Here is a 72,089-nt window from a genome sequence, read left to right on the forward strand (position 1 = left end):
ATACAGCAGGTTAGTGCTCAAGTTGAGTATGTGAATCAAAGGATGGGAAGGCTAGAAGTTTCCCATGGAATTCTGAACATAAGAAATAGGTAAGAATTCCATGGAGGACGAGGCCGAGGACAAGGAGGTTGCGAGAGACCGAGAGAGGAATTTGATGAGGAGCCATTCGGTGGAGACTTTGAGGAAGGTATGGACAAAACTTTTGCTGTCCAAGATAGAGCTGGCTGTGGAAGATATAGGAGGGAAGAAACATATGACAATCTTAGTAATATCAATATCAACATCCCACCATTCATGGGAAAAAGTGACCCCGAAGCATATTTGGAGTGGGAAGAAAAGATGGAGATGATATTTGACCGCCATAATTATTCAGAGGCTAAGAAGGTGAAATTGGCAGCAATGGAGTTTGGCCATTATGCACCCCAATGGTGGACCAATGAGCAAAACACCCGAAAGGAGAGTTGGTGATGACTTGATTACTACATGGCGACAAATGAAAGGAGCCATGCAGAAGCGATTCGTACCATCACACTATCATAGGTTGCTGCATCAAAGACTTCAATATTTATCTCGAGGAACTAGGTCCGTGGAGGATTATTACAAAGAGATGGAGATGCTCATGATGAGGTTAAACATGAATGAGGATAGAGAAGCAACCATGGCAAGATTTCTTGGTGGTTTGAATCGTGAGATAGCCAACCAACTAGATTTGCAACAATACATGGAGTTGGAGGAGATGTTGCATGTTGCCATTAAGCTTGAGCAATAATTCAAGAGGAGGGGTGTAAGCTCATGGTTTAGAGGTGTTTCCAACAGTGGAAGGTCCAATTTTAGTGGCTGGAGGAACAATCCCATCTATGAAAGCAAGCCAAAGCCGAAAGTCAAAGAAGAAAGTTCAAATTGTCCAAGGATGGAGACTAGAACCGAATCTGTCCAAGCACTAAAGAATGAGGTAAAATTAGATCCTAAACCTTTTAGAACTCATGATGTTGTGTGTTTTAAGTGCCAGGGAGGAGGACACATTGATAGCCAATGCCCGAATAGAAGAATCATGGTGTTAAAGGGCAATGACGAGCTAGAATCGGAAAGTGAAGAAAGTGAGGATGAAGCCAAGCAAGAGGTGGAGGACTTGGAGGATGAACCCGAAACCTTGCAAGCATCCAATGCTGAATTAAACTTGCTTTCTAGGAGAGTACTTGCTGCATACAAAGATGAGGATGAAATTCAAAGAGAGAACATCTTCCACACTCGTTGCGAAATACAAGGTAAAATTTGTAGCTTGATTATAGATAGTGGGAGTTGTACCAATGTGATAAGTAACCTTGTAGTTTATAAATTAGGCTTGAAAACAATTAAACATCTAGAACCCTATAGGTTGCAATGGTTAAATGATAGTGGTGAGATGAGGGTAAATAAACAAGCCAAAGTAAAATTTAGTATAGGTAGATATGAGGATGTAGTCTTGTGTAATATTGTTCCCATGATTGCTGGACATACACTATTAGGTAGACCATGGCAATTTGGTAAAGATGCTACTCATTTTGGTCGAGAAAATAGTATTGTTTTCAGGTTTAAAGGGAAGAAGGTTAAGCTGGAACCATTATCTCCTAAAGAGGTTTACAAAGACCAATTACAAATGCAACAAAGGAGAGAAGCCGAAAAGCTCAAGGAAAAAGCAAGTATGGCACCAACGGCTTCACCATCCTTTCAAGAAGGTAAGAATGAGGTTGCTGATCAAGGTAACGTTTCTAAGACTCATATTGAGTGGAAAGCTCAAAGAAAAACTGAAAGAGAGGGGAAAGAAAGTGGCAAACCCAAGAGCTTGGCGAAGGAAGGGAAATCCGAAGGTTTGCGCCAATCCGAGAGAGAAAAAGAAAAAGAAAGAAAACGAAGGTCAAGTAGCAACTTTTATTTGAGTTTAGGGGATATTAATAAGGTTATTGAGTGTAAGAAACCTTTGCTGGTCATGATTTATAAAGAAATTTATTTTAATGATCAAACTAACTTTGAAGAACTTGAATTGCCAAGTCAATGATTTCTCTTTTGAAGGAATTTGGAGATGTCTTCCCAAATGAAATTCCAAGTGGACTACCATCCCATCAAGAGGGACAAGGTGAGCTTGCTGTCCAAGGTAAGTCTTCTAATACTCAGGTTGTGTGGAAAAATTTTAATAAAACCAAGAGTGAGAAATTTGGTGCAAAAGCCGAGAGTGAGGAAGGTGAGATGGTCGTGAGTGAGAAAGGAAAAGGAAGACAAGAAAGGAAAAATATAAATTTTTATCTTAGCTCTGGTGATGTTAATAAAGTAATTATGAATAAGAAATCATTGCTGACCATGAATTTTAAAGATACTTATTTAAAGATATCTTTATTGCATAGAACTTGATCTGCATTGTTGAGAGCTTTACTTAGTGGCAATTTGAAAATTTGGAAAATATTGTTTGCTAACTTTAAAAAGTGTAATTTTTACCATAATGAGCATGTATTTCTAGATTTTGTTGTAACAGTATTTGACCCAGGAGAATTGGTTTGGTTGCATTTACGAAAGGAAAGGTTTCCTAATCAAAGAAAGTCAAAGCTCATGCCGCCTATGGATGGACCTTTTCAAGTTTTGGAGCCGAATAACAAGAATGCCTACAAGCTTGATTTACCGGGAGAGTATAACATGAGTGCTGCATTTAATGTTGCTGATTTAACTCCTTTTACTGCAGGTGATGATGTTGATTTAAGGACAAATCACTATCAAGAGGAGGGGAATGATGTGATTCCGCCCGAGCCCGCTCCACCAATAACCTGCTGGGGTGCTGACTCGACACGGATGAAGACTAGGCCAATCACAAGAGCTCAAATTAAGAGATTTAAGGACAACCTGGGAGTATTTATACAGGGGGTAATCAATCTCAATAGAGCTTGTCCATACTTGAAGATACAAAGCCTATTCTAAGCATCCAAGTGGTGGAAGCCGATATGGACCCGGGTGACGGTTTTGGTACATTTTTGGAGTCCGAGAAGCATGAAATGGTTTCAATGATTTCTGGGTTCAATACATATGCCTAAGAGGTCATGGAATCAAGTTCAAACAGCCTCAAATGCAATAAAAAAGGGCTTGTACGGACAGCATCAACAATTTGGACGAATTTGCTGTATTGCTTGCTGGCTTTCTAATGGAATGGACCTCAACCCCTAACCAACCTGTGGTTAGAAACCTTGGTATAATGAAGACACCACAATAGGGGATGGAAAACCTATTGATAAGTCAAGCTAAAACAACCAATTCTCTAATGGTGTTTTAGGTGTTCTCAAAGAACAAAGAGATAATTAATCTCACAAGTATTTTCTTAATCAAATCAAAGTTTAAAGTTTAAAGTTGTCTTATTAGTGAAAAATAAGCCTTTAAATAGGCTTTGAAAGAAACAAAATAAACCCTAAAAACCCTAGGAAAAACCGGCCACACAATGAAGAAGTCTACCTTGGCCAAAACTTTCCTTTTCCTAATCTAATTTGGATTAATTAATTCCTTTATTTTGAATTAGGAATTAATTAATTTACAATGAAAATAATAAAATAATAACTTTCCTAATCTTATTTGTCCAGAAAATAAATAAATAGAAACTAAAAATAATGGTAGTTTCCTAAAACAAAAAGTAGAATAAAATTAGGAAACTAAAATACTAGCTTTTTTGATCAAGTTGACTTTGATCAATCTTTGACCTCTTTGAGCTTCAAATCAGCTTCTAGATGCTTTTTAGGATGCCAAATAAGCTGAATATGAAGTCCCACACGTTTCCCATGCTTGGAAAAATAAGAAAAGGCTAAAACAGTAAAATACAGTAAAGCCAGCAAGCAATACAGCAAATTCGGCCAAATTGTTGATGCTGTCCGTACAAGCCCTTTTTGATTGCATTTGAGGCTGCTTTAACTTGATTCCATGACCTCTTAGGCATATTTATTGAACCCATAAAGCATTGGAATCATTTCATGCTTCCCGGACTCCAAAAATGTACCAAAACCGTCACCCGGGTCCGTATCGGCTTCCACCACTTGGATGCTTCGAATAGGCTTTGCATCTTCAAGTATGGACAAGCTCTGTTGAGATTAATTACCCTCTGTATAAATACTCCCAGGTTGCCCTTAAATCTCTTAATTTGAGCTCTTGTGATTGGCCTAGTCTTCATCCGTGTCGAGTCAGCACCCCAGCGGGTTATCGGTGGAGCGGGCTCGGGCGGAATCACATCACTATCTCAACTTAACGATGGGTTCCATATTGGCGCCTACATGGGCGTCTAAATCCGAATTGAACCAAACCATTTGTTAGGCTGTTTTTCTCTTAGTTTGTTCCCTAAACGTCATAGAGTAAGATGTCCATCTTTTAATAAGATCAAATCTTTTGATTCCATGATGGGCTCCTCTAAAAAACATTGGCGTGCGTGTAAACGAGGTGCTCTACCTAACTAAGCTATAGCCCTTATGCTTGTGATACATATTTTATCATGTAGATAATTTCTTGTTAAGATGAATATTACGTGATCCAACATCATATCTCTTTGATTCATTTGATTGGTATTGCTTATAAACAATATTCCATTTATAATCTATCAATGTGATATGTCACACATGTTTCTCCTTGTGTTGAAAAATGACCTACTTAACTCAGTGGTTAGAGTATTGCTTTCATACGGTGGGAGTCATTGGTTCAAATCCAATAGTAGGTCGATACCAGCTTGAATAGTCTCTGATACATTTTTCTACTTGTGCTCTTTTATTGATTTTGTATCTTTTTCATCCTACTCTATTTATCTATTTAACTTTGAATTAAATATATTTTTGTTTCACTAGAAGTCGATTTTACTTGATCATATTTGATTCTTATTCAATTTCAATCGGTAGAAGCAAACAAAATAAGGTGTATAAATAGAACTTCTGTGTATACACCTTATTTTGCTTATTCGGACCCACCACCTAGTTACGATATCACATTGAAAGCCTTTACTCGTGTCCTAGCTTGTCTGAGAGCGAGATTTACTTCAATTTTTTGTCTTTTGACTTTAGCTTTACTCAAGTTAACTTTCGCTATTTCAAGAGTTTCTTGAGCTTCTTGTGGATCAATGTCACTGCCCTTCTCTGCATCATTTACTAAAATAGTGATCTCATTATTGCCTATCCTAGCAAAACCACCCATCAGAGCCATCGTTAACCATTGGTTGTTAAGGCGTATTCTCAAAATACTGATATCTACAGCTATGGCAATAGGTGCATGGTTTGGTAATACGCCGATTTGTCCACTATTAGTGGATAAAATTATTTCTTTCACTTTCGAATCCAAAACAATTTAACTTGATGTTGAATTTAGAGGATCTACTGCTGGATAGATACATTTGGTAGCCAATCCTTTTGATAGTACAGTAGTAGCATCTAAATGTGCAAATGTCGTGGCCGGAGTAGGATCGAACAAATCGTCCTTGGGTACATAAACTTCTTGAATAAAGCTTATGGACCCCTCTTTGGTAGAAGTAATTCTTTATTGTAAAGAACCCATTTTGGTACTAAGAGTGAGTTGATATCCCATAGCGGAGGGCATTCTACCCAACAAGGCCGATACTTCAGATCGCGCTTGGACAAAACAAAAGATATTGTCAATAAATAGAAGTACGTCTTGTTCGTTAACATCTCAAAAATATTCTACCATAGTTAGAGAAATTAAACCTACTCTTATACGCACTCCCAGTGGTTCTTTCATCTGATCGTAGGCTAGAGCTACTTTTGATTCTGAAATATTTTTTTTGTTAATTACTCCAGATTCTTTCATTTTTATGTAAAGATCATTGCCTCCATGAGTATGTTCACCTACTCCACCAAATATGGATATGCCCCCATGAGCTTTGGCAATGTTGTTGATCAATTAAATAACGAGTACTGTTTTACCCACTCCCCTCCCACGAATAGTCCTATTTTTCCTCTAAAAGATCTACTGCTTTAATTCATGTTTCAAAAATTGATAATTTTGTATCTAATTTTATAAAGCCAAGCACAAATCTATGAATAGGAGATGTTGTGCGAGTATCTACAGGACTTAAATTATCAACGGGTTCTCTAAGCAAGCTAAAAATTCGTCCTAGCATCGCTTCACCGATTGGAACACTTATAGGAGCTCCTGTGTCAATCACTTCCATTCCTCTCGTTAGACCATTTGTAGCACTCGTGGCTACCACTCTAACTCGATTATTTCCTAATAATTGCTGCACTTCACAAGTCACATTAATTTTTTGACCAACAGTATCTTGGCCCTTAACTACTAAAGCATTGTAAATATTAGGCATCTTGCTCGGTGGAAAAGCTACATCCAATACCGGACCAATGATTTGAGCAATACGCCCCAGGTTTGTCTTTTTCAAAAATAAATGTTCAATAGTAAGTTAAGTTAATCGGTTAATTCAATATTTCAATAAAAAATCAAAAATGGGCGTTAGCACTCGACTTTGTTGGGGCCGTCCAACCGAATGCAATCCAATTGTTTACTTATTCAATTTCAATGAGTGAATTTTCAAGTTCAACCAAAATCCATTTTTAGAATATCAAGTAGATGAATTAAAATCTTGAGAAAGTCTTTCATTTGCCTATCATTATAGACAATACGAACCATATTATCTATGGAATTCGAACCCAAACTCTATTCTATTTATGATTCCTTTTTTCTATCTCATCGGCCCTTATTTCATGTCCTATTTCCTATTTCAGCATATTGATTTACACCTAGCCTATTGTTTATTATATACTTACTATATTATTTTATATTATTTATTATATTAATATTATTTTTCTTTTTTATACCTATTCCCTTTGTCTCTATTCGTGAATGAATTCTGCATATTTTTACATCTAGGATTTACATATACAACATATATTACTGTCAAGAGCAAATTTCTCATATATTTCGATTAAAAAAAAGGTAAAAGATTAGAAACTTTGAAAAGCAAAGAGCAGGTTGCGCCATACATATGAAAGAGTATACAATAATGATGTATTTGGCAAATCAAATGCCACAGTCTAATAATGAACCGTTCTGATTAGTTGATAATTTTGTGAAAGATTCCTATGAAAAGTTTCATTAACTCCTAATTCATGTCGAATGGACCTTGGTATTGCCAGAATTCTTAATTCTTAAGTTATGGGGAGGGACTTATGTCACCAGAAACAGAGACTAAAGTAAGTGTTGGATTTAAAGCCAGTGTTAAAGATTAGAAATTGATTTATTACACTCCTGACTATCAAACCAAAGACACTGATATCTTGGCAGCATTTCGAGGAACTCCTCAACCCGGAGTTTCGCTTAAGGAAGCAGGGGCCGCAGTAGCTACTGAATATTCTATTGGTACATGGACAACTGTATGGATTGATGGGCTTACCAGTCTTGATTTTACAAAGGTTGATACTACGGCTTTGAGCCCGTTGCTAGAGAAGAAAATCAATATATTGCTTACGTAGCTTACCCCTTAGACCTTTTTGAGCAAGGTTCTATTACTAACATGTTTACTTCCATTGTGGGTAATGTTTTTAGGTTCAAGGCCTTGTGCGCTCCATGTTTGAGGGATTTGTGAATCCCTCTTTCTTATACTAAAACTTTCCAAGGACCACCTCATGGCATCCAGGTTGAAAGAGATAAATTCAACAAGTATGGCCGCCCCCTATTGGGATGTACTATTAAACCTAAAGTGGGGTTATCTAATAAGAAGTACGGTATGAAAGAATGAGGGCAAGGTTAATCAAAAGAAACAAGGTACGAAGGATTGAAATTGATTTGGAGTGAAGGTGTATCTCGGCTTTGATGTAATAAGCTACTGGAAAAATTGTAACAAGGCCGGTTTTAGTGTTCTCATGGTTTCAAATGGAAACTAAGGTATATTTCTCCCAAATTCATTATATTCATTCATTAAAACGTAATACATATTTATGGCATGCAAAATAGGTGTGAAAGCACATCATGACCGGTTTTAAGGACAAATACAAACAAGTCCTCCATGGTAAAGCAAAACCACATGTGTAAAGTAACTTAGCCACATGCATAATGGTTGGTTGACAAATGTTGCTGCCTCATTAGTTGCTTCATGGTGAAGTAGTCCTCATGCATGATGACACATGTCCTTTCATGCATTGGTTGAGAGAGAGGCCGAATGGTGAAGCTCCACGTCACCAAGTAACTTCCATGTCACCATCCTTGTCACCAAGGTGCTTTCCATGTCATCTAGGTGCTTGGCTTTTCCTAAACCCTAATTTGGCTAGTATACTTTAAACAACATATTTTGGTGTCTTTGTGCACCAACTTATCTTCTACTAACCCGCCCGAGCTCACAACACCGACAACTCGCTGGGGTACTGATCCGATATGGATGAAGTCTGGACTGATCACTAGGGCTCAAGCTAAGAGGTTTAAGGATAACCTTGCTGCCTTTATCCAGAGAATAACTCATTCTCAAAAGGGCTTGTCCATACCTGAAGATAAAAGACCTGTTTTAAGTATCCAAGTGGTGGAAGCTGATACATCGAATACCCATGCATCGAACATTTTATATCGGACACCCTTGCCTCGGACATCGGAGCCTTGCCTCGGACATCTGGTCTCGGACTTTGGACATCAGATGTAACTTAGCTCGGACAGACATCAGTTAGCTCCTCCAGACATAACTTAGCTTGGACAGACATCAGTTAGCTCAGCCAGGCACAAGTTAGCTCGGACAGACATCAGTTAGCTCGGATAGGCCATAAGTTAGCTCGGACATTAGGCAGACATAAGTTAGCTCGAACATCAGGCGGACATAAGTTAGCTTGGTTAAAGACATAATTCAGCCTAGATGTCAAAGTCAACTCGTTACCTAATTTATGATTGACTTTATTTCTTTTTGGGTTTTTATTTAATTATTTTATGGACAAATAATTTTAGGAAGGTTTTTATTTTATTGTAAATTAATTAATTCCTAATTTAACATAAATGAATTAATTAATCAAACTTAGATTAGGAAAGGAAGTATAGTTGCGGCCAACTAGGTTTCTTTATGTGTGTGGCCGGTTTTTTTTTTCCTAGGGTTTTTAGGTTTATTTTGTTTCTTTCAAAGCCTATTTAAAGGTTTATTTATCAATAAGAATACAACTATGATTTGATTCAGAAAATACTTGTGAGATTAATTATCTCTTTGTTCTTTGAGAACACTTAAAACATCATTAGAGAATTGGTTGTTTTAGCTTGACTTGTCAATAGGTTTTCCATCCCCTATTGTGGCATCTACATTATACCAAGGTTTTTAACCACATGTTGGTTAGGGGTTGAGGTCAATTCCATTAGAACTTGAACTTAATTAAGATCCGGGCTAATATAATACGGGTTTAGGAGCAGGTCCTCCTAGGTTCGTATCATTATCTAGCTTAGATTACATAATTTGCTAGAATTAAAAATACAAGACAAATATGAAACAAACTAGGCTAATGATTTTGGCCAAGGCATTTTAGCTTTTACCTTGCCTTGGTCTCAGTTTTGCATGTTTCATGGCTAACACTTACCATGATTCTCTAACACTCCTCCTTGGCAATGTTAGGTATGATGTGAAGAAGACTCCTAAGCATTTGAAGTCTTTCTTTTGGCAATGGTTTTGTAAAACTGTCGGCCAACTGGTCTTGTGTTGAACAATGCATCAAACTAATTTCTTTGTTTCTTTCAGCCTCACAGATGCTATGGTACTTCACAAGGATATACTTGGTTCTTCTGTGTTGTATTGGATTTTTGGTTATGGCTATGGCTGAAGTATTGTCATAGTACATGGTGGTTGCACTTATTTACTTGCAACCTAAAATCAAGCAATTTCCTTAGCCAAATTGGTTGCTTTGATGCAGCGGCTGCTGAGATATATTCAGCTTCTGCTGTTGATTGTGCTGTGGTTCCTTACTTGTGTGAGCTCCATGAAAATGGACCTGAATCAAACATAAACAAGTATCCAGAGGTGCTCTTCATGTCTTCCAAGCTACCTGCCCAATCACTATCACAATAGCCAACCAACTCACACATGTTGTCATGCATGTATAGAATTCCAAGGTTGGCCGTGCCCTTTACATACTGTAGGACTCTTTCTATAGCTTGGTAATGGTTTTGAGATGGTGCACTAATAAACCTTGATAGCACACTTAGAACATACATAACATCAGGTCTTGAAGCACATAAATAAAGCAAGCTTCCAATTAAGCTTCTATAGACCGAAGCATTCACTTTTTCACTTCCATCCTCATGTTCGAACTTGGCATTTTGTATCATTGGTGTATCAACAATCTTTGCATTTTCTAGTTGGAACTTATCAAGCAAATTCAAAGCATATTGTTCTTGAGATAAAATTATACCTTTACTTGTTTGCTTGATCTCCAATCCTATAAAGTAATTCATCAAACCAAGGTCGGACATCTAGGAGGTTTCTTTCACTTTGTCTTTGAATTCTTGGATGCCTTTGGTATTGCAACCTGTTATGAGCAAATCATCTACATAAAGAGAGATTACCATTGCATCTTCAGGTGTGCTAGCTTTGATGTAGAGGGTTGGCTTATTATCACTTCTAGAAAAGTCTTCATGAGTGAGGCAGTCATCAATTCTTGCATACCAAGCTCTTGGAACTTGTTTGAGCCTGTACAAGGCTTTCTGAAGCTTGTACACTTTCTCCTCCTCTCCTTTTATGACAAATCCTTTAGGTTGCTCAACATATACTTCTTCTTCTAATATACCATTTAGAAAAGCTGATTTTACATCCAAATGGTATATTTTCCTAGATTTGTTGCCTGCATATGAAAGTAGAAGCTGAATGGTTTCATGTCTTACCACTGGTGCAAAAGTCTCCATATAGTCTACACCATATTTGATGTGATTCCGCCCGAGCCCGCTCCACCGATAACCTGCTGGGGTGCTGACTCGACACGGATGAAGACTAGGCCAATCATAAGAGCTCAAATTAAGAGATTTAAGGACAACCTGGGAGTATTTATATAGGGGGTAATCAATCTCAACAGAGATTGTCCGTACTTGAGGATACAAAGAGTATTCTAAGCATCCAAGTGGTGGAAGCCGATACGGACCCGGGTGACGGTTTTGGTACATTTTTGGAGTCCAGGAAGCATGAAATGGTTCCAATGCTTTATGGGTTCAATACATATGCCTAAGAGGTCATGGAATAAAGTTAAATCAGCCTCAAATACAATCAAAAAGGGCTTGTACGGACAGCATCAACAATTTGGCCGAATTTGCTGTATTGCTTGCTGGCTTTACTGTATTTTACTGTATTAGCCTTTTCTTATTTTTACAAGCATGGGCAACGTGTGGGACTTCATATTCAGCTTAGTTGGCATCCTAAAAAGAATCTAGAAGCTGATTTGAAGCTCAAAGAGGTCAAAGATTGATCAAAGTCAACTTGATCAAAAAGGTTAGCATTTTTAGTTTCCTAATTTGTTTTTACTTTTTCTTTTAGGAAACTACCATTACTTTTTGGCTTTTATTTATTTATTCTCTGGAAAAATAACTTTAGGAAGGTTTTTATTTTATTCTTTCCATTGTAAATTAATTAATTCCTAATTTAATATAAAGGAATTAATTAATCAAACTTAGATTAGGAAAGAAAGTATAGTTTCAGCGAACTAGGTTTCTTTATGTGTGGTGGCTTGTTTTCTTTATGTTCTAGGGTTTTATTTCATGGCTTTGTAGCCTATTTAAAGGCTTAGTTATCAATAAGAAAACAACTTTGATTTGATTGAGAAAATACTTGTGAGATTAATTATCTCTTTGTTCTTTGAGAACACCTAAACACCATTAGAGAATTGGTTATTTTCGCTTGACTTATCAATAGGTTTACCATCCCCTATTGTGGCGTCTACATTATACCAAGGTTTATAACCACAGGTTGGTTAGGGGTTGAGGTCTATTCCATTAGAACTTGAACTTAATTGAGATACGGGCTAATATAGTACGGGTTTAGGAGCAAGTCGTCCTAGGTTCGTATCATTTGGTATCAGAGCTAAATTTTGTTCAGGTTTGATCTATCTTTATTTGCTTTATTTGTTTTTGTGTTATTCTGAAATTTTAGCATTAGGTTAAGGTTGCATCCATCCCATACATGTTCTGCATCTTAAAAAAATAAAAAGAAAAAAAAATTCATTCCTAGTTGAATTAGGATTTCCTAGTTTTACCATATTTTTTGTTTCCTAGTTTGTTGGTTGTCTTTCATCATTGTTCTTTAAATTTGGTTTTTGTTGATTTTTCTTTGCTGTTTAGTGTTAAATATTTGCATTCATATATTAAAAAAAAAAAAAGAGTTTGCGGCAACATTTAAAAAAAAAAAAAAAAAAAACTGCACATTTGTGTTTATTTGGAGGTCACGTGTTTGGTGTTTGTTTTGGAGTTGGAATTGCAATTTTGGTAATTATCCTTACTACTGCAGTTGTTTATGTTCTATGAGTGAAAAAAAAAAAAAGAAGAGGTAAAGCCGAATAAAAAAAATAAAAAATAAAAAGAGAAAAATAGTTCGGTTTGTTGGAGTTTGATTTGTTTGCGGGAAATCTGTTGGAGCTGCTGTTTTTTTGAATTAAAATTAGTTAAAGGAATTGATACAAAACTTGAATTACAAAGAACAACAACCAACAACTTTTCTATATTTTTGTTCTCTTTGATTCTTGTTCATATTTGAATTTATTTTTCTAGAATTTTATTCTTGAACTCATAATCTATTACCATCTGGTCCAGTTCTTCAAAATTCCAAAGTTTTCTCATTAATTTGCTTTATTTTGTCAAGAAAAAAAACCAAAAATAGGTATTTTCATTCCGTTCGGTATTTGTTTATTTTTGCTTACTGTTTTGTTGGTAAGTTTAATTAAAACAAACTAGTGATCTAATTGCTGTTTTGTGGGTGTTTTAATTTGAACTTTGAGATAATTCTTTGAGTGAAAAAAAGGCAAGAGTGTTGAGCTTAAAAGAGGGTAAAAAAAGTCGAAACAAGTGTGCAAACACGAGTGTCGAGTTCTCATTTGAGTGAAACACGTAAGGGAGTGAAATTGGTAAGGTCCTATTTTATTTCTATTGCATTATTATACTAACATGACAGAATCAAGAATGAGGAGAGGAGATCCACCCTTGAGGATCAATGAGGAGGAATCCGTAGCATTCCATGGCGATGCCCGAGCTACCGGGAGTGGAGACCAAGTGGACACGAGAGCTGTTTTGGAGTCAATACAGCAGGTTAGTGCTCAAGTTGAGCATGTGAATCAAAGGATGCGAAGGCTAGAAGTTTCCCAAGGAATTCCAAACACAAGAAATAAGCAAGAATTCCATGGTGGACGAGGCCGAGGACAAGGAGGTCGCGAGAGACCGAGAGAGGAATTTAATGAGGAGCCATTCAGTGGAGACTTTAAGGAAGGTATGAACAAAACTTTTGCTGTCCAAGATAGAGCTGGCCATGGAAGATATAGGGAGGAAGAAACAGATGACAATCTTAGCAATATCAAGATCAACATCCCACCATTGATGGGAAAAAGTGACCCCGAAGCATATTTGGAGTGGGAAGAAAAAATGGAGATGATATTTGGAGTTTGATTATTCGGAGGCTAAGAAGGTGAAATTGGCAGCAATGGAGTTTGGCCATTATGCACTCCAATGGTGGACCAATGAGCAAAACACCTGAAGGAGAGTTGGTGATGACTTGATTACTACATGGCGACAAATGAAAGGAGCCATGCGGAAGCAATTCGTACCATCACACTATCATAGGTTGCTGCATCAAAGACTTCAATCTTTATCTAAAGGACATGGATTCGTAGAGGATTATTACAAGGAGATGGAGATGCTTATGATGAGATTGAACTTGAATGAAGATAGGGAAGCAACCATGGCAAGGTTTCTTCGTGGTTTGAATCATGAAATAGCCAATCAACTAGAATTGCAACAATATGTGGAATTGAAGGAGATGTTGCATGTGGCTATTAAATTAGAGCATCAATTCAAGAGGAGGGGTGTAAGATCATGGTTTGGAGGTGTTTCCAACAGTGGAAGGTCCAATTCTAGTGGCTGGAGGAACAATCCCATCTATGAAAGCAAGCCAAAGCCGAAACTCAAAGAAGAAAGTTGAAATTGGCCAAGGAAGGAGACTAGAACCGAATCTGTCCAAGCACCAAAGAATGAGGTAAAATTATATCCTAAACCTTCTAGAACTCATGATGTTGTGTGTTTTAAGTGCCAGGGAGGAGGACACATCGCTAGCCAATGCCCGAATAGAAGAATCATGGTGTTAAAGGGCAATGACATTGTACAAATGTAATTAGTAACATTGTAGTTAATCATGCCCGAATAGAAGAATCATGGTGAGAATGAGGTTGCTGATCAAGGTAAGGTTTCTAAGACTCATATTGAGTGGAAAGATCAAGAAAAAACCAAAAGAGAGGGGAAAGAAAGTGGCAAACCCGAGAGATTGGAAAAGGAAGGGAAATCCGAAGGTTTTTGCGCCAATCCAAGGGGGAAAAAGAAAAAGAAAGTAAAGAAAGGTCAAGTAGCAACTTTTATTTGAGTTTAGGGGATATTAATAAGGTTATTGAGTATAAGAAACCTTTCCTGGTCATGATTTATAAAGAAAATTATTTTAATGATCAAACTAACATTGAAGAACTTGAATTGCCAAGTTCAATGATTTCTCTTTTAAAGGAATTTGGAGATGTCTTCCCAAATGAAATTCCAAGTGGACTACCATCCAATCAAGAGGGAAAAGGTGAGCTTGTTGTCCAAGGTAAGTCTTCTAATACTCAGGTAGTGTGGAAAAATTTTAATAAAACCAAGAGTGAGAAATTTGGTGCAAAAGCCGAGAGTGAGGAAGGTGAGATGGCCGTGAGTGAGAAAGGAAAAGGAAGACAAGAAAGGAAAAATATAAATTTTTATCTTAGCTGTGGTGATGTTAATAAAGTAATTATGAATAAGAAATCATTGCCGACCATGAATTTTAAAGATACTTATTTAAAGATATCTTTATTTCATCGAACTTTATCTGCATTGTTGAGAGCTTTACTTAGTGGCAATTTGAAAATTTGGGAAATATTGTTTGCTAACTTTAAAAAGTGTAATTTTTACTATAATGAGCATGTATTTCTAGATTTTGTTGTAATAGTGTTTGACCCAAGAGAATTGGTTTGGTTTCACTTAAGAAAGGAAAGGTTTCCTAATCAAAGAAAGTCAAAGTTCATGCCGCCTATGGATGGACCTTTTCAAGTTTTGGAGCCGAATAACAAGAATGCCTACCAGCCTAATTTACCGGGTGAGTATAACATGAGTGCTGCATTTAATGTTGCTGATTTAACTCCTTTTGCTGCAGGTGATGATCTTGATTTGAGGACAAATCCTTTTCAAGAGGAGGGGAATAATGTGATTCCGCCAGAGCCCGCTCCACCGATAACCTGCTGGGGTGCTGACTCGACACGGATGAAGACTAGGCCAATCACAAGAGCTCAAATTAAGAGATTTAAGGACAACCTGGGAGTATTTATACAGGGGCTAATCAATCTCAACAGAGCTTGTCCATACTTGAAGATACAAAGCCTATTCTAAGCATCCAAGTGGTGGAAGCCGATACGGAACCGGGTGACGGTTTTGGTACATTTTTGGAGTCCGAGAAGCATGAAATGGTTCCAATGCTTTATGGGTTCAATACATATGCCTAAGAGGTCATGGAATCAAGTTAAATCAGCCTCAAATGCAATAAAAAAGGGCTTGTACGGACAGCCTCAACAATTTGGCCGAATTTGCTGTATTGCTTGCTGGCTTTACTGTATTTTACTGTATTAGCCTTTTCTTATTTTTGCAAGCATGGGCGACGTGTGGGACTTCATATTCAGCTTATTTGGCATCCTAAAAAGAATCTAGAAGCTGATTTGAAGCTCAAAGAGGTCAAAGATTGATCAAAGTCAACTTGATCAAAAAGGTTAGCATTTTTAGTTTCCTAATATGTTTTTACTTTTTGTTTTAGGAAACTACCATTATTTTTTGGCTTTTATTTATTTATTTTCTGGAAAAATAACTTTAGGATGGTTTTTATTTTATTCTTTCCATTGTAAATTAATTAATTCCTAATTTAATATAAAGGAGTTAATTAATCAAACTTAGATTAGGAAAGGAAGTATAGTTTCAGCGAACTAGGTTTCTTTATGTGTGGTGGCTTGTTTTCTTTATGTTCTAGGGTTTTATTTCGTGGCTTTGTAGCCTATTTAAAGGCTTAGTTATCAATAAGAAAACAACTTTGATTTGATTGAGAAAATACTTATGAGATTAATTATCTCTTTGTTCTTTGAGAACACCTAAAACACCATTAGAGAATTGGTTGTTTTAGCTTGACTTATCAATAGGTTTACTATCCCCTATTGTGGCGTCTACATTATACAAAGATTTCTAACCACAGGTTGGTTAGGGGTTGAGGTCCATTCCATTAGAACTTGAACTTAATTGAGATCCGGGCTAATATAATACGGGTTTAGGAGCAGGTTGTCCTAGGTTCGTATCAATATTGTTGAACGTAGCTTTTCACAACCATCCTTGCCTTGTGTTTGGTCAAGGTGCCATTAGGGTTTAGTGTGGTTCTAAAAACCCATTTGACACCTATCACATGTCCTTTCTTTGGTCTCGGCACCAAACTCCAAGTTTTGTTTTTGCCAATCATGTGAAGCTCCTCCTCCATTGCAGCTTGCCATTCTTTATGTCGTGAAGCATCACTATATGTTGTCGGATCAAGTGTTGCCATCCTTGCACTTGCATAAAGTTCTTCAACTGATTTTATGCCTCTCTTGCCGACATAATCTTCATTGGTTGGGTCATCATCATCTTCACCATTATTTTCAACGTCAAAATTACTTTGATCGGTGGAAGGAGTTCTTGATTGAATATAAGTGTTTGCTTCCACTTTATGCTCCTTCCAACTCCAATATGAGTTCTCATCTATTATAACATGTCTAAAGATAACAACCTGCATCTTAAATACATCAAAGATTCTATAGCCTTTTGAAACCGAGCTATAGCCTACAAGAACACCAATAATTGCTTTCTTATCAAGTTTGGTTCTTTTGGAGTCATGGACATGCATGTAACAAATACTTCCAAAAACTTTTAAGTGAGCAATTGAAGGTTTAAAGCCATACCATAATTCATTTGGTGTTTTGGATTCAATTGCCTTACTGGGAAGTCGGTTTAGGAGGTATACACTTGTATTAGCTGCTTCGGCGCAAAATTTCTTTGGCAAGCACTTCTCAAACAGCAAGCATCTTGACATCTCCATGATTGTTCTATTCTTCCTTTCACTCACTCCATTTTTTTGTGGTGTGTATGGAGTGGTGAGTTGATGTATGATGCCATTTGTCTTGCAAATATCTTGGAAAGTTTTGGATATGTACTCTCCACCATTGTCGGTTCTAATTACCTTTATGGTTGTTTGTGCTTGATTTTCAACAAGTGTTTTGAACCCTCCAAATGTGGCTGCAGCTACTAACGTTTGTTTGAGGAAGTAGATCCAGCATGTCCTTGAATAATTATCAATAAAGACGATAAAATACTTCCTCCTAGCATGTGTTACATCATTCATAGGTCCACACAAATCCGAATGCAACAATTGTAATTTTTCCTTTGCCTTGCCGCTTGTAGTCAAAGGAAATGGTAGTCTTTTGATTTTGCCAAGTTGACATGTTTGGTAAACACCATCATCTCCATGGATTTGTGGTAAGTTCTCAATAATTTGTTGAGTATGCATCTGCTTCATGGTGGCATAGTTAAAGTGGCCGAACCTTCTATGCCATAGCTTTGATTCTTCATGGATTTTGGTATTCATAGCCATTTGATTTTGTTGATCAAAATCAATTACAAGGCTATTGTCTTTCATATGGACAAGTAATTCAATTTTTTCATCCGTAGATATTTCACAACATTTATCTAAGAACTTCAAAGTATATCCTTTTTTCATAAGCTGAGGCACACTAAGTAAATTTTCAGACATATTTGGTACAGATAAAACATTGGTAATTTGAATTGTACCTTTTGGTTGGTGTTTTAATGACCAAATCTCCTTTTTCCTTGTGCCTCCATGATTTGTCAATTTGCTGTCCTGATTTTTGTTGCAATTCTTGGGTTAAACTTAACAAACAAGTCTCGGTTGTTGCACATGTGATTTGTGCACCCGCTGTCCAAGATCCATGCGTCTTTGATTGAGCTTGCAAGGTTGCAAGTTGCTGTGAAGGTATGTGCATGCTCACCACTTGCCTCTTTGGGTTCACGAGCATGTCTAGCTTCTTGCCTTTGGTTCCTTTGCCTGCATACTCTTTCCATGTGACCGAATTGCTTGCAAATTTTGCATTGAGCATTCAGTTTCCACCAGCATATCTTACCCGTGTGTCCTTGCTTTTTGTAAATTATGCAAGGACCATATGTCATCTTGTTCTCTCTTTGGTTTGTTGTTTTCTTGCATCTATTTTGCCTTTGGAGAGGCCTTGGTTTCTGGATTGATTTACCTTTGTTATTTGTTGCGAGGGCTACTTCTCCCGAGCTTGATTCACCTTGTAGCCGAAGACTTCTCCTTTGTTCTGTGGCTTGCAAGGCATTGATCAATTCAGCAACTGTGAGTGGTGTAAGGTCTCTTGTCTCCTCCAAAGTATATCTTTTCTTCATACTTCTCTGGAAGGCATATAAAGATCTTTTCAACAATCCTTTGATCTGGTAAAAACTCACCATGCAACTGGATTTGGTTGACAATCTTCATAAGTTTGTTGGAAAACTCCTTCACAGTTTCATGCTCCAACATCTTCACATTTTTTAATTCTCTTCTAAGGTTAAGCAGCTGCATCTGTGTTGATCTTGTACTTCCTTGGAACTCCTCTTGAAGCTTTTCCCATGCTTGTTTAGGAGTTGTACAAGTCATAATTCTAGTGAAGATGTCATTGGTCACAGCAGCTTGTATTGCTGTGAGAGTTTTGTAAGGTCTTGCATTTTCTTCACTATGAAGTTTGATTTGATTCATAGTAGCACCTGCTCCCAATGGTTCTACCTCATAATCAACTTCAACAAGCTCCCAAAGGTCATAAGCTTGAAGATAAGATCTCATTTTGATTGCCCGAATAGGATATTTATGGCCATCAAACATGGGAGGTGAAGGTGCTGAAAGATGTGAGGAAGCCATTTAAACTGGTTGGTGTTTTGTGAGTTTTGAATAGATTTTTGTTGAGGGATTGATGAAACCAGGCTCTGATACCAATTTGAAAGAATGAGGGCAAGGTTAATCAAAAGAAAACATGGTATGAAGGATTGAAATTGATTTGGAGTGAAGGTGTATCTCGGCTTTGATGTAATAAGCTGCTGGAAAAATTGCAACAAGGCCGATTTTAGTGTTCTCTTGGTTTCAAATGGATACTAAGGTATATTTCTCCAAAATTCAATATATTCATTCACTGGAATGTAATACATATTTATAGCATACAAAATAGGTGTGAAAGCACACCTTGACCGGTTTTAAGGACCAATACAAACAAGTCCTTCATGGTGAAGCAAAACCACATGTGTAAAGTAACTTAGCCACATGGATCATGGTTGGTTGATAAGTGTTGCTACCTCATTAGTTGCTTCATGGTGAAGTAGTCCTCATGCATGATGACACATGTCCTTTCATGCATTGGTTGAGAGAGAGGCCAAATGGTGAAGCTCCATGTCACCAAGTAGCTTCCATGTCACCACCCTTGTCACCAAGGTGCTTTCCATGTCATCTAGGTGCTTTGCTTTTCCTAAACCCTAATTTGGCTAGTATACTTTAAACAACATATTTTGGTGTCTTTGTGCACCAACTTATCTAGCCTAGATTACACAATTTGCTAGAATTAAAAATACAAGCCAAATATGAAACAAGCTAGGCTAATGATTTCGGCCAAGGCATTTCAGCTTTTACCTTGCCTTGATTTCGGCCAAGGCTAATGGTTAACACTTGCCATGATTCTCTAACACGATAGAGCAGTTTATGAATGTCTTTGCAGTGGACTGCATTTTACCAAAGATGATGAGAACATGAATTCCCAACCATTTATGCATTGGAAAAATTGTTTCCTATTTTGTGCCGAAGCCATTTATAAAGCACAGGCTGAAACAGGTGAAATAAAAGGGCATTACTTGAATGCTACTGCAGGTACATGTGAAGAAATGATTAAAAGGGTTGTATTTGCCAGAGAATTGGGAGTTCCTATTATAATGCACGATTACTTAACAAGGGGATTCACTGTAAATACTAGCTTGGCTCATTATTGCTGAGATAATTGTCTACTTTTTCACATCCACTGTGCAATGTATGCAGTTATTGATAGACAGAAAAATCATGGTATGAACTTTTGTGTACTAGCTAAAGCGTTATGTCTGCCTGGTGGAGATCATATTCACACTAGTACTGTAGTAGGTAAACTTGAATGGGAAAGAAACATCACTTTACGCTTTGTTGATTTGCTATGCGATTATTTTATTGAAAAATATCGAAAAAAATCAAAGCTGCTGTATTTATTTCACGCAAGATTGGGTCTCTCTACCAGGTGTTATCTCTGTGGCTTCAAGGGGCATTCATGTTTGGCATATGCTCACTTTGACCGAGATCTTGGGAGAAGATTTTGTACCACATTTCAGCGGAGGAACTTGAGGACATCTTTGGGGAAATGTGCCCGGTGCCATACCTAATCAAGTAGCTCTAGAAGCATGTGTACAAGCTCGTAATGAGGGACATGATCTTGCTCGTGAGGGTAATGAAATTATCTATGAGGCTAGTAAACGGAGTCCTGAACTAGTTGCTGCTTGTGAAGTATGGAAGGAGATCAAATTTGAATTCGAAGCAATGGATACTTTGTAATCCAGTAATTACTTACTGTTCGCTCTCTTGATTGTAATTGAAATTAAACTCGATCCAATCTTTTAGTAAAAGGATTGAGTCAAATACAAAGATGTAATCAATTTTTGATAGATACAAATCTATCTATATATACAAGATCTTAAATACAAAATATAAGGCGAAACAACTAAAACGTTTCTGTTGTTGTGTTTGATCCACAATTAATCCTATGGATCCTTCGGAATGGTGTATTTTTTTATATTATATAGTTTAATTACAATTTTTATAATTATATTTTTATTTTATATATTTTTATATCTTGTTTATATATTATTATATCTTGCCGTTTCAGATCATGGATCGAGTTGAGTATCACAATTTCTTCTATCCATCCTATATATTATCCTTTCCATTCTATGTTGGAATAGAAACTGATTAGTAGGCGTGATTTTATGAAAAAATGTTCTTCATATTCATACGAGAAAATAACTTTTTCTTTTTCGATGTGAATTTGACACAACATGGAGGAACCCACTATTTGCCATTTATAATAAATAAATAAATAAACCTTTTTTAATTATTTTGAATTGAAAAAAAATTTCATCCTATTTTATCATAAATAGAGAAGATATACTCTGGATTCTCACAATGGATAATCACTTTTTTCTTTTTTCTTTTACAGTTTCTACTTGTTATTAGTTAATAATCCTAGGGATTGGATTTATATGCTTATTCTAATTCTAAATTCTAATCGGAATATTCAAATGATTTTTATCAAATGACTATTCATTTATTGTATTTTCATGTAAATAGGGGCAAGAAAGCTCTATGGAAAAATGTTGGTTCAATTCGATGTTGGTTAGGAGGGGGTTAGAATACGTGTATGGGTTAAGTAAATCAATGGATAGTTTTGGTGGTCCTATTGAATATGAAAATACCAGTGTAAATAAAGATCCAATTATAAATCATATGAATAAAAAAAATTCCTAATGGGATCGAGAGAAACAATTATAGTTAAGGTAATGTTGATCATTTAGTCGGTGTCAGAAGGTACATTCGAAATTTCATATCTGATCAAACTTTTTTCTTTAGGGATAGTAATAGGGACCATTACTCCATATATTTTGATATTGAAAATTGAATTTTTAAGACTGACACCGATCGTTCTTTTCTAAGTGCACCAAAAAGTTCTTTTTATAGTTATCAGAATTCTAGTTATCTAAATAATGTATCTAAGAGTGACAATCCTCACTATTATCGTTACATGTATGATACTAAATATAGTTGGAATAATCACATTACTAGTTGCATTGATAGTTATCTTCGGTCTCAAATCAGTACTGATCGTTATATTTTAAGTAGTGGTGTCAATTCCAATGGCAGTTACATTTATAGTTAGATTCATGGTGAAAGCAATAAGAGTAGTAAAAGTGGGAGTTCGAGTATACGAACTAGTATGGATGATCATGCAAAAACTCTAAGAAATAGAGAGTTCGAGAAAGCTCTAACTGAAATAAGAAAAAGAAAAAGGGATTTAGAGAGAGCTCTAACTCAATTAAAAGAAAACAAATTAAATAAGCTTTAGCTGAAATAAGAGAAAGAAAAAATGATTTAGCGTTTTCTCTAAATCAAATACAAATAAAAGATAGAAAAAGTGATTTAGAGATAACTAAGAAATACAAATATTTGTGGGTGCAATGCGAAAATTGTTCTGGATTAAACTAGAAGAAATTTTTTTAAATTTCAAATGAATATTTATGAACATTGTGGACGTCATTTGAAGATGACTAGTTCAGATAGAATCGAAAGTTCGGTTGATCCAGGTACTTGGGAGCCTCTGGATGAAGGCATGGTCTCTTGGGATCCCATAAAATTTCATTCGTGGGAGGAACCTTTTAAAGATCATATTGATTTTATTCAAAGAATCACAGGATTAACTGATGCCGATCAAATAGGCATAGGTCAACTAAATGGTATTCATGTAGCAATCGGGGTTATGGATTTTTAGTTTATGGGGGGTAGTATGCGATCGATAGTGGGTGAGAAAATCACACATTTGATCGAACATGCTACCAATAAATTTTTACCTCTTATTCTAGAGTGCGTGTTTTGGAGGATCACATGTGCAAAAAGGAAGTTTGAGCTTGATGCAAATGTCTAAAATATCTTTTGCTTTATATTATTATCAATCAAATAATAAGTTATTCTATGTATCAATCCTTTCATCTCCTACTACGGGTGGGTGACAGATAGTTCTGGCATGTTGGGAGATATCACTATTGCCGAACCAAATGCCTACATTACATTTGTGGGTAAAAGAGTAATTGAACAAACATTGAATAAGACAGTACTCGAGGGGCACAAGCGGCTGAATATTTATTCCATAAAGGCTTATTCGATCCAATCGTACCACATAATCCTTTAAAAGGCATTTTGAGTGAGTTAATACGAACCTAGGATGACCTGCTCCTAAACCCATATTATATTAGCCCGGATCTTAATTAAGTTCAAGTTCTAATGGAATTGACCTCAACCCCTAACCAACCTGTGGTTAGAAACCTTGGTATAATGTAGACGTCACAATAGGGGATGGAAAACCTATTGATAAGTCAAGCTAAAACAACCAATTCTCTAATGGTGTTTTAGGTGTTCTCAAAGAACAAAGAGATAATTAATCTCACAAGTATTTTCTTAATCAAATCAAAGTTGTATTCTTATTGAAAAATAAGCCTTTAAATAGGCTTGAAAGAAATAAAATAAACCCTAAAAAATTAATTCAAAACCGGACTCCTATAGGAATTAGGAAACTTGACCGAATTCTAATATGTCCTAAACTAAGTTTCCTAAACTAAATTTGATTAATTAATTCCTTTATTTGGAATCAGGAATTAATTAATTTAGAATGAAAATAATAAAATAATAACTTTCCTAAACTTATTTGTCCAGAAGATAAATAAATAAAAACTAAAAAGTAATGGTAGTTTCCTAAAACAAAAAGTAGAATAAAATTAGGAAACTATAATACTAGCTTTTTGACTAAATTGACTTTGACCAATCTTTGACCAAATTGAGCTCCAAATCAGCTTCAATATGCTTTGTAGGATTCCAAATAAGCTTATTGTGAAGTTCCTCGCGTTGCCCTTGCTTGGAAGTATGAGAAAAGGCTAATACAGTAAAATACAGTAAAGCCAGCAAGGAATACAGCAAATCCGGCCTTTCCTTCTCCTTGTGCTTAAACCACCTTGTTGGTCGGCTTTGAAGCTGTTTTGGCTGGTTTCTATGACTCATCCTCCATATGAATTGAACCCATAAGGATGGGGTTCCAATTCATACAACCCGACCTCCTTATTATCACCAAAAACATCACCCGGCCCTGTTTTGGCTTCTATTGCTTGTATGAGTAAAACAGGCCTTGGTTCTTTAGATATGGCCAACCCCTCTTGACTATGACTTATTCCTTGTATGAATACAGCAGGATTTTCCTTGAACTTCTTAGCTTGGGCCCTAGTGATCGGTCCCACCTTCATTTGTATTGGGTCAGCACCCCAGCGTGTTGTCGGTCGAACAGTCTCGGGTGGATTCGCATCATTCCCCTCCTCTTGAAAAGGATTTGTCCGCAAATCGAAGTCGTCACCTGTAGCAAAAGGAGATAAATCCGCAACATTAAAGGTGGCACTAACACTATACTCACCCGATAGATCAAGTTTGTAGGCATTGTCGTTTATCCTTTCCAAAACTTGAAAAGGTCCATCACCCCTCGGCATGAGTTTTGATTTCCTTTTTTTGGGAAATCTTTCTTTCCTTAAATGCAGCCACACCCAATCTCCACCTTCAAAAACCATTGATTTTCGGCCTTGATTAGCCACCCTTGCATATTGCTCGGTCTTCCTCTCAATGTTTGCTCGTGTCTTCTCATGAATCTGCTTTACAAAATCAGCTTTTTATTTTCCATCTAGATTAGCACGATCACTTAAAGGAAAAGGTGTTAAATCTAATGGAGTCAAAGGATTAAAACCATAAACAATTTCAAATGGAGTAAATTTAGTTGCTGAATGTAAAGACCTATTATATGGAAATTCAACATGCGGCAAACATTCTTCCCAAGTCCTTAAATTTCTACTAATTAATGCTCTCAACAATGCAGACAAGGTTCTATTTACTACTTCGGTTTGTCCATCAGTTTGTGGATGACAAGTAGTTGAAAATAAAAGCTTAGTACCTAATTTAGCCCACAATGTTTTCCAAAAATAACTTAAGAACTTAGCATCCCTATCCGAAACAATAGTTCTTGGCATTCCATGCAATCTCACAATTTCCTTAAAAAATAAATTAGCAATATTGGAGGCATCATCAGTTTTGTTACATGCAATAAAATGTGCCATCTTAGAAAACCTATCTACTACAACAAATATTGAATCCTTACCTGTCCTTGACCTAGGCAACCCAAGAATAAAATCCATAGACAAATCTACCCAAGGATAGGTAAGGATCGGCAAAGGCTTATACAATCCATGCGGTTTCAATGTTGATTTTGTTTTTCGGCACTTCAAACATCTTTCACAAATTCTCTCAACATCTCTCCTCATGTTAGGCCAATAAAAATGTTCTTGCAGCAAGGATAAAGTCTTTAAAACACCAAAATGACCCATTAAACCACCCCCATGTCCTTCTCGAACCAATAATTCCCTAATACTACAATTAGGCACACAAAGTTTGTTTTCCTTAAACAAATATCCCTTGAATATGTAAAATTTATTAAATCCATGTTTCAAACAGGTTCTAAAAATTTCTCCAAAGTCACTATCATGCTCACAAAGTTCTTTCAATTGTTCAAATCCAAGCAATCAAGCATCTAAGGTAGAAAAGAGCACATACCTTCGGGATAATGCATCGGCAACCACATTTTCCTTACCTTTTTTGTAGCGGATCACATATGGAAATGTTTCAATAAATTCAATCCACTTAGCATGCCTTCGGTTGATCTTTCCTTGACCCTTTATATGCTTCAAAGACTCATGATCCGTATGAATCACAAACTCCTTTGGCATGAGATAATGCTGCCACGTCTCCAAAGCCCTCACCAAAGCATACATCTCCTTGTCATAAGTCAGGTAGTTTAGGGCAGCTCCATTTAATTTTTCACTAAAGTAGGCTATGGATCTTCCTTCTTGCATTAAGACAGCTCCAATACCTACACCTGAAGCATCACACTCAATTTCAAAAGTCTTAGAAAAATTTGGCAAAACTAACAACGTTGCATTACACAATTTTTCTTTCAACAAATTAAAAGATTTTTCTTGTACTTCCCCCCATTTGAAACCAACATTCTTCTTGACAACTTCATTCAATGGTGCTGCTATGGTACTAAAATCCTTGACAAAGCTTTAGTAAAAGCTTGCCAAGCCATGAAAGCTCCTCACTTGGGTGATAGAAGTAGGAACCGGCACCTTAGCTTGGTCAACTTTGATTCCTGCAGCACTTACTACAAAACCTAGAAACACAAGCTCTTCTTTGCAAAATTCACATTTTTTAATGTTAGCAAACAATCTTTCCTTTCTAAGAACTTGCAAAACTTGCCTAAGTTGATCCACATGGTCATCCAAATTTCGGCTATATATTAAAATGTCATCAAAATAAACAACCACACATTTACCGATAAATGGACGCATTACATGATTCATAAGCCTCATGAAAGTACTAGGTGCATTGGATAATCCAAAAGGCATAACTAACCATTCATACAGCCCATATTTAGTTTTGAATGAGGTTTTCCATTCATCACCTTCTTTCATCCTAATTTGGTGATAACCACTCCTAAGATCAATTTTTGTAAACATGCAAGCACCATGCAACTCATCAAGCATATCATCTAATCTAGGAATGGGATGTCTATATTTGATGGTAATGTTATTTATAGCCCTACAATCAACACACATTCTCCAATAACTATCCTTTTTAGGTACCAACAACACAGGAACAGCACAGGACTTAAACTCTCACGAATGTATCCTTTATCAAGCAAATCACTTACCTGTTTTTGCAACTCCTTTGTTTCTTCGGGATTGCTCCTATAAGCTGGTCTACTTGGTATGGCAGACCCTGGAACAAAGTCAATTTGATGTTCTATCCCTCGAATAGGTGGTAGTCCACTTGGAATCTCATTTGGGAAGACATCTCCAAATTCCTTCAAAAGAGAAATCATTGAACTTGGCAATTCAAGTTCTTCAAAGTTAGTTTGATCATTAAAATAATTTTCTTTGTAAAGCATGACCAGCAAAGGTTTCTTACACTCAATAACCTTATTAATATCCCCTAAACTCAAATAAAAATTGCTACTTAACTTTTCCTTTCTTCTTTTTTCTTTTTTCTCCTTAGATTGGCTTAAACCTGCGGATTCCTCTTCCTTCTCCAAGCGCACGGGTTTGCCACTTCCTTTTCCCTCTCTTTCGGTTTTCCCTTGATCTTTCCACTCAATATGAACCTTAGAAACCTTACCTTGGTCAGCAACCTCAATCTTACCTTCTTGAAAGGACGGTGAAGCCGTTGGTGCCATACTTGCTTTTTCCTTGAGCTTTTCGGCTTCTCTCCTTTGTTGCATTTGTAATTGGTCTTTGTAAACCTCTTTAGGAGATAATGGTTCCAGCTTGACCTTCTTCCCTTTAAACCTGAAAACAATACTATTTTCTCAACCAAAATGAGTAGCATCTTTATCAAATTGCCATGGTCTACCTAATAGTATATGTCCAGCAATCATGGATACAATATCACATAAAACTACATCCTCATATCTACATATATTAAATTTTACTTTGGCTTGTTTGTTTACTTTCATCTCACCACTATCATTAAGCCATTGTAATCTATAAGGTTCTGGATGTTTAATTGTTTTCAAGCCTAATTTATCAACTACAAGATTACTTATCACATTAGTACAACTCCCACTATCTATAATCATGCTACAAATTTTACCTTCTATTTCGCAGCGAGTGTGGAAGATGTTTTCTCTTTGTATCTGCTCTTCATCTTTATAGACAGCAAGTACTCTCCTTGAAACCAAGCTCAACTCGGCATTAGATGTATCTACAGGTTCGGCTTCATCTTCATTGCAATCCTCCTCTTGCTCAGTTTCAGCCCCACTTTCTTCACTTGCGGATTCCAGCTCACCATCACCCTTTAATACCATTATTCTTCTATTTGGGCATTGGCTGGCTATGTGTCCCCTTCCTTGGCACTTAAAACAAATTATTTCTCTTGATTTTTGAGGTTTAGGATCAGATTCTATCTCACCTCTAAGTGCTTGGACAGATTCGGTCTTGACCTCCCTTCTTGGCCGGTTGGTAGTTTCTTCTCCTAATTTCGGCTTCAACTTGTTTTCATAAGTGGAATTGTTTTTCCAGCCACTTGAACTTGTCCTTCCACTGCTAGAAACTCCTCCAAACCGTGTACTAACACCCCTCCTCTTGAATTGGTTCTCAAGCTTAATGGCTACATGCAACATCTCTTCCAATTCCAAGTATTGTTGTAATTCAAGTTGGTTGGCAATGTCACGGTTCAAACCACCAAGAAATCTCGCCATTGTTGCTTCTCTATCCTCATTCATATTTAGCCTCATCATTAACATCTCCATCTCTTTGTAATAATCCTCCACAGACCTACTTCCTTGAGACAAAGATTGAAGCATTTGATGCAGCAACCTTCGGTAATGAGATGGCACAAACCGCTTTCTCATGGCTCCTTTCATTTGACGCGATGTTGTAATCAAGTCATCACCAACCCTCCTTTGGGTGCTTTGCTCATTTGTCCACCATTGGAGTGCATAATGGCCAAACTCCATTGCTGCCAACTTCACCTTCTTACCTTCCGAATAGTTGTGGCAGTCAAAAATCATCTCCATCTTTTCTTCCCACTCCAAATAAGCTTCGGGATCACTTTTACCCATAAAAGGTGGGATGTTAACCTTGATATTTCCCAAATCATCATCTGTATCTTCCCTCCTATATCTCCCATGGCCAGCTCTATCTTGGACAGCAAAGGTTTCGTCCATTCCTTGCTCAAAGTCACTGTCGAATGGCTCCTCATCAAATTCCTCTCTCGGCCTCTCGCGACCTCCTCGTCCTCAGCCTTGTCCTCCATGGAATTCTTGCCTATTTCTTGTATTCGACCTTCCTTGTGAGGCTTCTAGTCTTCCCACTCTTCGATTCACACGCTCAACTTGAGCACTAACCCGCTGTATTGATTCCAAGACAGCTTTCATGTCCACTTGGTCTCTACTCCCAGTAGCTCGGTCATCGCCATGGAATGCTCCGGACTCTTCCTCATTGATCCTCAAGGGTGGATCTCCTCTTCTTATTCTAGAATCTGCCATGTTAGTAAAATACTGTAAAAATAAAATAAATCCTCACAATTTTCACTCCCTCACGTGTTTCACTCAAACAAGGTCTCGACACTCGTGTTTGCACACTAGTTTCGGCTTTTACCCTCTTTTAAGCTCACACACTCTTGCCTTTTTCCACTCAATGTATTATCTCAAAGTTCTAATTAAAACACCCACAAAACAGCAATTAGATCACTAGTATGTTTTAATTAAACTTACCAACAAAAGAGTAGCAAAAAGTAGGCAATACCGAAAGAATCCAACAAATCCTAATTTTTCGGCTTTCTAGACAAGAAAACACAAAATAATGGGAAAACGTTGGAATATTTGAAAACTGCACCAGATGGTAGTAGATTATGAGTTCAAGAATAAAATTCTAGAAAAAGAAATTCAAATATGAACAAGAATCAAAGAGAACAAAAATACGAACAAGAATCAAAGAGAACAAAAATATAGAAAAGTGTTGGTTGTTGTTCTTGTAATTCAAGTTTTGTATCAATTCCTTTAACTAATTTTAATCCAAAAAATTTAAACACCCAAAATCCAAATATCCAGCAGCAAAAATAATTTCCCAGCAAACTCCAAAACAAACTCCAAACCCGTGACCTCCAAATAAACACAAATGTGCAGTTTTTTTTTTTTTAATGTTGCCGCAAACTCTTTTTTTTTTTTGAATATATTGATACGAACCTAGGACGACCTGCTCCTAAACCCGTATTATATTAGCCCGGATCTCAATTAAGTTCAAGTTCTAATGGAATGGACGTCAACCCCTAACCAACCTGTGGTTAGAAACCTTGGTATAATGTAGATGCCACAATAGGGGATGGAAAACCTATTGATAAGTCAAGCTAAAACAACCAATTCTCTAATGATGTTTTAGGTGTTCTCAAAGAACAAAGAGATAATTAATCTCACAAGTATTTTCTTAATCTAATCAAAGTTGTATTATTATTGAAAAATAAGCCTTTAAATAGGCTTGAAAGAAACAAACTAAACCCTAAAAAAATAATTCAAAAGCGGACTCCTATAGGAATTAGGAAACTTGACCGAATTCTAATATGTCCTAAACTAAGTTTCCTAAACTAAATTTGATTAATTAATTCCTTTATTCTGAATTAGGAATTAATTAATTTACAATGAAAATAATAAAATACTAACTTTCCTAAACTTATTTGTCCAGAAAATACATAAATAAAAACTAAAAAGTAATGGTAGTTTCCTAAAACAAAAAGTAGAATAAAATTAGGAAACTATAATACTAGCTTTTTTTGACTAATTTGACTTTGACCAATCTTTGACCTCTTTGAGCTCCAAATCAGCTTCTAGATGCTTTGTAGGATGCCAAAGAAGCTGAATATGAATTCCCACACGTTGCCCATGCTTGGAAAAATAAGAAAAGGCTAATACAGTAAAATACAGTAAAGCCAACAAGCAATACAGCAAATTCGGCCAAATTGTTGATGCTGTCCGTACAAGCCCTTTTTGATTGCATTTGAGGCTGCTTTAACTTGATTCCATGACCTCTTAGGCATATGTATTGAACCCATAAATCATTGGAACCATTTCATGCTTCCCGGACTCCAAAAATGTACCAAAACCGTCACCCGGGTCCGTATCGGCTTCTATTTCTTGTATGAGTAAAACAGGCCTTGGTTCTTTAGATATGGCCAACCCCTCTTGACTATGACTTATTCCTTGTATGAAGACAGCAAGATTGTCCTTGAACTTCTTGGCTTGGGCCCTAGTGATCGGTCCCACCTTCATTTGTATTGGGTCAGCACCCCAGAGGGTTGTCGGTCGAATAGTCTCGGGTGGATTCGTATCATATATGAATGCAAATTTCTAAGACTAAAACAGCAAAGGAAAATCAAAAAAAACCAAAATTATCAGGAACAATGATAAAAGACAACCAACAAATTAGGAAACAAAAATACGATAAAACTAGGAAACCTAATTCAACTAGGAATGAATTATTATTTTTTTTTTTAAAGATGCTGGACGTGTATAGGATGGATGCAACCTTAACCTAATGCTAAAATTGTAGAATAACACAAAAACAAATAAAGCAAATAAAGATAGATCAAACCTGAACAAAATTTAGCTCTGATACCAAATGATACGAACCTAGGACGACCTGCTCCTAAACCCGTATTATATTAGCCCGGATCTTAATTAAGTTCAAGTTCTAATGGAATTGACCTCAACCCCTAACCAACCTGTGGTTAGAAACCTTTGTATAATGTAGACGCCACAATAGGGGATGGAAAACCTATTGATAAGTAAAACAACCAATTCTCTAATGGTGCTTTAGGTGTTTTCAAAGAACAAAGAGATAATTAATCTCACAAGTATTATCTTAATCAAATCAAAGTTGTATTCTTATTGACAAATAAGCCTTTAAATAGGTTTGAAAGAAACAAAATAAACCCTAAACAATTAATTCAAAACCGGATTCCTATAGGAATTAGGAAACTTGACCGAATTCTAATATGTCCTAAACTAAGTTTCCTAAACTAAATTTGATTAATTAATTCCTTTATTTTGAATTAGGAATTAATTAATCTACAATGAAAATAATAAAATAATAACTTTCCTAAACTTATTTGTCCAGAAAATAAATAAATAAAAACTAAAAAGTAATGGTAGTTTCCTAAAACAAAAAGTAGAATAAAATTAGGAAACTATAATACTAGCTTTTTGACTAAATTGACTTTGACCAATATTTGACCAAATTGAGCTCCAAATCAGCTTTAATATGCTTTGTAGGATGCCAAATAAGCTTATTGTGAAGTTCCTCACGTTGCCCTTGCTTGGAAGTATGAGAAAAGGCTAATACAGTAAAATACAGTAAAGTCAGCAAGGAATACAGCAAATCTGGCCTTTCCTTCTCCTTGTGCGCAAACCACCTTGTTGGTCAGCTTTGAAGCTGCTTTGGCTGGTTTCTATGACTCATCCTCCATATGAATTGAACCCATAAGGATGGGGTTCCAATTCATACAACCCAGCCTCCTTATTATCACCAAAAACGTCACCCGGCCCTATTTTGGCTTCTATTGCTTGTATGAGGAAAACAGGCCTTGGTTCTTTAGATATGGCCAACCCCTCTTGACTATGACTTATTCCTTGTATGAAGACAGCAAGATTGTCCTTGAACTTTTTGGCTTGGGCCGTAGTGATTGGTCCCACCTTCATTTGTATTGGGTCAGCACCCCAGCGGGTTGTCGGGCGAACAGTCTCGGGTGGATTCGCATCACTTCAGCTCCCTGCTTTCTTTCCTTTGAATCGAAAAATGAGATCAAAAATAAAATTAAGGAGACCCATATATCCTTATTCTTAATTTTATCCTTAATTTAATATTTAATAAATTCAAAAATTTATATACTTGTTTTGTGGTAACCAAGTAGTTATTTAGTTTATAGGAAGCAAAGTCAAAACTCCAAGAGTGGATTTTTCTTTGGTAACATAAGATTAAATTGGAAAAAGAATCATGCGGATACTTTTTTTTATTGATAACCCTTATTACTAATCAGGTCAGGAAATCTCTATCAAACAAAATAAAAAGAGCGAATTCTGTCTCCTTCATCCATGAAATTGGACGAGGGGGTCCTGCATCTTTCTATATCCCTCAAGAATCCCAGATTTTACTAAGGATCTCTTTTTTCAGATCGTATTATGACGAAGTTTTTCGCGAAGGGAAAAACAAAAATGAAGAATAATAAAAATAAATAATGAACGTAATAAAAAAGTGAATTATCATACATATGTTGCATGTAGAAAGATGAATAAGCCCATTTATTTACTTATTTTATTTACGTATTGACACTTTTGATTTACATTAATTATATTATATACGTACTTAGTATATTCTAGTTTATTATATACTTTACAGACTTATAATATTTTCTTTTTTTATTATTTAATATATATTAAAAATATATATGTATATTAGTTTATAGACTCCTTATTATATCCTTATTTTATTATCTTATTTTATTATATCTTTGTATATATACATTATATACCCTTTATTAATAATTAATATTAATTAGTGATGCGAATCCGCCCGAGCTCGCACAACCAACAACTCGCTGGGGTACTGATCCGATACGGATGAAGACTGGATCGATCACTAGGGCTCAAGCTAAGAGGTTTAAAGACAGCCTTGCTGCCTTTATCCAGGAAGTAATTCATTTTCAAAAGGGCTTGTCCATAACTGAAGATAAAAGACCTGTTTTAAGCATCCAAGTGGTGGAGGCTGATACATCGGACATTTTACATCAGACACCCATACATCAGACATTTTATATCGGACACCCATACATCGGTCATTTTATATCGGACACCCATACATCAGACATTTGACCTCGGACTTCGGACATCAGACATAACTTAGTTCGGACACCAGGCAGACATAAGTTAGCTCGGACATCAGGCAGACATAAGTTAGCTTGGACATCAGGTAGACATAAGTTAGCTCAGACATTGACATAAGTCAACCTAGTTGTCAAACTAGTCAATTCGTTTTTCTAATTTGCGTTTGACTTTTTTTTGGAATTTTATCTATTTATTTGCTGGACAAATAAGTTTAGGAAAGTTATTATTTTATTATTTTCATTTGAAATATTGAATACTTTAGGCAGCTTATCGTGTAAATTAATTAATTCCTACTTCGAAATAAGGGAATTAATTAATCCAAATTAGATTAGGAAAGGATGTGAAATTAGACAATTTCCTAATTGGATTCTATGTTGGCTGAAATTTCCTAATCCTTTTAGGGTTTTATTTTGTTCATTCAAAGCCTATTTAAAGGCTTATTTTCAATGAGAAATAAAGATTGAATTCTCTTTGTTCTCTTTGAACACCTAAAAAACCATTAGTGAATGAGTGTTTTAGTTTTGACTTATCAATAGGACATCCATCACCTATTGTGGCATCTTCATTATATACTAAGGTTTCTAATCACAGGTTGGTTAAGGTTTAAGGTGACCATTCGAACTTGAACATAATTAGATCCGGGCTAATATAATATGGGTTTAGGAGCAGGTCGTCCTAGGTTCGTATCGTTTGGTAAAAAAAAAAAACTGCACTTTTGTTTTTGTTGGAGGCCAAGGGTTTGGTGGATTTTTGGTGCGAAATTGCAATTTATAGTGTTGATCTTTGCTACTGCAGTTTTTTATGGTCTGTGAGTGAAAAAAAAAAAAAAAACCAAAAAAAAAAAAGAAGAAGAAAGGCCCAAAAAAAAAATTAAAATATTTCAGTTTGTTGGAGTTCGATTTGTTAGCTGAAAATTTGTGGGAGCTGCTGGTTTGTTGATTATTTATTCAATATTTGAGTTTCTGGGGAATTATTTTTGCTGCTAGATATTTGGATTTTGGGTGCTTAAATTATTTGGATTAAAATTAGTTAAAGGATTTGATACAAAACTTGAATTACAAGAACAACAACCAACACTATTCTATATTTTTGTTCGATTTGATTCTTGTTTGAGTTTGAAATTCTTTTCCCTAAATTTTATTCTCGAATCCTTAATCTCTTACCATCTGGTCCAGTTCTTAAAAATTCCAAAGATTTCTCCTTAATTTGCTTTATTTTGCCTAGAAAAGCCGAAAACTAGGTTTTGTTGAATTCTTCGGTATTGCCTACTTTTAGCTACTGTTTAGTTGATAAGTTTAATTAGAACATACTTGTGATCTAATTGCTGTTTTGTGGGTGTTTTAATTAGAACTTTCAGATAATTCATTTAGAGGAAAAAGGCAAGAGAGTGTGAGCACAAAAGAGGGTTAAAAGCCAAAATTAGTGTGCAAACATTTAGTGAAACACGTGAGGGAGTGAATCTGGCGAGAATTTATTTTATTTTTGTATGATTCATACTAACATGGCAGATTCAAGGGTGAGAAGATGAGATCCACCTTTCAGAATTAATGAAGAGGAGTCCATAGGATTTAAAGGTGATTCCCGAGCTACGGGGAGTGGTGAGTAAACGGACATGAGGGCTATATTGGACCAATTGCAGCAGATGAATGCCCGATTTGACAATATAGATCAAAGGATGGACATGATAGAAACATCATAAAGAGGGTTGAATATAAGATTGGAAGCTCATGGAGGACAAGGTCGAGGTCGAGGAGGCCGAGGGCGACCAAGAGAGGAATTCGGGGGAAGTAACTATAAAGATGACTTGGAGGAGGGGTTTGATGAAATTTTTGAACCTCAAGAAAGACCAATCCGTGGGAAGCCAGCAAGGAATGAAGATGATGATCTTGGGAATATCAAGGTAAACATTCCTCCTTTCATGGGAAAAAGTGATCCGGAAGCATATTTAGAATGGGAGGAGAGAATGGAGATGATCTTCGATTGTCATAACTATTCGGAAGCTAAAAAGGTGAAATTGGCAGCAATGGAATTTGGCCATTATGCACTCCAATGGTGGACCAATGAGCAAAACACCTAAAGAAGAGTTGGTGATGAATTGATCACTACATGGCGTCAAATGAAATGAGCCATTAGGAAGCGGTTCGTACCATCACATTATCATAGGTTGCTGCATCAAAGGCTTCAATCCCTATCTCAAGGAAGTAGGTCCGTGGAGGATTATTACAAGGAAATAGAAATGCTTATGATGGGATTAAACATGAACGAGGACAGAGAAGCAAGCACGGCAAGATTCCTTGGTCGTTTGAATCGTGAGATAGCCAACCAACTAGAATTGCAACAATATGTGGAATTAGATGAGATGTTGCATGTGGCTATTAAATTGGAGCATCAATTCAAGAGAAGGGGTGTAGGCTCACAGTTTGGAGGAGTTTCCAATAGTGGGAGATCAATTCCAAGTGGCTGGAGAAACAACCCACCCTATGAAAGCAAGCCAAAGCCAAAGGTGGGAGAAGAAAGCACCAATCGGCCAAAAAGGGAGCCTAAAGCCGAATCTGTCCAAGGACATAAAAATGAGATAAAATCTGATCCTAAGCCTTCAAGATCAAGATAAATTATTTGTTTTAAGTACCAGGGATAAGGACATGTCGCTAGCCAATGCCCAAATAGAAGGATCATGGTGTTAAAAGGCAATGGTGAGCTAGAGTCGGAAAGTGAAGAAAGTGAGTGTGAAACCGAGCAAGAGGAGGAGGAAGAGCTTGAAGGTGAGGCCGAAACTTTGAATGCTTCCCATACTGAATTAAGCTTGGTTTCTAGGAGAATGCTGGCTGCATACAAAGATGAGGATGAAATACAAGGAGAGAACATCTTCCACACCCGATGTGAAATTCAAGAGAGAATAGTATTGTTTTTAGATTTAAAGGTAAAAAGGTCAAGCTGGAGGCATTAACTCGTAAAGAGGTGTACAAAGATCAAATTCAAATACAACAAAGGAGGATGTCTGAACAACTACAGGAAAGGACTAGTATGGCCCCCACGGCAACAACACCCATCCAAGGAGTCCAAGCCGTGCAAGACCAACCAGGTAAGTGTTCTAAACCCAACTTGAGTGGAAAAACCAAAAGAAGGCTGAAATTGGAATGAAAAAAAAAGAAAGAGAAACCCGATAGTGAGAGAAAAGCCGAGAGTGAGGAAGGTAGTATGGTGGCCGAGAGAGAGAGAGGAAAAGAAAGAAAGAAAGAAAGAATAAAAATTTTTATTTGAGTTTTGGAGATGTAAATAAAACTATCTTGAGTAAGAAACCATTGCTGGTCATGATTTATAAAGATAATTATTTTAATGATCAAGCTAACCTTGAAGAACTTGAATTGCCAAGTTCAATTCTTTCTCTTTTGCAAGATTTTGAAGATGTCTTTCTGGAAGAAATTCCAAAAGGGTTACCACCAATTAGAGGGATTGAACATCAAATTGACTTTGCTCCAAGGGCTGCCATACCAAATAGACCTGCATATAGAAGCAATCCCGAAGAAACAAAGGAGCTATAAAAACAGGTAAGTGAGTTACTTAATAAATGTTATATTCGTGAGAGCATGAGTCCATATGCTGTTCCTGTTTTATTAGTGCCTATAAAAGATGGTTCTTGGAGAATGTATGTTGATTGTAGGGTTATAAATAATATCACCATCAAATATAGACATCCAATTCCTAGATTATATGATATGGTTGATGAATTGCATGGTGCTTGCATGTTCACTAAAATTGATCTTAGGAGTGGATACCATCAAATTAGGATGAAAGAGGGTGATGAATGGAAAACCGCATTCAAAACTAAATATGGGCTGTATGAATGGTTAGTCATGCCTTTTGGTTTAACTAATGCACCTAGTACTTTTATGAGGCTTATGAATCACGTTATGCATCCATTTATTGTCAAATTTGTGGTTGTGTACTTTGATGACATTTTAGTGTATAGTCGAAACTTAGATGAACATGTAGACCATCTTAGGCAAGTCTTAAATGTTCTTAGGAAAGAAACATTGTTTGCTAACATGAAAAAGTGTGACTTTTGCAAAGATGAGCTTGTTTTCCTAGGATTTGTAGTAAGTGTTGCAGGAATTAAAGTTGACCAATCTAAAGTTGAAGCAATCAAGGAGTGGCCGACACCAACATCTATCACCCAAGTGAGGAGCTTTCATGGTTTAGCAAGTTTTATCAAAGATTTGTGAAGGACTTTAGTACCATCGCAGCACCTTTGAATGAAGCTGTAAAGAAGAATGTTGGCTTTAAATGGGGGGAAGTATAAGAAAAATCTTTTAATTTGTTGAAAGAAAAATGATGTAATGCACCTTTATTAGTTTCGCCAAATTTTTCTAAGACTTTAAAAATTGAATGTGATGCTTCGAGTGTAGGTATTGGAGCTGTATTAATGCAAGAAGGGAGGCCTATAGCCTACTTTAGTGAGAAATTAAATAGAGCTGCACTAAACTACCCGACATATGACAAGGACATGTATGCTTTGGTGAGGACTTTGGAAACATGGCAGCATTATCTCATGCCAAAAGAATTTGTAATTCATACAGATCATGAATCTTTGAAGCACATTAAAGGCCAAGGAAAGCTCAACCAAAAGCATGCCAAATGGATTGAATTTATTGAAACTTTTCCATATGTGATCTGCTACAAGAAAGGTAAGGAAAATGCGGTTGCCGATGCATTATCCCAAAGGTATGTTCTCTTTTCTAGCTTAGATGCTAGATTGCTTGGTTTCGAACAATTAAAGGAACTTTATGAGCATGATAGTGACTTTGGAGAAATATTTAGAACCTGTTTGAAACATGGATTTAATAAATTTTACATATTTGAGGGATATTTATTTAAGGAAAACAAAGTTTGTGTGCCTAATTGTAGCATTAGGGAGTTATTAGTTCGGGAAGGTCATGGGGGTGGTTTAATGGGACATTTTGGTGTTTTTAAAACTTTATCCTTGCTGCAAGAACATTTTTATTGGCTTAACAGGAAGAGAGATGTTGAGAAAATATGTGAAAGGTGCTTGAAATGCCGAAAGACTAAGTCCACATTGAAGCCGCACGGATTGTACCAACCTTTGCCGATTCCTTCACATCCTTGGGTAGATTTGTCTATGGATTTTATTCTTGGTTTGCCTAGGTTAAGGACAGGTAAGGATTCAATTTTTGTTGTTGTAGATAGATTTTCTAAGATGGCACATTTTATTGCATGTAATAAAACTGATGATGCATCTAATATAGCTAATTTATTTTTCAAAGAAATTGTGAGGTTACATGGAATGCCTAGGACTATTATTTCGGATAGGGATGCTAAGTTCTTAAGTCATCTAGAAATTGATGGACAAACCAAAGTAGTGAATAGAACTTTGCCTACATTGTTGAGAGCATTAATTAGTCAAAATTTGAGAACTTGGGAGGATTGTTTGCCACACGTTGAATTTGCTTATAATAGGTCTTTGCATTCAGCAACTAAATTTACTCCTTTTGAAATTGTTTATGGTTTTAATCCTTTTACTCCATTAGATCTAACACCTTTACCTTTAAGTGAATGTGCTAATCTAGATGGGAAACAAAAAGCTGATTTTGTTAAGGAGATTCATGAAAAAACTAAGGCAAATATTGAGAGGAGGACCGAGCAATATGCAAGGAATGCTAACCAAGGCCGAAAATAGGTTGTTTTTGAATGTGGGGGTTAGGTTTGGTTACACTAGAGGAAGAAGAGGTTTCCTGAATAGCAAAAATCAAAATTGATGCTGAGAGGCGATGGACCTTTTCAAGTTTTGGAGCGGATAAATGACAATGCTTACAAACTTGATTTACTAGGTGAGTATAATGTTAGTGCTACATTTAATTTTGCTGATTTGTCTCCTTTTACTGCAGGTGATGACTTTGATTTGAGGGCAAATCTTTTTCAAGAGGAAGGGAATGATGCGAATCCGCCCGAGGTCACACAACCGACAACTCGCAATGGTATTGATCCTATACGGATGAAGACTGAACTGATCACTAGGGCTCAAGCTAAGAGGTTTAAGGACAACCTTGCTGCCTTTATCCAGGAAGTAATTCATTCTCAAAAGGGCTTGTTCATAGCTGAAGATAAAAGACCTATTTTAAGCATCCAAGTGGTGGAGGCTGATACATCGGACGCCCATACATCGGACACCCATACATCGGACATCTAACCTCGGACTTCGAACATCATACATAACTTAGTTCGGACACCAGGCAGACATAAGTTAGCTCAGACATCAGGCAGACATAAGTTAGCTCGGACGTCAGACATAAGTCAGCTTAGTTGTTAGACATAAACTAGCTCGGACACCAGTGGTGGAGGCGTTTGACTTTGTTTTGGGTTTTTATTTATTTATTTGCTGGAAAATAAGTTTAGGAAAGTTATTATTTTATTATTTTCATTGTAAATTAATTAATTCCTACTTCAAAATAAGGGAATTAATTAATCCAAATTAGATTAGGAAAGGATGTGAAATTAGGCAATTTCCTAATTGGATTCTATGTTGGCCGAAATTTTCCTAATCCTTTTAGGGTTTTATTTTGTTCATCCAAAGCCTTTTTAAAGGCTTATTTTCAATAAGAAATAAACTTGAATTTTATACAGAAAATTATTTGAGAGATTGAATTCTCTTTGTTCTCTTTGAACACTTAAAACACCATTAGTGGTTGAGTGTTTTAGTTTTGACTTATCAATAGCACATCCATCACCTATTGTGGTGTCTTCATTATATACCAAGGTTTCTAATCACAGGTTGGTTAGGGTTCAAGGTGACCATTAAAACTTGAACATAATATAATACGGATTTAGGAGCAGGTCGTCCTAGGTTCGTATCAATTAGTGTATATACTCAATTAAGTATACTTAGTCTAATAGTATAATTATTATATGAATTATAAGATATCTTTTTAACAGGTTAAAAGATTAATATAACAATAAATAATAGGTACAAATCAAATATTAAATTGAGGTACCTATTCTATGACAATTCTTAACACCTTACCCCCTATTTTTATGCCTTTAGTGGGCTTAGTTTTTTTGGCAATTGCAATGGTTTCTTTATCTCTTCATGTCCAAAAAAACAAAATTTTTTAAATACGATGGGGCAAAATATTATCTAATCTTTTTTTTTTTCAAGACTTACGTGAATCATAGCACGTATATCTATTTATGAGAATATGGTATAACGTGTGGCTTCTTCCGAGCATAAGCTCATATGAATGTGTAAACATGATATATGAGTAACTGAATTAGAGCCATTTTCAAATGGATCGATATCAGGATGAATTTCTGAAATGTAAAGTCAATATATGTATGTGGATATCTATAATATCATATGAAAGGGATGTTCAAATTTTAGTTTAGATTTAAGCAATTCGATGAATTACTCCTAAAAGTTCACATCAAACAGTGCTAGTTGATGAGAGTTACTTTGGAAACAAAAAAATGAATGTAAATTTTTTTTGGTTATTCCTCAATTCCAATAAAATGCAACTAGATCTAGTATAGTATGAGTTGGCGATCAGACCATACATGGATAGAACTTATAGCAGGAGGGAAAAAACAAAAACTCAAGAATCCTCTTTTTTATATAGCACAACTTAACTGAAGTTCCATCAGAACGCTCATTCGAGCTAAATGCAAACAAACAAGGAACAATCATAAAACGAATTTGAAGGTTTTCCATGATAAGGGAAATGAAAACTATTAACCCCACAAGAGGTTTGTGAATAAGTGATTGTCTGATAATGAGCAAGGAATATCCATATTTTTGCTAAATAGGGTGTATTGAACTCATAACTCATTAGATACTTTTTATGAATGTCAACAAAGTATGGTAGTAAATTGCTCTGGGTTGTTCAATCATTTGATAACCAGAGTCATTCTTCGATAAGTGATCACTATGAGTCCGACTCAATAGAATTTGTTCAGTCCTTTTTTCTACCGTTAAGGTGGAGAACTGAACCAAGATTCTCTTTCTTTATCATCAATCGAATCACTGTTCACGACCCAGGATTCTATTTTATCATCAATCCAACCATCATTCATGTTTTATCTTTTTCTTATCAATGAATAGATCTCTTTACTTGTATAACTTAGATGTCTCGTATTTCTCAAAAAAGTGATTCGATTGATGGGATTTGGTATGATACTTATGAAATCGATGATATCGATGAGATTGATATTCAAATATTTCTTCCTTGATTTGACCCCATAAGCAGGACCACCACCCCATAGCATGTTGCCGCCAAAAGCAGAACCTCGTATTTCTTCTAGAGAATCTCCTAATAGTTCCAGAGCAACTAGAAAGAGATTATTTAACCAGAAAGAATTCAGTTCAGATGTAGGATGCCTATCCAGAAGTTTTCGTAACTTAATCATGTATGATGGAATCATCAAAGATTTGACCCGTTTGAACTCTGTTTGTAACTCATTATAGGGTCGAGAAATAAAGAAAAGGTGTGTCTGAATGAGATATCCAACAAAAAGAATAAGGAAAAGGATTGAATAGAGGAACTCCTGAACATTTGGCTATCTCATATGTGTCGATATCAATGGTGACTCATTATTTAGATGAATCATTTCTTCGGACAGAAGAAGATTATGTAAAAACTTATTTGAAATCTCACTTATCAAATTCCATTATGGAAGACACAGTTTTTTTGAAGAATTTGCCATGATATATCTAATCCATGCATAATATCATGAAAAATGGATACAAATTTTTTGCTGCTAGTTGGTAACAGTAATAGGTTTGAAAAAGTATCTAAAAATATCAAATTTAGATATTTGTATCCTTTTGAAGTAAGGAACCATGGCATGTATGTTTGGAATATATTCCATTTTAAGAGAGTTGAAAAGGCACTATCTCATTGAAAGGTTTTATACATCCACCCTTTCTCAAGGCATTTCTTTAGACAACAACCCATTTTTTTCTCCTTTTCGGATGGTAAATATTTCTCAAAAAATGGAGTTTGAATCACCATGTTTGAATTGAAATTGAGATATGATGCAAATTCTTCCCTTCTGAATCAGACAAATTCATATCTAAAAGAGGTTGATAATAAGTTATTTCAAATTTGACGATTTGTCCCTCTGTTAGAAGTGTTCCAGAATTGTCTGCGATCGAGTAAATAGCTCTACAAAGGAATGGATTAGATCGAATTGAAAAATGGAAAGATTTGTACAAGTTCTACTTTTTGTCACCATTTTATGGAAAATCGTTAGGTATGAATACGTTCGACACTTATAACTCGATTGGTGAAATAGCATCTCTCTAAAAAAAAAAACATATTTTTTTTTTACTGCCACGCAAAGAAAATATTTTATTGTAAATCAACAAGACATTAAGGAATTATCCATATGTAAAATCATAATTATTGATAAGGGCCTTTTCCATAAAAAAAGGGAACCCTTTGTTACAATAAAAGCAGAAGTGATGTGGATTATTCAAGAATCGAAGTCGATTTACTTTATAAAAATAAGATATCAATGAATTTTTGTGAAATGGTTCCACGGGATTCAGACAATTTTCTTCATCATGGGATATAATTGAAAAATAGGAATCTGTGTTATTAAAAGAACGATTTGAAGACCTATTAATTCTAACAACTGATTGCAAAGTTGATCATTCGTACCTTTCATAGAAAAGATTCTTCAATAAAAGGATTCATTTTCTTCATAAAAAATAGGAGGTAGAACCAATAAAGATTTCTTTTTTGATTCATCCCTGGAGTTAAATACCTCACTCAAGAATTGTTTTTTATACAATCTATAAGAATCAATATAAAAGGCAAATCCCTTATGATACACCAGATTCGGCTCGGTTATTGATAGAGTGAATAGATCTACCATTTCTTCAACTTCTTATTCAAAATCGTGGTGTAACATGTATCCCCCCTGTTCCGATCATGGAATAGATGAAATCAATCAAAAAATGGATTTTTGTTTAAGAATGAAATCTTATTAGAACTATCCAGTTCATCATTGGGAACCATATCACATCTTGGATATGATGAAATAGGATGAATTGAGACGGTATTTTGTAAATACATAATTATCTTGAAAATATATTAACTATTTCTTTATTTTTCGATTGCCTGGAAAGGACAAAAAAAATATCTTGTTCTTTCTTCAACAATTTCTTATCTCTAATGGACCTATCAATAGGATTCGAACCCAGATGAAGTTTTGATCATCTGTCGGAGAAAAAAGAACGAATGGATCATCTAGGATTCCCAAGAAATTCTTCGATTTCTTCTGGAAGCATATGATTATTCATTTGCTTCTCACGTTCCATGAATAGCCGAGACATTGAGGAATATCTAGAAAGGCATTTGGGGAATCTGTCTGATTCTATCTCTGTTCGTTTCGTTGAAGAAAGGAAGGATCCCAAATAATCGATCTTTCTTTTAGCTGTTGAATCTCTCTTTGATTGATCAATGTATGATATTCTGAATCCTCATTACTAATGGAATTGAAATGATCTCTGGATTGATCAGAAGATCCTTTCAATTGGCTAGAATCCGTTACTTGAACAATACTAGATCTTGTGGAATCATATTAAATATTGACCATACATTCTCTACCTTGCTAAAAAATAGATCCTTGTTTACCAACCACACATTATCTAACCAAATCTAATTCTCTCTCGATATGTTCCTCAAAAAATTTGATTTCTACGGATTCTTCCCCCAACTAAAGAAGAGATCTTGGTGGAATTGCCACATATGAAATTGATGACAATTTTGCAAAGAAATAGCCCACTTGTTTCTCGAGAGGAGATGGGAAACATCCTCAATATCATTTGATTGAATAGTTGACCCAGCTCCTTGTTGTTTGAAGAACTCTCCGCTTCAGTTGGTATTTTTTCATGAAAAGCAAACATGGGATAAGAAATCCAGTATTTCACTGAGATTTTGAATAGCTGTCCCGAAGTCAAGTTGATTATGTTTTGCCTCTTCGTCGGAGAAAGATGATCAAACAATTCCTAATAATGTTCCTTGCGGATCGGATCATCCATAGAATATACAAAAATAAACTCTAGATATTTGATATCTTTCTTTTTAAATTAGATCTCAATTACAGCGACGGTTTCATTAGATATCTTACAACTAGAATCCCTATTTTTTCTGATCCAATTCCTCCATAACTGCAAACCCCAGTTAGATTCATGCATGATACACCTTTTAGTTTTTGGGAGAACCCAAGTACTCTTTTCCGGATCCAGGAAATAGCTCTTAAAGATATTTTTTCCTTTTGGAAGATATAGGAGCGAAACAATCAACCTATTGATATTGGAAGACCCAAAAGATTCTTCCAACGCATCATTTATGGATCTAATGAAATTCATAGGTATAGGAAGAAGCCCTGTCAAATAGAGATTTTTTCTTTCGACCATGTTTCGATTGTTAATAGATATATAAGGACCACTACTACAATTAGTACTACACCTTTGATCGTGAAATATCGATAGCTTGTTGAACCCTTTAAATGTAAATTACGTGAAAGTAGGATACTCAAAATTTGAAAGTCCAAGAGTCTTATAAAGCATTCTTAATGGAAAAAAATGTGAATGAAAGATCCCACTGAATTGAATAGGGTCCATGAATCTAAGAAATAGTGAGAATTCTTGATCTCTCTTAATACCTCTCATAATTCAAAAATCCAGGATTTGAATTGATGTCCTTTCTTTGAGTCCTCCTAAATTGCATTGATTTATCCTAAAGATTTCATTTGAATTGGAATTTGGTTATTCACCATGTAAGAGGATCCCCGCTAAGCATCCATGACTAAATGGTTAAAGCGCCCAACTTATAATTGGCGAATTCGTTGGTTCAATTCCTACTGGATGCATGCCAATGGGACACTCCAATAAAATAGGTCTATTGGAATTGGCTTTGTATCAATGGAATCTCATCATCCATACATAACAAATTGGTGTGGTATATTCATATCATAACATATGAACAGTATATGAACAGTAAGAACTAGCATTTTTATTGAGAATATAACTCATAGGGAAGAAAATAGATTTATGGATGGAATCAAATATGCAGTATTTACAGACAAAAGCATTCAGTTATTGTTGAAAAATCAATATACTTCTAATGTCAAATGAGGATCAACTAGGACAGAAATAAAGCATTGGGTTGAACTCTTCTTTGGTCTCAAGGTAATAGCTATGAATAGTCATCGACTCCAAGGAAAGGGTAGAAGAATGGGACCTATTATGGGACATACAATGCATTACAGACATATGATCATGACATTTCAACTGGGTTATTCTATTCCACTTGTTAGAAAGAAAATAACTTAAATCAAAATACTTTATAGCATGGTGATACATTTATACAAAACTTCTACCCTGAGCACAGACAAAGGAGCCTTAGATAGTCAAGTGAAATCCAATCCATGAAATAATTTGATCTATGGGCAGCATCGTTGTGGTAAAGGTCGTAATGCCAAAGGAATCATTACCGCAGGGCATAGAAAGGGAGGTCATAAGTGTCTATATCGTAAAATCAATTTTTGACGGAATGAAAAAGACATATATGGTAGAATCGTAACTCTATAATACAATCCTAATTGAAATGCGTACATTTGTCTCATACACTATAGCGGATGGTGAGAAAAGATATATTTTACATCCCAGAGGGGCTATAATTGGAGATACCATTGTTTCTGGTACAGAAGTTTGTATAAAAATGGGAAATGCCCTACCTTTGAGTGCTATTTGAACTATTGATTTGCATAATTGGAAGTAACCAATTAGGTTTACGAAAAAACCTATAAATCGATCACTGATCTAATTTGAGTACCTCTACAAGATAGACCTCAATAGAAAACTGAACAGTAACGGCAGCAAGTGATTGAGTTCAGTAGTTCCTCATATAAAATTATTGACTCTAGAGATATAGTAATATGGAGAAGACAGAATTGTTTCAAGCACCGACAGAACCAGAAGCGCCCCTTGTTTCCAATAGAGAAGGATGGGTTATGCACATTTTATGGTCAGAGGCGAATTGAAAGCTAAACAGTGGTAATTCTAAGGATTCTCGAGGGAAAAATAGAGATGTTTCCTATGTTACCCGTAATATGTGGAAGTATCGATGTAATTTCATAAAGTCATTCGGTCTGAATGCTACATGAAGAACATAAGCCAGATGAAAGAATAGGAAGACCTAGGATGTAAAATACCATAACATGAGTGATTCGGCAGATTTTGATTCCTATATATCCACTCATATGATACTTCATTATATGATACATATAAGAATTATACGATATATATAAGATCCATCTATATAGATATCATCATCTACATCCAGAAAGCCGTATGCTTTGGAAGAAGCTTGTACAGTTTGGGAAGTGTTTGATTGATCAAAACGAAGAATCTACTTCAACCGATATGCCCTTAGGCACGGCCGTACATAACATAGAAATCATACTTGGAAAGGGTAGACAATTAGCTAGAGCAGTAGGTGCTATAGCGAAACTGATTCCCTGATGTGATTCCGCCCGAGCCCGCTCTACCGATAACCCGCTGGGGTGCTGACTCGACACGGATGAAGATTAGGCCAAACACAAGAGCTCAAATTAAGAGATTTAAGGGCAACCTGGGAGTATTTATACAGAGGGTAATCAATCTCAATAGATCTTGTCCATACTTGAAGATACAAAGCCTATTCGAAGCATCCAAGTGGTGGAAGCCGATACGGACCCGGGTGACGGTTTTGGTACATTTTTGGAGTCCGAGAAGCATGAAATGGTTCCAATGCTTTATGGGTTCAATACATATGCCTAAGAGGTCATGGAATCAAGTTAAAGCAGCCTCAAATGCAATCAAAAAGGGCTTGTACGGACAGCTTCAACAATTTGGCCGAATTTGCTGTATTGCTTGCTGGCTTTACTGTATTTTACTGTATTAGCCTTTTCTTATTTTTTCCAAGCATGGGCAACGTGTGGGCCTTCGTATTCAGCTTATTTGGCATCCTACAAAGCATCTAGAAGCTGATTTGAAGCTCAAATAGGTCAAAGAATTGGTCAAAGTCAATGTAGTCAAAAAACTAGTATTTTAGTTTCCTAATTTTATTCTACTTTTTGTTTTAGGAAACTACCATTATTTTTAGTTTCTATTTATTTATTTTCTGGACAAATAAGATTAGGAAAGTTATTATTTTATTATTTTCATTGTAAATTAATTAATTCCTAATTCAAAATAAAGGAATTAATTAATCCAAATTAGATTAGGAAAAAGGAAAGTTTCGGCCAAGGTAGAATTCTTCATTGAGTGGCCGGTTTTTCCTAGGGTTTTTAGGGTTTATTTTGTTTCTTTCAAAGCATATTTAAAGGCTTATTTTTCATTAATAATAAAAACTTTAAAACTTTGATTTGATGAAGAAAATACTTGTGAGATTAATTATCTCTTTGTTCTTTGAGAACACCTAAAACATCATTAGAGAATTGATTGTTTTAGCTTGACTTATCAATAGGTTTTCCATCCCCTATTGTGGCATCTACATTATACCAAGGTTTCTAACCACAGGTTGGTTAGGGGTTGAGGTCCATTCCATTAGAACTTGAACTTAATTAAAGATCCGGGCTAATATAATACGGGTTTAGGAGCAGGTCGTCCTAGGTTCATATCATTTGGTATCAGAGCTAAATTTTGTTCAGGTTTGATCTATCTTTATTTGTTTTACTTGTTTTATTTGTTTTTGCATTATTCTGCAATTTTAGCATTAGGTTAAGGTTGCATCCATCCTATACACGTTCAGCATCTTAAAAAAAAAAAAAAAAAAAAAATTCATTCCTAGTTGAATTAGGATTTCCTAGTTTTATCGTATTTTTGTTTCCTAGTTTGTTGGTTGTCTTTTATCCTTGTTCTTGTTAATTTGGTTTTTGTTGATTTTTCTTTGCTGTTTTAGTCTTAGAAATTTGCATTCATATATTAAAAAAAAAAAAAAAAGAAGAAGTTTGCGGCATCATTTAAAAAAAAAAAAAAAAACTGCACATTGTGTTTATTTGGAGGTCACGGTTTGGTGTTTGTTTTGGAGTTGGAATTGCAGTTTTGGTAATTATTCTTGCTACTGCAGTTGTTTGAGTTCTGTGAGTGAAAAAAAAAAAAAAGAAAAAAAAAGAAAAAAAAAAGAAAGAAGAGGTAAAGTCGAATAAAAAAAAAAAAAAAATTTCAGTTTGTTGGAGTTTGATTTGTTTGCTGGAAATTTGTTGGAGCTGCTGGTTTTTGATTATTTATTCAATATTTGAGTTTCTGGGAAATTATTCTTGCTGCTGGATATTTGGATTTTGGGTGATTAAATTTTTTGGATTAAAATTAGTTAAAGGAATTGATACAAAACTTGAATTACAAGAACAACAACCAACACTTTTCTATATTTTTGTTCTCTTTGATTCTTGATCGTATTTGAATTTCTTTTCCTGGAATTTTATTCTTGAACTTATAATCTACTACCATCTGGTGCAGTTTTCAAAAATTCCAACGTTTTCCCATTATTTTGTGATTTCTTGTCTAGAAAGCCGAAAAATTAGGATTTGTTGGATTCTTTCGGTATTGCCTACTTTTTGCTACTGTCTTGTTGATAAGTTTAGTTAAAACATACTAGTGATCTAATTGCTGTTTTGTGCGTGTTTTAATTAGAACTTTGAGATAATTCATTGAGTGGAAAAAGGCAAGAGTGTGTGAGCTTAAAAGAGGGTAAAAGCCGAAACTAGTGTGCAAACACGAGTGTCGAGACCTTGTTTGAGTGAAACACGTGAGGGAGTGTATATTGTGAGGATTTATTTTATTTTTGCAGTATTTTACTAACATGGCAGATTCTAGAATAAGAAGAGGAGATCCACCCTTGAGGATCAATGAGGAAGAGTCCGTAGCATTTCATGGCGATGACCGAGCTACCGGAAGTGGAGATCAAGTGGACTTGAGAACTATTTTGGAATCAATACAGCGGATGAGTGCTCAATTTGAGCATGTAAACCAAAGAGTGGGAAGATTAGAAGCCTCGCAAGGAAGGCCGAATACAAGAAATAGGCAAGAATTCCATGGAGGACGAGGCCGAGGACGAGGAGGTTGCGAGAGGCCGAGAGAGGAATTTGATGGGGAGCCATTGGACGGTGACTTTGAGGAAGGTATGGACGAAACCTTTGCTGTCCAAGATAGAGCTGGCCGTGGGAGATATAGGAGGGAGGATACAGATGAAGATTTGGGAAATATCAAGGTTAATATCCCACCTTTTATGGGTAAAAGTGATCCTGAAGCTTATTTGGAGTGGGAAGAGAAAATGGAGATGATTTTTTACTGCCACAACTATTCGGAAGGTAAGAAGGTGAAGATGGCAGCAATGGAGTTTGGCCATTATGCACTCCAATGGTGGATAAATGAGCAAAGCACCCGAAGGAGGGTTGGTGAAGACTTAATTACAACATGGCGACAAATGAAAGGAGTCATGAGGAAGCGGTTTGTGCCATCCCATTACCAAAGGTTGCTGCATCAAAGGTTTCAATCTTTGTCTCAAGGAAGTAGGTCCGTGGAGGATTATTACAAAGAGATGGAGATGTTAATGATGAGGTTAAACATGAGGGAGGATAGAGAGGCAACAATGGCAAGATTTCTTGGAGGGTTAAACCGTGACATTGCCAACCAACTTGAACTACAACAATACTTGGAATTGGAGGAGATGTTGCATGTAGCCATTAAACTTGAGAACCAATTCAAGAGGAGGAGTGTTAGTACACGGTTTGGAGGAGTTTCTAGCAGTGGAAGGACAAGTTCAAGTGGCTGGAAAAACAATTCCACTTATGAAAACAAGTTGAGGCCGAAATTAGGAGAAGAATCTACCAACCGGCCAAGAAGGGAGGTTAAGACCGAATCTGTCCAAGCACTTAGAGGTGAGGTAAAATCTGATCCTAAACCTCAAAAATCTAGAGAAATAATTTGTTTTAAGTGCCAAGGAAGAGGACACATATCCAGCCAATGCCCAAATAGAAGAATCATGGTATTAAAGGGTGATGGTGAGCTGGAATCCGCAAGTGAAGAAAGTGGAGCTGAAACCGAGCAAGAGGAGGGTTGTAATGAAGATGAAACCGAGCCTGTAGATACATCTAATGCCGAGTTGAGCTTGGTTTCAAGGAGAGTACTTGCTGTCTACAAAGATGAAGAGCAGATACAAAGAGAAAACATCTTCCACACTCGCTGCGAAATACAAGGTAAAATTTGTAGCATGATTATAGATAGTGGGAGTTGTACTAATGTGATAAGTAATCTTGTAGTTGATAAATTAGGCTTGAAAACAATTAAACATCCAGAACCTTATAGATTACAATGGCTTAATGATAGTGGTGAGATGAAAGTAAACAAACAAGCCAAAGTAAAATTTAATATAGGTAGATATGAGGATGTAGTTATATGTGATATTGTGCCTATGATTGCCGGACATATACTATTAGGTAGACCATGGCAATTTGATAAAGATGCTACTCATTTTGGTCGAGAAAATGGTATTGTTTTCAGGTTTAAAGGGAAGAAGATCAAGCTGGAACCATTATCTCCTAAAGAGGTTTACAAGGACCAATTACAAATGCAACAAAGGAGAGAAGCCGAAAAGCTCAAGGAAAAAGCAAGCATGGCACCAACGGCTTCACCATCCATTCAAGAAGGTAAGATAGAGGTTGCTGACCAAGGTAAGGTTTCTAAGGTTCATATTGAGTGGAAAGACCAAGAGAAAGCCTAGAGAGAGGTGAGAAAAGAGAGCAAACCCGAGAGCATAAAAAAACTGGAAATTTCCGCCAATGAGAGCCAAACCGAGGAAAGAAAGGTCAAGTAGCAACTTTTATTTGAGTTTAGGGGATATTAATAAGGTTATTGAGTGTAAGAAACCTTTGTGGTCATCATTTATAAAGAAAATTATTTTAATGATCAAACTAACATTGAAGAACTTCAATTGCCAAGTTCAATGATTTCTCTTTTGAAGGAATTTTGAGATGTCTTATCAAATGAAATTCCAAGTGGACTACCATCCATTCAAGAGGAAAAATGTGAGCTTGCTGTCCAAGGTAAGTCTTCTAAAACCCAGCTTGAGTGGACAAATTATATTAAACCCAAAAGTGAGAAATTTGGTGCAAAAGCCGAGAGTGATGTAAAACCCATTGAATCCGTGAGTGTGAAAGAAAAAGAAAGGAAAAATATAAATTTTTATCTTAGCTTTGGTGATGTTAATAAAGTAATTATGAATAAGAAATCATTGCTGACCATGAATTTTAAAGATAATTATTTAAAGATGTCTTTATTACATAGAACTTTATCTGCATTGTTGAGAGCTTTAAAAAGTGTAATTTTTACCATAATGAGCATGTATTTCTAGATTTTTTTGTAATAGTGTTTGACCCAGGAGAATTGGTTTGGTTGCACTTACGAAAGGAAAGGTTTCCTAATCAAAGAAAGTTAAAGCTCATGCCGCCTATGGATGGACCTTTTCAAGTTTTGGAGCCCAATAACAAGAATGCCTACAAGCTTGATTTACTAGGTGAGTATAACATGAGTGCTGCATTTAATGTTGCTGATTTAACTCCTTTTGCTGCAGGTGACGATCTTGATTTGAGGACAAATCCTTTTCAAGAGGAGGGGAATGATGTGATTCCGCCAGAGCCCGCTCTACCGATAACCCACTGGGGTGCTGACTCGACACGGATGAAGACTAGGCCAAACACAAGAGCTCAAATTAAGAGATTTAAGGGCAACCTGGGAGTATTTATACAGAGGGTAATCAATCTCAATAGACCTTGTCCATACTTGAAGATACAAAGCCTATTCGAAGCATCCAAGTGGTGGAAGCCGATACGGACCCGGGTGACGGTTTTGGTACATTTTTGGAGTCCGAGAAGCATGAAATGGTTCCAATGCTTTATGGGTTCAATACATATGCCTAAGAGGTCATGGAATCAAGTTAAATCAGCATCAAATGCAATCAAAAAGGGCTTGTACGGACAGCTTCAACAATTTGGCCGAATTTGCTGTATTGCTTGCTGGCTTTACTGTATTTTACTGTATTAGCCTTTTCTTATTTTTTCCAAGCATGGGCAACGTGTGGGCCTTCGTATTCAGCTTATTTGGCATCCTACAAAGCATCTAGAAGCTGATTTGAAGCTCAAATAGGTCAAAGAATTGGTCAAAGTCAATGTAGTCAAAAAACTAGTATTTTAGTTTCCTAATTTTATTCTACTTTTTGTTTTAGGAAACTACCATTATTTTTAGTTTCTATTTATTTATTTTCTGGACAAATAAGATTAGGAAAGTTATTATTTTATTATTTTCATTGTAAATTAATTAATTCCTAATTCAAAATAAAGGAATTAATTAATCCAAATTAGATTAGGAAAAAGGAAAGTTTCGGCCAAGGTAGAATTCTTCATTGAGTGGCCGGTTTTTCCTAGGGTTTTTAGGGTTTATTTTGTTTCTTTCAAAGCCTATTTAAAGGCTTATTTTTCATTAATAATAAAAACTTTAAAACTTTGATTTGATGAAGAAAATACTTGTAAGATTAATTATCTCTTTGTTCTTTGAGAACACCTAAAACATCATTAGAGAATTGGTTGTTTTAGCTTGACTTATCAATAGGTTTTCCATCCCCCATTGTGGCGTCTACATTATACCAAGGTTTCTAACCACAGGTTGGTTAGGGGTTGAGGTCCATTCCATTAGAACTTGAACTTAATTAAAGATCCGGGCTAATATAATACGGGTTTAGGAGCAGGTCGTCTTAGGTTCATATCATTCCCAATGACGGGAAATCGGCCACATTCAAATTACCTTATGGGGAGGTCCGTTTAATACCCAAAAACTACTCAGCAATAGTCGGACAAGTGGGGAATGTTGGGGTGAACCAGAAAAGTTTGGGTAGAGCCGAATCAAAATGTTGGCCAAGTAAGCATCCTGTAGTAAGAGGAGTAGTTATGAATCCCGTAGACCATCCCCATGGGGGTGGTGAAGGGAAGGCCCCAATTGGTAGAAAAAAACCCGCAAACCCTTGGGGTTATCCTACACTTGGAATAAGAAGAAGTAGAAAAAGGAATAAATATAGTGATAATTTGATTCTTCATCATCGTAGTAAATAGAATTTGTTTCTTCATCTTTACAAACAAAACTAATAATAATAATAAGAGCAATTAATTGTGACACGTTCACTAAAAAAAAATCCTTTTGTAGTGAATCATTTATTAAGGAAAATAAATATGCTTAACAAAAAGCAGAAAAAGAAATAATAGTCACTTGGTCCTGAGCGTCTACCATTATACCAATAATGATTGGGCATACTATTGCTATCCCTAATGGAAAGGAGCATTTGCCAATTTATATAATAGATCGTATGGTAGGACATAAATTGGGAGAATTTTCACCTACTTTAAGTTTCCGAGGACATGCAAAAAATGATAATAAATCTCATCGTTAATCATTTTTTAATAAACAAAAAAAGTGAATATAGATACTTATTGTTCATCAGTGAGAGGTAAACCTTATGAGAAAGAAGAAAAAGATGGACCGATATATCAAAGAATAAGCTATAGGTGAATTTATAGATATGTCTGCTCACAAAGTGGGAAGAGTAATTGATCAGATTCGTGGGCGTTCTTATGAAGAAACACTTTTGATACTCAAACTCACGCCCTATCGAGCATGTTCTCCCATTTTAAAATTGGTTTCTTTTGCAGCAACAAATGCTAATCACAATAGAGGTTTGACCAAAGCAAAGTGAAAAATTAGTAAAGCGGAAGTGAACAAAGGCATTATTGTGAAAAAATCAAACCTCGAGCCTGGGGACGAGGTTATCCAATAAAAAGACCTACTTGTCATATAACTATTGTACTGAAACATACAACTGTACATTATTATACAAACTATTTAAATAACAAAATTGTCTTTGAAGAATTTGAAGGTTAAATGACAAATATTTTATATAATAAAAAACACAAATAAAATATGCCATATTATGCTTAAAAAAAGATCGATGAATAAAAAAAAGAAGTACATTGATATGACATGTCATGATATGTATTGTAATGGGGGATTATGGGACAAAAAATAAATCACTTGGTTTTAGACTTGGCGCAACCCAAGGTCATCATTCTCTTTGGTTTGCACAACCAAAAAATTATTCGGAGGATCTACAAGAAGATCAAAAAATACGAAACTGCATCAAGAATTATGTGGAAAAAAATATGAAAATATCTTCTAGTGTTTAGGGAATTTCATGTATAGAAATTCAAAAATGAATCGAAGAATTACAGATGACTGTACAAAAAGAACTTAATTGTGTGAACCGAAAACTCAGCATTGTTATTACAAGAATTGAAAACCCTTATGGAAACCCTAATATTCTTGCGGAATTTATGGCCAGACAATTAAAAAATAGAGTTTCATTTCATAAAGCAATAAAAAAAAGCTATTGAATTAACTGAGCAGGCGGGTACAAAAGGAATTCAAGTACAAATTGCAGGGCATATCGATGGAAAAGAAATTGCACGTATCGAATGGATCAGAGAAGGAAGGGTCCCTCTACAAACCATTCGAGCTACAGTTGATTATTGTTCCTATACGGTTCGAACCATTTATAGGGTATTAGGCATCAAAATTTGGATATTTATAGAAGAGGAATAATAGGCCTTTACTTGACTTATCTTTAGTTCTATTTTATCCACCCAGTAATAGAACGAAAAATGACAAATTATTTCATTCCTTTTCTCTTAACTCAAAACAAAAATGAACAATTCTATAAGGTTGAATAAAAATTCGATTAATCATTTGATATAATTGCTATGCTTAGTGTGTGACTCTTTGATTTTTTTAGGACTAGGATTCAAAATAAAGAAAGAAGTGCCAGCCCATAGTATGAACAAATAACTATTATAGAACTAATATTGATATAGAAGTAATATAGAACTAATAACCAGCTCATCGTTTCGCATTATCTGGATATAAAAAACCGGTCAAGATATGATATATTGGTCATATCAATGTAGCAACTGAAATCTTTTTTGCATAAACAAACAACAAAAAAGAAAAAACTAATCTGAGTCCGAGTTGTAGGGAAAAGAACTATGCGGATAAATGGAAGGATGAGAGAAAGAGCAAAAAATATATATATCAATGATATATGATTCCAATATGTAAGAACAAATCAAATTTCGCTAGGGGCTCTGTTGTAGAAGTCAGACTTAACCACTAATAGAGAAGCGATGGGAACAATAGAACCTGTGAATACATAAGATTATATTGAAAATGAATCTTAATGATTCATTGTGTATGATGGCGGAACGAACCAGAAACTAATTCATTTATTCTGAAAGGTCGTGTCATAGACTAATCCTACAACTAAATATTGAAAGAGTAACTATCCAACCGCCAAAATTTTTATTTTATTGGATTTCTAAATTTTAGCCGATCAGATATGATAAAAAGAAGCAAAACAAATTAAAGATTCGTTATAACCTTATAACAAGATGACTTTATCTATACTGTTATCTCTAAATGTATCACTAAATAAAAATTCTCTATAAATTGAATCCATGTTTAGTTATATATCAAAACAAGATATACAAATTTCTAGTAGATTAGATGAAATTTCAAAAAAACTCATGAATCAATATATTTTTTCAGTACATTATTCATTAAATACATAAATATAAATACATAGATATTTTTTTTAATCTTTTCAATTGCGAGGAGCTGGATAAGAAGAAACTCTCATGGTCAATTCTATAGTAGAGATGGAATTAATAAACAACCATCAACTATAACCCCAAAACAACCAGATTCCATGAACATCATAGAGGAAGAATGAAAGGAATATCTTATCGAGGTAATCGTATTTGCTTCGGTAGATATGCTCTTCTAGCCTTTGAACCCGCTTGGATCACATCTCAACAAATTGAAGTTGATCGATGAGCAATGACACGAAATGTCCGCCGCAGTAGGAAAGTATGGGTACGTATATTTCCAGATAAATCAGTTACAACAAGACCTATGGAAACCCGTATGGGTTCGAGGAAAGGATCTCCCGAATATTGGGTAGCTGTCGTCAAACCTGGTAGAATACTTTATGAAATGAGCAGAGTAGTAGAAAATATAGGCAGAAGGGCTATTTCACTAGCGGCATAAAAAATGCCTATACGAACTCAATTCATTATTTCGGTATGGGAACGTAAAACCAAAAGAAAAGGTTTTTCGAATGAAAAAAAAAAATTGTCGGTTTCCTTTTTTGTTTTGAACAAACAACATTTCCTTTTTTTTTTTTTACTTCACCCTTTGTGTTAATTGAAAAAACAAATAAAAATATGAGTCAACTGTTGAAATGTGGTGATCTTGCCACAATGTGCAAGGTAGTTTGGTTACACTTGCACTCTTTGTTTTGCAACATCAAAGACCAAACATTATTTATGTTTATGCATTTTATTTTATCTTGTAATGTTTAAGAACAAAATTTTTTTTTTTTTTTTTGTAATGCCCTAAGCTCATTAACTAAAAAGCTTAGGGCCTTTTTGTCTAGTTGCTGGAATTGTATTTCAAGCAACATAAGTCCACTTCCGTGGTTTCCGTTTGATGAAGCTTTGAGATTTGAATCTGAATTTTAGATATAATAAACTAGAAACGCAAAGGAACCAGCAGCAAAAAGAATGGCCCAATTTGGAGCTAGGAAGGCTGAGTTAAGCCCTAAACAATCTGACCCTTGTGCAGTTTTGTTGCCCAGAAATCTGGACAAAACTGCCTCGGGTTTGATTATTTTTGGATGGGTAAATGGACTTTTTTTTTCTGATTTTTGGCTATAACACAGTTTAATATTCGAAAAGGCTTCCCTCCAATTTTCAAGTCAAATGGAGCTGGTTTTCAAATTCAAAGACCTCAGACAAGCTGAACTGCCCATTAAAGAAGGTTTCTTGCATGCCCAGCACATTGATTAGAGTTAGTTGAGGTAGTTTGGCTTGGTTGGTTACTTTTAATGCTTTTGTATTTATTGATCAATATGGCAACATGTCTTATTGTCTTTTTGATGTATTTAAAAGTATGAAAATTTTAATGAAAACGTTGAGGAAGTAACATTTAAAAAAAAAACATATTTTAAAAAAACAACAATTTTGGCTCTCTCTGCCTCTCTCTCTCTCAACTACTACATTTGTTTTCTTCTTCTTCCCAAAAGCTAACAACCTTCAAAAGAACCCCAAACCTCCATTAAAACCAGAAACAAAACCTTAACAAACCCAAAAAACAAAATCAAGAACCAAGAACCAACAACAATCATTCTTGACTAACACCTTGAATGATTGTGCTCAAAGGTACAACAACATAAACCTACACCAAATTCCATCATGGTATCAGAGCATAGTGTAATTTTTTAGGACCTTGTGAGCTTTCAACCTAGACCATTTTATTTGTGAGAGTATCCCCCACCTAAAGCCTTCCAACCGAAACCAAAAACCTCCCAAAAAGGATAGTTGAAACTCACCAAAACACCACCACCCGAGAGCTTGTTCTTGTGTCCATTTTTTTCAAAACTTTTCAAAAACCATTTTTTCAAATGGCCTCACAATCCTTTACAAACCCAACGCCACCTAAGTTTGAAGGCCAAAACTATTCCATTTGGAGTATAAAAATGAAAGCCTACCTTCAAGCCTTTGGTTTATGGGAAGTCATAGAAGAAGGTTATGTAGTAGAAAAGTTGAGAGCTAATGCAACCCAAGCACAAAGAAATGCACATGAGGCCGAAGTTGCCAAGGGGTTCAAGGCCCTCACTGCCTTGCACTCCTCCATGAGTGATTCCATTTTTACAAGGATAATGTCATGCACAAGTGCTAGAGAGGTTTGGATAAAGCTTCAAGAGGAGTTCCATGGAAATACTCAAACTCAGCAAATGCAAGTTTTAAACATAAGAAGAGAGTTTGAGACCTTGAAGATGAAAGAGAATGAGCTTGTCAAGGATTTCACGGACAGGATGCTCAAAGTGGGAAATCAAATTCAGGTCCTTGGTGAGCAATTGACCGACCAAAGGGTAGTAGAGAAAGTATTGGTGAGCTTACCCAAAAGGTTTGAAGCTAAGATTTCCTCCTTTGAAGAATCTAGAAATCTTAGTGAAATAGCCTTGAGTGAGCTCATCAATGCTCTTCAAGCAACTGAACAAAGGAGAGCCATTAGAAAGGAAGAGACCATAGAGAGTGCATTCTATGGTGGCCACGGCAACAAAAAGAATAATAAAGGAAGGAAGAGCAACAACACCAACCAAACCGGTTTTACAACCAACAACAGCACAAACAACAACAAAAGTGGATGGAATCAACAACAACAACAACAAAGCCATCCAAACCAAGGAGGGCATCCACCTTGCCCTCATTGCAAGAAGCTTGGACATCCACCATCCAAGTGCTTTTGGAGGCCGGATGCATCTTGTGAAAGATGTGGAGGAAAATGCCACATTGCCAAAGTATGCAAGCAAAGGAGACAACAAGCCAATGTGGTTAATGAAGAAGCCAATAACCTATTTGTGGCCACATGCCTTAAGGCCACAAGTAGTGGTCTCGGTTGGCTTGTGCATAGTGGTTGCTCACATCACATGAGTTTCCAAAAGGATGGTTTTATGGAGCTTGACCGAAACTACAAAACCAAAGTGAAGATTGGTGATGGCCGGTTCATGGAAGTAGAAGGCAAAGGAGATATGTGCTTGAACACCAAAGAAGGTACCAAAATTATAAAAGATGTGCTATATGTTCCTAGTTTGTGTGAAAACTTGTTTAATGTAGCACAATTGGTAGGAAGAGGCTTTGCTTTGCTTGTGGTAATGAGTTGTTTAAGGTATCATTGAAGGACAAAAGCTATAGATTGGACCTAGTTAAGAATGAACAAGCCTTAAAAACCAAGGTGGAGTCCATTTCTCAACTTTGGCATAAAAGGCTTGGGCATTCTAGCTATGGTGCCATGAAAAACACCAATGCCATTGTGAAGGACATGCCAAAGATTGAGGAGATGAGAAGCCTATGTGATGTATGCCAACTAGGGAAATCCACATGGCTTCCATTCCCTAAAGCCGGTTCATGGAGAGCTAAGGAGAAGCTTGAGCTAGTCCATTCGGATGTGTGTGGACCGATGAGTTTGTCATCAATTAGAGGTTGTAAGTACTTCCTAACCTTCATTGATGACTACTCAAGGATGTGTTGGGTATATTTTCTAACAACCAAGTCACAAGTGCTTCAGAGGTTCATGGAATTCAAGAAGATGGTGGAAACCCAAAGCAATGCAAAGATGTAGTGCTTAAGAACCAACAATGGTGGAGGATTGTTGCAAAGAAAATGGAATGGTGCATCAATTCACAACACCATACACACCACAACAAAATGGTGTTTGTGAGAGGAAAAATAGGACCTTGATGGAGATGGCAAGGTGCATGATACATGAGAAGAACATGCCAAAGAAGTTTTGGGCCGAAGCCATATACACAGCTAGCTACATCTAAAACCAAGCATACACCAAAGCCAATGAGTCCAAGACACCCTATGAGATATGGTATGGAGAAAAACCATCTTTGTACAACATAAAAATCTTTGGAAGTGTTTGTTTTCTCCATGTTCATCCACACATGAGAGACAAGCTTGACAAAAGGGCAAATGTGGGCATCTTGGTCGGCTTTAGTGAGGTTACCAAAGGTTTTAGGGTTTTCAACTTGGAAACCAAGAAGCTTGTGGTAACAAGAGATGTGAGGATTGATGAAGATGCTATTTGGGATTGGGCAAAGGAGGAGCTTCTTGTCCATGAAGATAATGCTCGGTTGGATGATGAAGAAGAAGAAACCAATGACAATAACAATGAAGAAAATGAAGATGATAAGGAGGATGCACTTGAGACCATTGGAGCCGAATTGGAGATTGGAGATGGTGTCAGAGGAGAAAGGCCATTGTCTGAAATATATAAAAGGTGCAAGGTTGCCTTGAGTGATCCTACCAATGCTTAAGAAGCTATGCAAAAGAAATAGTGGATGGAGGCCATGCAAACCGAAATGGATACAATAGAAAAGAATGAAACTTGGTCTTTGGTTTCTAAACCTAAAAACAAGAAACCAATTGGTGTAAAGTGGATATTTAGGACCAAGTTCAACCCAGATGGAACAATATGCAAGCACAAGGCAAGGCTTGTGGCAAAAGGCTATGCACAACAAGCGGGTGTAGATTATGGAGAGACGTTTGCACCGGTTGCAAGAATGGAGACCATAAGGCTCATCCTATCCATCTTGGCCTCAATGTCATAGAAGGTGTACCACCTTGATGTAAAGTCGGCTTTCTTGAATGGTGTTCTTCAAGAGGAGGTTTATGTCAAGCAACCCGAGGGCTTCATTGTTCAAGGACATGAGGACAAAGTCTACCATCTACACAAGGCACTTTACGGGTTAAAGCAAGCACATAGGGCTTGGTATGGCAAGATTGATGGTTACTTGATCTACCAATGCTTTAGGAGGAGTTCAAATGAGCCAACACTATACATAAGGAATGACGAAGGCGTGGTTGTTATCTCACTCTATGTGGATGATTTATTGGTCACGGGTGAAAATGAAAAGAATGTGGAAGTTTTGAAAAATGAACTTGAAAAGGAGTTTAACATGTCAAGCCTTGGTGAAATGAATTACTTCCTTGGAGTGGAATTGATGCAATGCTCTAGAGGTATTTTCATATCTCAAGAGAAATACATCAAAGATCTTTTGAAAAAGTTCAACCTTGATGAATGCAAGCCAATGTCAACACCAATGAGCCAAGGAGACAAATACAAGAAGGAGGATGGCACTCCAAAGGTAAACCCGGCCCTATATAGAAGCATGATAGGAAGTTTGCTCTATGTATGTTCATCAAGACTGGATATTATGCATGCCACATGTGTTTTGTCTAGATATATGCAAGCACCATCCCAATATCATTTTGTAGGTGCCAAAAGAATTCTTAGCTACTTAAAAGGAACACAAGACTTTGGAGTTTGGTATGATAGGCAAGATGTGATGGGATTAATGGCCTACTTGGATAATGATTGGGCTGGATGCTTGAATGATATGAAGAGCACTTCGGAGTATCTTTTCTCTCTTGGTAGTGGACCATTCTCATGGAATGTAAAGAAGCAAGCAACAACCGCTCAAAGCATCATCGAAGCCGAGTACGTTGCTTGCTCTTCATGTGCAAATCAATGCATTTGGCTTAGGAAATTATTGGAGGACCTTGGTTATCCTCAAGAGGGTTCAACCATCATCAAATGTGACAACACTTCAGCAATATCAATAGCCAAGAACCCCATTCAACATGGAAGGACAAAACACATACCGGTGAAGTATCACTCTTTGAGGGAGTTTGAAGAAAATGGAGAAGTAAGCTTGGAATATATCAAGACCGAAGTTAACCTTGCAGATTTCTTCACCAAGCCACTTCCAAAAGCAAGATTTGAGACCTTGAGGAAGCTTTTAAATATTTTAAGCAAGAACATAAAGGAGGAGTGTTGAAATATGGTGATCTTGCCACAATGTGCAAGGTAGTTCGGTTACACTTGCACTCTTTGTTTTGCAACATCAAAGACCAAACATTATTTATGTTTATGCATTTTATTTTATCTTGTAATGTTTAAGAACAATAATTTTTTTTTTTTTGTAATTCCCTAAGCTCATTAACTAAAGCTTAAGGCCTTTTTGTCTAGTTGTAGGAATTGTATTTCCAGCAACATAAGTGAACTTCCTTGGATGCCGTTTGATGAAGGTTTGGGATTTGGATCAGAATGTTGGATATAATAAACTAGAAATGCAGAGGAAGCAGCAAAAAAAAGAATGGTCCAATTTGGAGCTGGGAAGGCTGAGTTAAGCCCTAAACAATCTGACCCTTGTGCAGTTTTGTTGCCCAGAAATCTGGACAAAACTGCCTTGGGTTTGATTATTTTTGAATGGCTAAATGGACTTTGTTTTATCTGATTTTGGCTAGAACACATTTTAATATTCAAAAAGGCTTCCCTCCAATTTTCAAGTCAAATGGATCTGGTTTTCAAATTCAAAGGCCTCAGACAAGTTGAATTGCCCATTAAAGAAGGTTTCTTGCATGCCCAGCACATTGATTGGAGTTAGTTGAGGTAGTTTGGCTTGGTTGGTTACTTTTAATGCTTTTGTATTTATTGCTCAATATGGCAGCATGTCTTATTGTCTTTTTGATGTATTTAAAAGTATGAAAATTGTAATAAAAACGTTGAGGAAGTAATATTAAAAAATATATATATATTTTGAAAAAACAACAATTTTGGCTCTCTCTCTCTCTCTCTCTCTCTCTCTCAACTACTACATTTGTTTTCTTCTTCTTCCCAAAAGCTAACAACCTTCAAAAGAACCCCAAACCTCCATTAAAACCAGAAACAAAACCTTAACAAACCCAAAAAACAAAATAAAAAACAAAGAACCAACAACAATCATTATTGACTAACACCTTGAATGATTGTGCTCTAGGGTACAACAACATAAGCCTACACTAAATTCCATCATAAACCCCAGAGCCATTTGAATGTAACGGATAACAGTGGAGCCCAAAAATTAATGTGTATTCTCATCATAGGAGCTAGTAATCGACGATATGCTCATATTGGTGACATTATTGTTGCTGTAATCAAGGAAGCAGTACCAAAAACATAAAAAGAGCATGTTCGTTATATCAAATTTTGAGTACAACAATAATCTGAGTTTATCATGAATAAAGAAACTATTGCTGACATAATAACCTCTATACGAAATGCTGACATGAATAAAAAAAGAACAGTTTGAATACCATCTACTAACATCACTGAAAACATTGTTAAAATCCTTTTACGAGAAGGTTTTATTGAAAACATGCGGAAACATCAGGAAAACAAAAAGATTTTTTGGTTTTAACCCTACGACATAGAAGGAATAGGAAAGGACCATATAAAGCTGTTTTAAATTTAAAACGGATCAATTGACCCGGTCTACAAATATATTCTAGCTATCAACGAATTCCTAGAATTTTAGGCAGAATGGGGATTGTAATTCTTTCTACTTCTCAAGAAATAATGACAGACAAAGAGGCTCAATTAGAAGAAATTGGTGGAGAACTTTTTCGTTATATATGGTAATCCTTCTGATATGCGAATTATATGTGGAACTTTCATATTTGTGGGGAAAAAAAAAAGATAGGACGGTTTTCTAATATCACCCCTCCTGTATTAGTGGATACCTCAAACAGTTTGACCTAAAATGAAAGAAAAAAAAGGATTCATGAAGGTTGAATTACTGCATGACTGCCCAATGGTATATGATGTGATTCCACCCGAGGCCGCTCAACCGATAACCCGCTGGGGTGCTGACTCGACACGGATGAAGACTTGGCCAAACACAAGTGCTCAAATTAAGAGATTTAAGGACAACCTGGGAGTTTATACAGGCGGTAATCAATCTCAATAGAGCTTGTCCATACTTGAAGATACAAAGCCTATTCTAAGCATCCAAGTGGTGGAAGCCGATACGAACCCGGGTGACGGTTTTGGTACATTTTTGGAGTCTGGGAAGTATGAAATGGTTCCAATGCTTTATGGGTTCAATACATATGACTAAGAGGTCATGGAATCAAGTTAAATCAGCCTCAAATGCAATCAAAAAGGGCTTGTACGGACAGCATCAACAATTTGGCCGAATTTGCTGTATTGCTTGCTGGCTTTACTGTATTTTACTGTATTAGCCTTTTCTTATTTTTCCAAGCATGGGCAACGTGTGGGATTTCATATTCAGCTTATTTGGCATCCTAAAAAGCATCTAGAAGCTGATTTGGAGCTCAAAGAGTTCAAAGATTAATCAAAGTCAACTTGATCAAAAGGCTAGCTACTTTTTAGTTTTTATTTATTTATTTTCTGGAAGAATAAGTTTAGGAAAGTTATTATTTTATTATTTTCATTGTAAATTAATTAATTCCTAATTCAAAGTAAAGGAATTAATTAATCCAAATTAGATTAGAAAAGGAGTGAGAATTTCGGCCACCATAGGAAACTACTTTGTATGGCCAGTTTTCCCTTTGTTTTTAGGGTTTTATTTCATGGCTTTGTAGCCTATTTAAAGGCTTATTTTTCAATAAGAATACAATTTTCATTTGATTAAGAAAATACTCGTGAGATTAATTATCTCTTTGTTCTTTGAGAACACCTAAAACACCATTAGAGAATTGGCTGTTTTAGCTTGACTTATCAATAGGTTTTCCATCCCCTATTGTGGCATCTACATTATACCAAGGTTTCTAACCACAGGTTGGTTAGGGGTTGAGGTCCATTCCATTAGAACTTGAACTTAATTAAAGATCCGGGCTAATATAATACGGGTTTAGAAGCAGGTCGTCCTACGTTTGTATCAGTATAGTCTAAATTCATTTAGATAGTGAAAATATGATTATAGATTATGTTTCAAGAATGATTAGAAGTAGTTTTTTTCTACGTATATGATGAGGAAATTGAAGCAAAAGTGAAGCAAGTCATTATGATTCAACCAGCAGATGTACAGTTTATAGACTTCGAAAAAAGATTCCAATGATTAGATGGTTTTTCAATTTCAACATTTATTTTTGGGGTATAAAATTCGAAGTTAAAAATTTCAAGCAGCTTATTTTCTTCCAATAAAGCAAGTTAGAATTAAGTTAAGGAATGATAAATATGAAAATAAGAGCCTCTGTGCATAAAATTTGTGAAAAATGTCAATTGATCCATGTTCAAGCAAGTTTCAACAATACTATTGTGACTATTACAAATGTAAGGGGTCATGTAATTTCGTGGTCTTCCACCAGTACTTGTGGACTCAAAGGTTCAAGACAAGGGATGCCATTTGCCACTCAAACGGTAGGGGGAAATTCTATTCAGACAGTAGTGGATCAAGGTATGCAATGGGCAGAAGTCATGATAAAAGGCCCCGGTCTCAGAAGAGATGCAGCATTAAGAGCTATTCCTAGAAGTGGTATACTATTAAGTTTCATACGAGATGTAACCCCTATGCCACATAATGGTTGTAGACCTCCGAAAAAAAGACGTGTATAAAAATAAACATTGCATATTTTCATGGCATTATTCCACACACAATACACGCATGCATGCATGCTTATTACTTATATATATATGACTAGTGCCAGCAGGCAACCTAGTTGTTGCTTTTGAAATGTGGAGAGAGTACTGCCCGAGTTGAAGAAGATAATGAATTGTGTGTATTATTTCGTGTATTTAAGCTTTACAAAATGGATAGAATTTATAGAGATGTGCTTTTGAGCAAAGAAGGAAGTGATGATCAAGAAGGAAGTTGATGAACATAAATTCAAAAATATTAAAAGAGGTCAACTAATACCTTAAAGGCATTTTATATCAATGGAAATCTTGCAAGTCTTGCCATATGAGAAATCTCTTTGTGAACGTTGGTTTTTGGATGATCAAGCAATTGTAGCAGTGGATATGTTTATGTTTGACTTCTCTTCTTCTTTATCATGCCTCCAAAGCTTGGAGAAGGTGTTGTATGAACTCCAAGCTTATTCTTAAATAGTTGAAACACACTTCTTCGAAAGTGGCCTCATTTGTGTATTTGTAACTTGTAAATATGAAATGATATAACGACTGATGGACTATCCAACTGCTACTTTTTCTCTGATAAAATAGTAATCAATTTGAATGTGCTTCATTTTTCCATGTAAAGTAGGATTAATGGTCATGCGTAAGGTACATATGTTGTCACACAATAGGTGAGAACGTCTGTATAGAGTTATGCCAATGTCTCCTAGTAGGTAGGTAAGCCACATTATTTTTGTCATTGTTGTTGCCATAGCTCGATATTCAGCCTCAATGCTAGAATAAGTTACTGCTGGTTGCTTCTTGGAGGACCAAGAGATGCAATTCATGCTAAGAAAGATGTAGTAGCCACTCGTGCTTGGTCTTGTGGTTGGACAACTTATCCAGTTAGCATCGTAGTATCCTATCAAGGTAAAGGAACTTTGAGATAGAAAATGTAACCCATATGTGATGGTACCCTTGAGATCTCTTAGTACTCTTTTAACTTCTTAAATATTCAACACGGTGGGTTCTTAAAAGCTCTGGCAAGCATGCTTGACAGTATGAGACATGTCTCATCCAGTGAAGGTAAGGTATTGTTGGCTACCAACAAGCTTACGATATTTAGTTGCGTCAACAAGATCATTATTATTTCTTTGAGTTGTTGTTTTAATAGCTAAAGGTGTTTTCATGGGAGCTACTTCAAGCATTTTTGCACGAGATAGATCATGTATGTACTTTGTATGTATAAAAAACATGCCCCCTTGAAAATACCTTGCTTCTAGTCTAAGAAAATAATGCAGTTTACCAAGGTCTTTAGTGGCAGATTCTGCACCCATTTTATTAACCAGATCATTGATAATGTTAGAGTTGTTTCCTGTTATTAAGATATCGTTGACATAAATTAATAATAACACAACAATATTAGAATTTTTAAACATAAAGAGTGAAGAATTGGCCCTATTACATATGAAGCCTAAAGAAATTAAAAATTAAGAAAGTCTATCAAACCATGCTTGGGGGGCCTTTTTAAGGCCATACAATGATTTCCTTAGAAGACACACATGTTGAGGATGAGATGAAGAGGTGAAACCTGGAGGTTGTTCCATATAGGCAATTTCTTTAAGTTGGCCATGAAAAAAAGCATTCTTGATGTCTAGCTGTTGAATTGTCTACCTGCATGTAAGAGCTATAGATATAATCATTCTTATAGTGGTATGTTTGATTACAAGACTTTATGTTTCATCAGAATCTTGTCCTTCAATTTGTGTAAAGCCTTTGGCTATGAGACGAGCTTTGAACCTGTCTATGGAACCATCTTCTTTATTCTTGGTTTTGTATACCTATTTTGTACCAACAACATTGGTGTATGTCAGTCGTGGAACTAATTACCATGTCTTATTATCGTGCAAGGCTGTGAATTCTTCTTGCATAGCTTAAAATCATTCAAGACTTTGAAAGGATGATTTCAATGTTTTTGGTTCTGTCGTTATGACATCAATGCCATTTGAGATGCTAGTTATAAGTTGGCCTTTAATTTTTGTCTTTTTATCATTTGATGTGTATTTGTGTTTTGGTCAACAGTTTATTCATTTGTTGTCATGTCCTAATAAGCAATAGAATGATTAGATGGTTGGAAGCTGGATCAATTACTGCTTTGTTCAACTGATTTGGTAATGTTTCAGTTGTTATTTGATAGATATTATGAGATGTAGTTGATGCTAATTCATTGTTTGCATGTGTTGGAGTTGTTTAGAAGGTTTGGTCTTCTTGGTTTGCATGTGTTACATGGTACGAGTTTTTAGGTTTGTCTCTCGGTTCACTGTGTGTATTGGTTGTACATCTGGGAGTTGAATTTCTAGGAGAAGAATCTGATATGGGGTTCCAAGGTGTGGTAAGTGGATAAAGGCAATCAATAACATTATGTTGTGTGTCTTTTCAGATGTTTTCTGGAAAATTAACAAGCTCGAGATGTTTTTATGGGTTAATATTGGTAGATAATTATGGAAAATATTATTCATCAAAAACAACATGCCTGGTTAATGTAGACCCGATTGGTTGTTGGATGGAAACAGTGAAATCCTTTATGTTGGGAGCTGTATCCAATGAAGATGCAAGGAAGAGTTTTCTTTGAAAATTTATTTACTGCATAATTCCGAAGATAAGGGTAGCACCTACAACAAAAGAGTCTCAAACTTTTATAATCTGGATGCCTTTTAAGTAGACAAAAATATGGGGTTTCAATTTTTAAAACAGATGAAGGTAATATGTTAATGTGAAAAGTTGAAGTTAAGAAAGCTTGCACCCATAATTTCATGGGTACATTGCATGGAACATCATAGTTAAACCCATTTCCACCACATGCCTATGTTTCCTTTTAGCAACCCCATTTTATTATGAGGTTTCTAAACAGGACGTTTGATGAAAAATTGCATGCTTACCTAAGTGTTCCTTGAAAGCTGAAGATATAAACTTACCTCCTCCATCACTCTGAAGAATTTTAATTCATCTCTCGAATTGGTTCTCTACCATTCTTTGAAATTTACGGAAACATTTAAAACATTCTGATTGTTGCACAAAGGAAATAGCCTAGTGTACCTAGAATAATCATCAATGAAAGTAACGTACAAATGGTATTTTTGTGTTTAAAATGTTAGGGCTGGTCCCCAAATATCACAATGGATCTTTTCCAATGGAAACAATGAAGTTTTATTGGATAAAGAGAAAGGAAGTTTGCAGCTCTTCCCTAATTAACAACTAGCATAAACACTAAACTTATTTTTCCAACTGGAAACATTAATAACATTGTTGGAATGTAAAATTTTTAAAGCCCTTAGAGTGGGATGTCCTGATACGAACCCGCCCGAGCTCACACTACCGACAACTCGCTGGGGTACTAATCTGATACGGATGAAGTCTGGACTGATCACTAGGGCTCAAGCTAAGAGGTTTAAGGACAACCTTGCTACCTTTATCCAGAGAGTAATTCATTCTCAAAAGGGCTTGTCCATACTTGAAGATAAAAGACCTATTTTAAGTATCCAGGTGGTGGAGGCTGATACATCAGATACTTATACATCGGACATTTTATATCGGACACCCTTGCCTCGGACATCGGAGCCTTATCTTGATGGAATTTGGGGTAGGTTTATGTTGTTGTACCCTAGAGCACAATCATTCAAGGTGTTAGTCAAGAATGATTGTTGTTGGTTCTTGGTTCTTGATTTTGTTTTTTTTTTGGGTTTGTTAAGGTTTTGTTTCTGGTTTTAATGGAGGTTTAGGGTTCTTAAGAAGGTTGTTAGCTTCTGGGAAGAAGAAGAAACCAAAATGTAGTAGTTGAGAGAGAGAGAGCCAAAAATGTTGTTTTTCAAAATCTGTTTTTTGAATATTTTCTTTCTCAACGTTTTTCATAACAATTTTCATACTTTTAAATACATCAAAAAGACAATAAGGCATGCTGCCATATTGAGCAATAAATACAAAAGCATTAAAAGTAACCAACCAAGCCAAACTACCTCAACTAACTCTAATCAATGTGCTGGGCATGTAAGAAACCTTCTTTAATGGGTAGTTCAGCTTGTCTAAGGCATTTGAATTTGAAAACCAGCTCCATTTGACTTGAAAATTGTAGGGAAGCCTTTTTGAATATTAAACTATGTTCTAGCCAAAAACCAGATAAAACAAAGTCCATTTACCCATTCAAAAGTAATCAAACCCGAGGCAGTGTTGCCCAGTTTTCTGGGCAACAAAACTGCACAAGGGTCAGATTGTTTTGGACTTAACTCAGCCTTCCCAGCTCCAAATTGGGCCATTCGTTTTCTTGATTCTTCCTATGCATATCTAGTTTATCATATCCAAAATTCAGGTCCAAATCCCAAACCTACTTCAAACGGCATCCAAGGAAGGGGACTTATGTTGCTGGAAATACAATTCCAGCAACTAGACAAAAAGGGCCTTAAGCTAGATAATGAGCTTAGGGCATTACAAAAAGGATATTGCTCTTAAACATTACAAGATAAAATAAAATGCATAAACATAAATAATGTTTGGTCTTTGATGTTGCAAAACAAAGAGTGGAAGTGTAACCGAACTACCTTGCACATTGTGGCAAGATCACCACATTTCAACATATCTCGGACTTCGGACATCGGAAGTAAATTAGCTCAGACAAACATCAGTTAGTTCGGCCAGACATAACTAAGCTTGGACAGTCATTAGTTAGCTCGGCCAGACACAAGTTAGTTTGGACAGACATCAGTTATCTCGGATAGGCCATAAGTTAGCTTAGACATCAGGCAGACATAAGTTAGCTCGGTTAAAGACATAATTCCGCTTAGATGTCAAAGTCAACTCGTTACCTAATTTGCAATGGACTTTATTTCTTTTTGGGTTTTTATTTATTTATTTTCTGGACAAATAACTTTAGGAAGGTTTTTATTTTATTGTAAATAAATTAATTCCTAATTTAATATAAAGGAATTAATTAATCAAACTTAGATTAGGAAAGGAAGTATAGTTGCGGCCAACTAGGTTTCTTTATGTGTGTGGCCGGTTTTATCTAGGGTTTTTAGGGTTTATTTTGTTTCTTTCAAAGCCTATTTAAAGGCTTATCTTTCAATAAGAATACAACTTTGATTTGATGAGAGAAAATACTTGCAAGATTATTTATCTCTTTGTTCTTTGAGAACAGCTAAAACACCATTAGAGAATTGGTTGTTTTAGCTTGACTTATCAATAGGTTTTCCATCCCCTATTGTGGCGTCTACATTATACCAAGGTTTCTAACCACAGGTTGGTTAGGCGTTGAGGTCAATTCCATTAGAACTTAAACTTAATTAAGATCTGGGCTAATATAATACGGGTTTAGGAGCAGGTCGTCCTAGGTTCGTATCATTTGGTATCAGAGCTAAATTTTGTTCAGGTTTGAATCTATCTTTATTTGCTTTATTTGTTTTTTGTGTTATTCTGCAATTTTAGCATTAGGTTAAGGTTGCATCCATCCTATACACGTTCTGCATCTTTAAAAAAAAATAAAAAAATTTCATTCCTAGTTGAATTAGCATTTCCTAGTTTTACCGTATTTTTCGTTTCCTAGTTTGTTGGTTGTCTTTCATCATTGTTCTTTTAATTTGGTTTTTGTTGATTTTTCTTTGCTGTTTTACTCTTAAATATTTGCATTCATATATTCAAAAAAAAAAAAAAAAAAGAAGTTTGCAGCAACATTTGAAAAAAAAAAAAAAAAAAAAACTGCACATTTTGTTTATTTGGAGGTCACGGGTTTGGTGTTTGTTTTGGATTTGGAATTGCAATTTTGGTACTTACTCTTGCTACTGCAGTTTTTTATGTCCTCTGAGTGAAAAAAAAGAAAAAAAAAAAAGAAGAAAAAAAAAATATTTCGGTTTGTTGGAGTTTGATTTGTTTGTTGGAAATTTGTTGGAGCTGCTGGGATTTTTTTGATTATTTATTTGGAGCTTTTGGAGAGTTGTTTTTGCTGCTGGATATTTGAGTTTGGATGCTAAATTATTTGGATTAAAATCAGTTAAAGGATTTGACACAAAACTTGAATTACAAAGAACAACAACCAACAACTATTCTATATTTTTGTTCAACTTGATTCTTGTTCGTATTTGAATTTCTTTTTCTGGAATTTTATTCTTGAACTCATAATCTACTACCATCTGGTGCAGTTTTCAAAAATTCCAACAGTTTTCCATTATTTTATGTGTTTTCTTGTCTAGAAAGCCGAAAAATTAGGATTTGCTGGATTCTTTCGGTATTGCCTACTTTTTTGCTTACTGTTTGTTGATAAGTTTAATTAAAACATACTAGTGATCTAATTGCTA

At 35.8% G+C, this 72,089-nt stretch overlaps 4 pseudogenes; 3 read left to right on the top strand and 1 right to left on the bottom strand.

The window, feature by feature from the left end:
* Positions 1-5,328: 5,328 nt before the first annotated feature.
* LOC132804143 (ATP synthase subunit beta, chloroplastic-like) lies at positions 5,329-6,385 on the bottom strand (annotated as a pseudogene).
* Positions 6,386-7,163: 778 nt separating this feature from the next.
* On the top strand, positions 7,164-22,019 carry LOC132804214 (ribulose bisphosphate carboxylase large chain-like; annotated as a pseudogene).
* A 333-nt stretch (positions 22,020-22,352) lies between these two features.
* Positions 22,353-32,592, top strand: LOC132804215 (acetyl-coenzyme A carboxylase carboxyl transferase subunit beta, chloroplastic-like; annotated as a pseudogene).
* Positions 32,593-45,999: 13,407 nt separating this feature from the next.
* On the top strand, positions 46,000-53,792 carry LOC132804290 (large ribosomal subunit protein uL2cz/uL2cy-like; annotated as a pseudogene).
* The last annotated feature ends 18,297 nt before the right edge of the window (positions 53,793-72,089 follow it).

This window comes from Ziziphus jujuba, chromosome 6 (assembly GCF_031755915.1).
Source record: "Ziziphus jujuba cultivar Dongzao chromosome 6, ASM3175591v1".
Taxonomy (NCBI): domain Eukaryota; kingdom Viridiplantae; phylum Streptophyta; class Magnoliopsida; order Rosales; family Rhamnaceae; genus Ziziphus; species Ziziphus jujuba.